Source organism: Ammospiza caudacuta, chromosome 7 (genome assembly GCF_027887145.1).
Source record: "Ammospiza caudacuta isolate bAmmCau1 chromosome 7, bAmmCau1.pri, whole genome shotgun sequence".
Lineage (NCBI taxonomy): Eukaryota > Metazoa > Chordata > Aves > Passeriformes > Passerellidae > Ammospiza > Ammospiza caudacuta.
Genome location: NC_080599.1, coordinates 4,327,734 through 4,397,753, shown reverse-complemented (window position 1 = coordinate 4,397,753; position 70,020 = coordinate 4,327,734). Strand labels below are relative to the sequence as shown.

The window sequence follows — 70,020 nt, the reverse complement described above, 5'->3', positions numbered from 1 at the left end:
TTGGTGTCATCTGCAAATTTGCCAATGGTTGACTCAATCCCGCCATCCAGATCATCAGTGCAGACATTGAAATCCACGCTGGCTGGCTCTGATCCATCGGCCATCCTGTGGGTGTCCTGGGATGGCACTCAAGGTGATCTGTTCCATAACCTTGCCGGGCACCCAGGTCAGGCTGACAGGCCTGGAGTTCCCCAGATCCTCCTTCCAGCCCTTGTTTGAGTGGGGTGTCAAGGTTTGACACTGGCACAAGGCCAAATGCCCCCATGAAAATACACCTTCTCTGGTGTCTGCTGTGAGATGTGACCAGGAATAAGCAAAGCAGGCTCCAGCTTAAACATAAAGAAAAGTTTATTAACTAAACTACACAAACAATTACTAAACTACACACAAAAGAAAAAAAGAAAACACAAGGAAAATGAAAACCTCACAAAAACACTCTCCTCCTCCTCTCCCCCTAAATTCCCAATACAATACATCTTCCAAAATCACCAGTTCTGGGTCCAGCACCACCCTTTAGAATGCTCAACTTTCAATTCCTCAAGAGGAGAGGGAGTTCTTCCGTGTGTCGTGGTGGCCTTTTCCGTCCTTGTTCCGGTGCTCTCACCACCGAACAAGAATCAGGGCTGCTTCCAGGGTTGTCTTTTTAAGGATGCTTTGTCCAGTTCCAGAAAAGCACAGTATCTCACCTTTGGGACATCTATCCCCCCCATATTTTATATACCCCCTGGGGCCGAGGGATACCCACACTGAATCTTCTTTGGCTCTGGGACATTTCTCCCCCTGGGCTCAGTCTCTGTATCACACGGAAACATGGCTCTGTCCATGGCTACACAAAAGAGTCCAGCATAAAATGCCACTCCCTCTTCTCCATTCTTTCAACATCCCTCACTCTCTCTCTCTCTGGTCCAGACCTTCATCACTCGTCTAGGAAGGGTTAATGTTCTGTGAAGTTTTCATTGTCCAAGAAGGGTAAAAACTCCTCCAAGCGGCTGGACTCCTGGCTGCACCCCCCCCCCCCCCCATCTCCTCAGCCGGGCTGCCTGCTGCCAGCACATGTTTACTGAATTTCAAGGTAACGGCCACAAACACAGGCTGCACTCTCTCTCTCTGTCTCCAAGGGGGGGGGGTGGAACAGGCTGCCCATTGCTTCCCGGCATTTCTTTACTTCTTCCTTCCACCCTTGGGGAGGGCCAGGCCTACCTCTCTCGGGCCGGGCCGCATGGCTTTTCCCCCCCCCCGCCCAGCCAGCAACTGGCCGGGGGAGAGACCCAACTCCTTCCCGCCAGAAACCCAAAGAGAAACTGCCAGGGGGAGAGCCCTGCTTTTACCCTGTGTTCTCAGAGGTGGATCCAATGCCCAGTGGTTGGGCCAGATGGCAATATTCAAATCTGAGCACTCATTGGCCCCATCCACAGCATCCCAGAAATCCTGTTTCTGGGTCAAACCATGACATGGGGTCACACTGGCACCTCCAGTTCTCTGGGTGGGAGTGTTACCCAAAATTTGTTAAAATAAAAAACTCCTTAACACCAATGTAGCATTAAGAAGCAACATTCTTTATTCAGCCAGATACACGGGGGACAGCTCCTCCCAAAGCCGTGCATGCTGAGTACAGGAAAGTTTCTGTTTATTTTCTGTATTTTGCACACATATGCATTGATTGTCCTGGACTAAACACACGTATGAATATAATTTCCCCAAAATCATTAACGTATTTCCCCTCCCCTTTACCCATGTGTTCTTCTGTCCTGGGGGTCTCTCTGGTGAGCCCTGGTGCTCGTGAACCCCAATGTTTCAGTGGGCCTGGCTGAGCTGGCAGGACACTCAGGCTGGTGACCTTCCAGTTCCCCTTCTCACACAATGGGTATTGTGTGGTTTCCACAGGCCTGGGGTTTTGGAGAACAAGCTCCAGGTGTCAGCTCACCTGGTGGAGACAATTGATCATCTGGTAACATGAGGTCACAGAGCAGGCTGTGACATCCCAGCAGGGCTGTGTCAGGTCACTGGGTTCGTCACTCTGCCCCAGCTCCCCCTCACAGTTTCTCCCAACAACTCCAATGCTGTTCATGCCCAGCAGGGTCCCTGTCCCCTGGGATTCCCCCGGCCCACCTGGAGCCACAGCCTCCACCAAAGGATGTTCCACAGGATCCACCCCAGAGCCTGACAGGGGACAAGGGGCCAGGGCTGTGTGACCAGGACATCAAGGATGTGGATTATCCAGGTCACTGTGGCCTGGGTTGGGTTGCCCAGGGCAGGAAAGATGTCTGGCAGCTGGAGCAGGTCTGGGAAGGGCCTCCAAGGTGGGGCTGGAGCCCTTGGGCTATGTAGGGCAGAGGCTGAGGGAGCTGGGCTTGTCCAGCCTGGAGCAGGGAAGGCTGAAGGGCTCCTCATGCCAGCCTGGCAGTGCCAGCGAGGAGGGGATGGAGAACACAGAGCCAGGCTCTTCACAGGGGGCTGGGGGGAGACAAAAGCCAATGGGTGGAAGGGGAAAGAGGGGAGATCAGTCAGGGCATGAGGAGATGAAATGAGTCAGGCTGCTTTCAGCATTTCCTCAACACCAAGAGCAGCCTAACCTCCCTTCTTCATCAACCACTGACAGCTTTGCAAATCAGGAATTGTTCAGGCTGTTTTGCACCACACCAGGATAAGCACCCTGATACAATAACTAATTGTGTTTGTATCTATTACAGAACCACATTGTGTGAAATTAATTTTAGTATGGAAATCACTTGTGGATGGTGGACTCATCAGATGATGCAGGGACCATGCACATAGCTCAGGGAAGAGTGTGATTGTTATTAAATTGTGTCCTGTTCCACTATAGTCTGTTGGCACTGAAGAGAAACTTTCTGTGCCTCTGAGTCTCATCAGTTCCTGACCCCCAAAGGACACAAACCTGATGAGTTGTGGTTCCCACCCCAGTGGTGGCACTTGCATCTCCCTCCATCCCCAGAGCAGAGCTCCCTTGTCCCACAAAGTCTCTGGCAATGCAGGGATGAAGGAAACAGGACAGGCTGTGGGGAATCAAGTGCAGGGCAGTGCCCAGGAGAAGAATGACTTTTGCATTTGATGGAGATGTGCCTTCCCTTGTCTTTGTTGGCTGACAAGAAATGAACATCCCTCTGTGTCTCAGGCAGCTCCTTCTCCAAGGAAAGCAGGTGGGAGTTGGAGCCAAGGAGCTGAAAGCTGCAGGTGCAGCCTGGGCTGGAGGGAGCTCAGATTTGCACAAGGCTGCTCTGAGTGCCAGGGCTTGGATGGGTGAAATGGTGGGGTGGGGGTAGGGAGAGAGTCTGATTGATTGTCAGCCATGAAGGGTCTTGATTTTCATATCTACTCAAACTGCATGAGGAGCTACTTGCATTCATTGTCAATTGGAGATTGCTATTAACATTCCCCTGTTAATAAAATAAATATAAAAAAAAAACTGAAGCAGGACCTAAGAAATGTTTTCTCACAGTGTTTTTAAATAGAACATATTCAGTTGAATGCACTTATGAATTCTCTCTTATTAACCACACAAGATTTGGAAACTGAAATCAAATTATTCCCAGAGGCTTGGCTTGTTAAGGTGTTCTGAATGTTAATGAGCCCTGGGACACTGAATTCCTGCACTGAAGAGCTGAAGGCTGAACAAGCCTCTGGAGCAGGAAAATTCAGCAGCAGCCTCCAAGTTGCTGAGGACGTCAGCAGCCCCCACTGAGGCCATCCCTGCCCAGAGACCATGGGGGAATGGGCAGACAAGGAGAGCGTCCCTGGGGCTGGGGCAGCACAACTCAGAGGCACCAGCGGCTCCAGCTGGGAAATGGAGTGTGGAATGGGGCTGGGAAAGCCCTGCCTGGGCTGTGCCAAGCAGGACACACAAGCCCTGACTGCCATCCTCCAAACAACTCTCTCAAGGAGACATTTAAAAGGAATTACAATTGTTTGTGTACTCTGAGTTGGACTCCCTGGAAAATACCAACAAGAGATTCTCAGGGGCTCAAAACAACCAAACAGGCTTTACTGGCAACTTTAGAAAATCAGAGAAACTTTGGCAAAAGGTTTATTTCGACATTGTAGTGGTTTTGGTTTGTTAATTTAAGATTTTTCTAATTGTGAGATTTCCTAATTAATGTACTGATGAGTGTGGTGGATTTTAGTGTCGGTTAATTATTTATGTATATATTTTGTTGTGAGATTGGATTACGAGAAAGGTAAAGTAAGCCAAAAAATTTAAAAGGGTTTAAAGGAAAATTTTATTAAAAATAAATTTAAAAGAGAAAGGTAGTAAGAATTAAATTAAATTCTTTAGAACATTTTTTTTCTCTGCAACTTTTTCTTTTTACTGACAATGTAAAGAAAGTAAACTTAAAATTTCTACTTAGTTTACGATTTGTAGAATACTCTTTTTTTCAGTTTAATTCTAAAATGTTTTAAAGATGAGTTGTTTAAAGGTAACAGTTTTTATTATTTTCTTCTAAAATTATTTTTATCTCTGGGAATAGAGATTTTCTCTTGGAGATACTGGATTACTTCTTTTCCCCTGCCTAATCTTTTGATGAAATTACAGTTATTTAAATGTTTGTTTACTTTAGTATGGAAGTTTTTGTTTGATATTATTTTGAATTTTGGTTTTTAGTTTTATGTGTAATAAAGGAAAAGAGTTTTTTCTTTATAGTTTATAAGAAGATTTTAGTTTTAAGATGAAGATATTTTTTTCTTCTTTTTTATTTGGGATTTAATTTCTTGTTTACTGACTTTGATGGTTTTATATTGCTTTTTATATGCTTGTATTTTGGGGTTTTTTTATACTTGAGGGAGGATTGAAGTATTGAAAGGATTAACACCTGACCTGTCAATAACTTGTGGTGGAAGTTGTGGTTGGACTCTGTTGGGATTGGTTTTATGGTTTGTTTTTGGGGTGTTTTGTGTTTAATTTCAGTTTTAGGGTTATTTTGTATGAGTTGCAGGTTGTAGAAGTTTATGGTTTGAGTGGTGTTGGGGTAAGGGGACTTGATCGTAAGTTTAATAGGTGTGTCTAGCTTTGTTCTGGTTAGAGTTTTGTAGAACCTTTTTTTTCCTGTTTGGTAGTTTTTGGGTATGGTTTGGTTAGAATGGGGCCAATGGGAGGGGGGCATCCTGGGGGAGGTGGGGGAAAGGGGCTCAGCCTAAGGCAGGGTTCCTTGGTTTGGTTTGGTTTGGTTTGGTTTGGTTTGGTTTGGTTTGGTTTGGTTTGGTTGAGATGGGGGCCAGGGCCAGGGCCTGCTGCTGCTTTGTTGACTGGAAAAGAAAGAGGAGGTTCCTGTTTTTTTTCATCTTTAACATATGTGTTTCACAGAGGTGTGTTCAGTATCTTAATAGCTTAACAGATTGTCAGTTACACAAAAAGTTTTGAATTGCTTTTGAAAATTCTTCTCATGTCAAACGATGACAGACATTCAATCAACAAAAAACACTTCTCAAAGCATTGACTAGGCCCATTCGACTTGACAAACTCTAAGCCTGTTCAATTTAATATTAATCAAAAGTTGCAGGAGCACAGAAACAGAAAACACAGAAAGACAGAAAGACAAAAAAGGTATAGAGAGGCACACACAGAGCTACCAGCTCCTGGATTTCAGTGGTGTTCAGATGGAAAATCCAAGAGGAGGTAGGGTCAAGATATGTGCTTGCATTGTGGTCAGCCTTTAATACCCCTTGATCTGCCTGAGCCCTTCCGCCAGGTCAGACTTGGTGGCATTTAGTCTCTCAGGAGCTGGGCTGGGGGCTGCAGAGGTGGCTGTGGAGCATTGCCTGTGCTGTGCCAGGGACAACAGCCTGCAAGGACAGAGGAACAGGGCAGGGACACCGTGGGACAGCCTGGGCTGCACAGGGCACAGGGATGGGCAGCAGCTGCAAGACAGCCCTGCCAGAGCCAACATGGGCAGCACTTTGGCCATGGCTGCTGGCCCTGGGCCTGAGGCCAGGAGGGAACAAGTGACCCTTGCAGGCCTGGGACCTCATTGCCTCCTTGTCCCTTCTCAGCAGCCTGGCAGGAGCTGCCCCATGCTCCTGTCCCTGGCATTGCACATGCCCACATGCCAGTGCCCATCCTGGGAAGAGCCCTGAGCAAGGAGGGCGGGACAGGATCTGCCTGGCCAGGGGCTGGGGCTCAGGCCTTGGCCCTTTGCATTCCTCAAACACATCCAGGTTTGCTAAACACCAGAGACACCTTTGCCTTCTTTGTCCCCAGCTGTCATCACTGCCTCCAGTGTTCTGCTCTGACTGGAACCTGGGGACACTTTCTCAGTCCTGTCCCTGACAGGGATCTCTTCAAAGTGCAAGAAACTTCAGCATTTCAATATAACTGAGTTCTTGAGTGTTTTGTGTCATCACTGAGGGAATTGTGACATCACAGAGCTGGCTGTTGCATCACAGAGTAGGATGTGAGGCGATAGAGCAGACTCTGCCATCATAAAGTGTGAATCTGTGGCATCAAAGATTGGTTTGTGACATCACCAGGTGGCTGTGTAACATCATAGAGCAGGCTGTGACCTCACAGAACAGACTGTGACATCACAAAAAGACAGTGACATCACATGGTGACTTTTTTGACATGACAGTGTCTTCTGTGGCATCACAGAGATGGCTGTATCACATCACAGGGTGACGTCTCAGATGACTGTGTGACATCACAGGGGCAGTGTGAGGTCCCTGGGGAGGTCACTCTGCCCCAGCCCCCCTCACAGTTCCCCCCAGAGCAGTCCAACACTGCTCGTGCACAGCGGGGTCCCCTGTCCCCCCGGGTCCCCCCGCCCCTGGCCCTGCAGCCTCCCCCAGAGGATGTTCCACGAGATCGACCCCAGAGCCTGACACGGGGACGGGGGGACGGGGCCCTGGGGGTGGCACAGGGGGACAGGGACCCCCTGGCAGCATCCCCGTGTCCCCCAGGGCCAGAGCCTGGGCCACGGCTCCTTCACCCTGTTATAAACGAGGCCTTGAGAGCGCTGAAAAAAATCCCCAGCAAGGGATCAGCAAAAACCAGATTTAATATTAAGGGACAGCAGCACTAAGTTCCTTGGCAAGAGTCACTCTGCTCCTGACTGGACTCTTCAGGCACACCAGGGAAACAAAGCAACAACAAAACCAAACACAATCCAGGCAGTCATACCAGAAATGAACCAAGAACTGTCTCTCTGTGTGTGTAACACAAGGACAGGGAGAGTAAGGATAAAAGGAATATGGCCCAACAGCTTACAGAGCTCAAATTTAACAGGAGTTAACTTACACCTTAACTGGTACCTAAAAACTTCATAATTTAGCAAAATAACAGCACTTAAGACTATTTAACCTCACTTAAAAACTATGACAATTGAACAAAGGAATAACACTTAACAATATTTAACTTAGCTAATAACTCAAATTAAACTTGACAACATAGCAAAAGAACAACTCTTAGCAGCATTTAACTTTGTTTAGACCTTGTGACTTACTGATACCTGGATATCTGACTGACTCAGCTATCCCAGGCACTCAAGCCCCTCAGAGTGCAGCATTTCTTCCACATTTCTCCAGCACAGGCACTCCTGTGTGCACACAGACACAAAGAGTCAGTGCAAGGCACCTGTGAGAAATTCCCGAGGGCAGGAAATGCTCCCTGTGGATCCTCTGGCATCTCCCCAGCAGGCCAAGGGTTGAGCCTAGAGGAGTGGGGGGATTGGCCCAGGCCCCGTCGTTGTTGGGGATCCCCGAGTGAAGCAAACGAGAGAGTTCCCGGCTGGGAGAGGCCCCACTCAGAGGGAGTCGCTGGCCCAGGAGAGCTCCAAGGGCTCCTTTTGGAGCGCTGTTTGCAGGGCCCCAAGAGAGGGGCTTCATTCCCAGCAATGGTTCATCCTGGCTGCACTTGGCATCAACTGCTTTCTTTGGTAGGGTGAGAACAGGGATGTTGTGCCACTGGGGGAACAAAAACACTTCGCAGGTGTTGCAGTGTGCTGCAATTTCCTGTTTTAGACTTCCTAGTCACCTCCCCTCTCCCTTTCCCCTTGCCCCCTTGCTGAGTGAGTTCTGTCAATCAGGCTTAACATTCCAGCAAGGCCTCGTGTTGTTGGTCAAGTTCAAAGGATGCCCTTCAGGCCTGGGGGTCATTGGCCTGTCTGGGTGTCATCGTACCCTGAGACCCTGCCCCTCCCACCTGGTTGGTGGCTAACCTGTCCCTTCCCCTCCCCCTGTCCCTGGGCTTAAATTGACCAAGGACCATGTGCTTGCCATTCTGTTGGAGCTGTTACCTGAGATTCAGACCTCTGTGACCATGCAATAAACTCTGGATATTAACCCTCTGGCAGAATCCATCCCCTTTCTATTCACCATTGCCTGAAGCCTTCCCACCTGAGGTAAACTGAGTTTCTACAAGCCTGGACTTGTTTCAGCCCCCAGCTGCAACCTCCAGCCAGCCAAAAGTGTCTGTGGGGTGAAACACCACAGTTGCCGCCTTTGGCCCAGGAGCAGGGGTCAGACGGGCCCAGGCACAATCTATCTGGTAATATTGGGATTCATATTCCAATACCCTGGGCTCCTCCTAAAGGAATCAGGAGCTGGTCGGGCAGCAGAAGTGACTGGAGCAGACAGTGTTTGTGATGAGCTGCAGAGGAGCTGAGCCCAGGGGCTGTTGGCCAAGGCCGAGGCCCAAGGAGCATTTCGCAGCTGGCAGGGCGGCCTGAGAAGGGGAGGGGGGGATGCAGCAGCACAGGACCCATGGAACCAAGGGACCATTGTGACACTGTGGAGGCCTGTGACACCAAGGGACCATGGTGACACTGTGCGGCCTCATGGAATCACAGAGAGCACTGTGACATTGCTGGGCCTCATGGAACCAAGGGGGGCATACTGACGCTGTATGGCTCCATGGAATGTAGGGATCATTGTGACACTGAGAGGCCTCATCAAACCAAGGGTCCATTGTGACACTGCAGGGCCTCATTTAACCATGGAGGCCATTGTGACACTTTGGGGTGTCATGGAACTAAGGGGCCATTTTGACACCATGAGACCCAATGGAGCCAAAGGTCTATTGTGACATTGCAAGGCCTGATGGAACCATGGAGAGACCATTAAGACACTTCACAGCCTCATGGAACCAAGGGGCCATTGTGACACTGAGGGGCCTTGGGGAAGCATGGAGACCATTGTGACACTATGAGGCCCCATGGAATAAGCAAATCATTGTGATACTGTGAGGCTTCATCGAACCAGTAAGACCATTGTGACCCCGGGGGTCCCCACAGAACCAAGAGTACCATTGTGATACTCTGGGGCTTCATGAAACCAAGAGACCTTTGTGACACTGCAGGGCTGTGCAGGACTAAAGCTCCAGGGTGGCTCAGAGGGGCCTCCTGTCATCAATGGTCCATTGTGACACTGCGGAGCCAAAAAAGACCATTGGGACACTGAAAACCCTGAGGTCCAAAGGTCCATTGTGACATTGCAAGGCTTATGGTACAGAAGCATCACGTGACATTGTGAGGCCTGGGGAACCACAGAGACCATTGTGACCCTGCAAGGCCTCATGGAGTCATTGGTACCATTGTGACACTGAGGGGCATTATGACACTGCAGGGCCCCATGGGTCCAAGGCACTATTGTGACATTATGGGGCATCGTAAAAACAAAAGAACATGGAACAGGTCTGGCTGGCTTGGCCTCCCAGGGACCACCAAACTGGTCCAGCTAACGTTTGCAGGTTGAGGGTCTCTTCTCATCTGCTGCTGAAACAATGGGGCTCTGTGCTTTCCTTGCCATGGAAAAGAACTGTCCCTCTCCTCCAGGCACCCATGGATGGCAGTGGGAGTTCCACCTCCAACATTGCCTGTTGTGACAGACTGGAGGAGATTGTTGGTGGAAACATTTAGTGTGTGGGGGAGGAAGGGGCAGGTCCAGCCTTGCCCTGCCCTGGAACCCCAATCCCCCCAGAGCCTCTATCCCAGCCCAGCAGTGTCTGCCAGTGCCTGGCACAGCACAGGCAATGCTCCACAGCCACCTCTGTAGCCCCCAGCCCAGCTCCTGAGGGAGAAAATGAGCCCAAGTCCCACCTGGGGGAAGGGCCCAGGGAGACCAAGGGGTATTTAAGGATGACAAGAAGGCAAGCACACATCTTGACCCTACATCCTCTTGGAATTTCAATCTGAACACTGCTGGAATCCAGGAGTTGGTACCTCTCTTTGTGCTCCTCTCTATTTTTTTTGCCTTTCTCTCTTTCTGTCCTCTCCTTTTATTTCTGTACTTTTGACAATTTGAGTAATGTAAAATTCAAATAGCTTAGAGTTTGTGAAGTTGGCCAAGTCAGTGCTTTAAGAAGTGTTCTGTGTTGATTGAATGTTGTATTAAACCTGTTGCTAAAATTTCTTTAATTATCTAAAGTTCCCAGTAAAGGCTGTTTGGTTGTTTGGAGCTCCTGAGAAGCTCTTGTTGGTATTTCTCCAGTGCATCCACCTCAGAGGACACAAACAATTGTAATTCCTTTTAAATGTCTCCTTGAGAGAATTGTTTGGGAGATGGGGTTTCAGGGCTTTTGTGTCCGGCTTGGCACAGCCCAGGCAGGGCTTTCCCAGCCCCATTCCACACTCCATTTCCCAGCTGGAGCCGCTGCTGCCTCTGAGTTGTGCTGCCCCAGCCCCAGGGACGCTCTCCTTGTCTGCCCATTCCCCCACGGTCTCTGGGCAGGGATGGCCTCAGTGGGGGCTGCTGACATCCTCAGCAACTTGGAGGCTGCTGCTGAATTTTCCTGCTCCAGAGGCTTGTTCAGCCTTCAGCTCTTCAGTGCGGGAATTCAGTGTCCCAGGGCTCATTAACATTAAGAACACCTTGAAAAGCCAAGCTTGTGGGAGTAATTTGATTTTCATTTTCAAATCTTTTGTGATTAATTAGATGAATTCCAGTAGTGTATTCAAACTAAATAGATTCTATTTAAAAACACAGTGAGAAAAGATTTCTTACCTCAAATTTAGGGTTTTTTTCCCTGTCAATTTATTGATGTATGCAGTCTCCAGCTGACACTGAATCCAAGTACCTCCTCATGCAGTTTGAATGGATATGAAAATCAAGACCCTTCATGGCTGACAATCAATCAGACTCTCTCCCTACCCCCACCCCACCATTTTCCCCATCCAAGCCCTGGCACTCAGAGCAGCCTTGTGCAAATCTGAGCTCCCTCCAGCCAAGGCTGCACTTGCAGCTTTCAGCTCCTTGGCTCTAACTCCCACCTGCTTTCTTTGGAGAAGGAACTGCCCGAGGCACAGAGGGATGTTCATTTATTGTCAGCCAACAAACCCATGGGAACCGAGGTGTGTGCTGGAATTCAATGCCCTCCCCATCCCACAGCAGCCCTGCATTTCCCTCCTGCAGCCTTGGTCTCCAGCACAGCCATGGAGGCTCTTTGGGCTCTGGATTGTTGCTACAGCCCCCAAGGGCAGCTGAGCTCTGCCTTTGGCACAGTCAGGCCTGGCCAGTGCAGGCCATGCTCAGCAACTGCTTGTGTGTGCCTGGCCTTGGTGTCAGCCCCGGCAGTGGCTGCATGGCCCCTTTGCGGCCCTGTGCTGGCCCAGCCATGGTGGCCCAGCCCCTGTGCAGGCCCAGCCCAGGCCAGGAGCATTGCGGCTGGGAACGGCCCCTGTGCCGTGGTGCCCACAGCAGCCTTGGGGCTCTGTGCCCCATGGCCTCCCTGCTGGGCAGCCTCTGCCAGCTCCTGCAGAGCCCGTGGCACCTGTGGGGCTGCACAGACCGCCCTGCCCTGGGCTCTGCCGGCCTCTGGGCCAGCAGAGAGGCAGCCAGGGCTGGCCATGGCCGGGAACAGGCCCTGAGCCCCACAGGAGGATGGAGCTGGGCCACAGCCAAACTCAGCCCAGGCCAAAGCTGGACTCAGCAGCCAGGGCTGCCAAGGGCTGGGCACAGAGGCTGGCACTGACAAATGTCCTGGGCCCCCTCCCTGCTCTGTCCACGCCACCAAGGGCACAGAGCAGCCTCCTCTCTGGGCCACTTGCCTGTTTGCAGTGCCTTGCACAGGCGCTGACCCTGCCCCACAAGGCCTGGCCTGAGTCCTGCCCCTGCACGCTCAGCCAGGCTGAGATGGACACTGATGGTTTCTGGGCCAGGCTCTCTGAGCCCAACCCAGCTCCCTGCAAGCTCTGCCAGCTGCCCTGAGCTCTGGGCAGCACCGAGGGCACTGCTCCCCAGCCCAGCCCAGCCGGCTCTGGCCCCACAGCTCTGCTCAGGCCAGGCTGCTCTGGGCACTGCCCCACGGCCTCAGCCCCTGGCAAGGGCACAGCAGCAGCTGAAGCTGCTACAGGACTCAGCCCCAGCCATGGGGGAAGGTGCTTGGCCAAGGCCAAAGGAGGCTCCCTGGCTGCCCTGCTCCCCTCGGGCTGAGGTGCTGAGAGCTCTGCAGCCCCTGCTGCCATCCCATCTGCCCAGGGCAGCACAAGAGCCCCGGCCTTGGGGCTCTCAAGAGCTGGCCTGCTCCAGGCCCAGGGCCCGTGCCAAAGCTGGGGCAGCCACAAAGCTGTGCCCATTTCTGTTCATTTCTGCTCTGAAGGGGATGAATCCTCAGCCACTTGGAGAGTGCTGATGAATTTTACTCCTCTAGAGGCCTCTTCTTTCTTGAGCTCTTCATTTCAGGAATTTAGTGACAAATGCTCATAAATATTTTTGCAAAACGCTTGAAAAAGAAAAGCCCCTTGGAATAATTGAAGTTTTCAATTCTTCTGTGGTTAATTAGATAGATTACAGAAGTGGATTCAAAGTGAATATACTATGTTGAAAAAAATGCAGAGATAACTGTTTTTTCCTGTTTAGTGTTCATTTCCTGACTATAAATTTTTATCAGCTATGTCCAATTGGTATTCATCTCTAGCACCTTCTAATGCAGTCTGAATAGATATGAAAATCACGATTCTTCATGGCTGACAATCAATGACACTTTGCCCTCACCCTCTCCCCACCATTTCCCTTATCCAACCCCTGGCACTCCTATGGATCAGGAACGGTGTGGCTGGGAGGACCAGGACAGTGATGTTCCCGCTGTTCTTGGCACTAGTTGGGCAGCACAATGTTAGGCCACAGGCTGCCCAGGGAGGTGGGTGAGTCACCAACCCTGGAAGTGTTTAAGGAAAGACTGGATGTGGCGCTCACCGCCATGGTCTTGGTGGCAAGGTGGCCTTGGATCCCAGGTTGGACTTGGTGCTCTCCAAGGTCTTTTGCAGTCTGGTTGATTCTCTGATGATTGTGACAGTGCAGGGCCCTGGGGAAGCAAGGGGCCATTGTGACACTGGGGGCCTGGTGGCACTAAGAGGACCATGGTGACATTGTGTAAGACATGGCAGCACATAGCCAAGGGGCCATTGTGACACTGTGGAATCAAGAAGAGCATTGCTGTGTGGTGTTTGTGAGGTGCTCAGGATGAGGTGAGAGATGAGAATCTGACTCCATGTTCTCAGAAAGCTGATTTATATTATATTATATTATATTATATTATATTATATTATATTATATTATATTATATTATATTATATTATATTATATTATATTATATTATATTATGCTTTTCAAAAACTGTACTTTAGAAAAAGAAGAATACAGACAGAGGGCTTAACAAGAATGATAATGAAAACTCACTACTGACTCCTCAGGGTCCAATACAGTTGGTAGTGATTGGTCATTAGTTAAAACAATTCACATGTTTGGATAAACAATCTCCAGACCACATTCCAGAGAAGCAAAACACGGAGAAGCTGAGGCTTCTCATCTTCCCAGGAGAAGAAATCCTGGCGAAGGGAATTTTCAGAAAATATCACATTGACATTGCTGCACTGCCAGATCTCATGGAACAAACGGTCCATTGTGACAGTGCAGGGCCTTGGGGGACCAAGGGACATTGTGGCACTGCAGCGGCCCAAGGATCCAAGGGACTTTGTGACAGCAAGGGGTCCCACGGAACCAAAGGAACATTGTGACACTGGGAGGCCTCATGGAACCCTGGTAACACCAAGTTGTCTGGGAGTGTGGATCTCCTGGAGGATAGGAGGGCTCTGCACAGGGTCCTGAACAGGCAGGATCCAGGGCCCAGATCCAACAATGTGAGGGTTAAGAAGTCCAAGTGCCAGGTCCTGTACTTTGGTCACAACAACCCCTGCAGCACTACAGGCTGGGGACAGAGTGGCTGGAGAGCAGCCAGGCAGAAAGGGACCTGCAGAGACTGATGGACAGCAAGCTGGACATGAGTCAGCAGTGTGCCCGGGTGACCAAGAAGGCCAATGGCTCCTGGCCTTGATCAGGAATGGTGTTGCCAGCAGGAGCAGGGCAGGGATTCTTCCCCTGTGCTCAGGACTGCTTGGGCAGCGCCTTGAGCGCTGTGTCCAGTTCTGGGCCCCACAATTTAGGAGGTACATGGAGGGGCTGGAGCACGTCCAGAGAAGGGCCGCAAGGCTGATGAGGGGTCTGGAACACAAGTCCTGTGAGGAGTGGCTGAGAGAGCTGGGGTTGTTTATCCTGGAGAAGAGGAGGCACAGGGGAGACAAGAAAGTGTCAGGGCACAGGTTGGACTTGATGATCTCCAAGGACTTTTCCAACCATGCTGATTCTGGGATTCTCTGAAACCACCCTTGGAGCAGTTGCACGATGAGCCCTGGGCCTCATCTTCAGGAGCTCCATCAGCCCAGGTTGCTCAGCTTCTCCTGCCAGCCCCAAAGCCCATCCTGTCAGTCCTGCAGAGCCTCTGCAGCTCCTCCTCATTGCCCAGAACAGGGAGACCCAGAGGCAGACACAGCAGCCCAGATGTGCCCCCCTGGCCTGGGGTGTCTCTGGCAAGGGAGCAGCACCAGGCACTGCAGGAGCCTGCAGACAATTCCTGCAGCACTTGTAGGATGATCCTTCTCCCCAGTGGACGTTCCCATGGGGGCAAGTCAGGAACTGCAATGGGGAGTGGGGCCAGAGAGGAAAGGGCAACCAGGGATGGGCTGTTTGCAGGGGAGGGAACAGGGGTGGCCAAGAGGAAGAAATTTGTATAAGGGAAGAGTAAAGAAAGCAAAGGGGAAGCATAGGAAATGTTCAGGGCAGTTTGGGGGTGGCTGCCAGGCAGCCCTTTCTCTGAGCAACAGCATCTGCAGTGGGACAGGAAACTCCCAGCTGATGGGAACAAACTTTCTGGCTGACAGCAGAGGCCAGGACAAAGCTGAGTGGTTTCCCTGGTGTCCCCCAGCCCTTGCTGGCCCCAGGGGCTGATGGCATTTGTGCTCCCTCAGGTTCATGTCCCCACACCAACAGCATGGGGGTGCTAACCCTGCTCTGTGCAATGCAAACAGGGGCTGCTGAGCCATTGCTGCCGTGTCTGTGCCTGCAAGGATGGGGCACCTGTGTGAGCTGGAGGAGAAGCCAGGGCTGCAGAGGGGGGATGTTGTTGGAAGCTCCATGAGGACGCTCTGGGACGCTGCCCTGGGCTGTCCAGCGCACTGGGGATGGATCAGCCCTTGCTCTGCTGCTCCTTCCCATCTCCCCCAGGGCCCTTGCAGAGCCCCAGCCATGCTGTTTGCCCCCAGCCTGCCCACAGCCAGCCTGGGGCTGCTCATGGGGCTTTTCTTTACTGAGCATTGGCCTGGGCGTGTTCTTGAGAGAGCCTGGGCAAGGAGCCTGGAGCCCCCAGGGCCTGGGCTGAGGCGTCAGCGCTGCCCCAGCAGTGCCCATGCCCTGTCCCTGCTGCAGCCCCAGCACTGCCACCCCCAGGGCTGTGCCCGGCCCCGAGAGCACTCAGGCCCTGCAGCAACACCAGGGCCACCAGGGCAGCGGGGCAGGGCCACGGCAGCAGCACTGGCAACACCAAGTGCTGCTGCTGCTGGGCACAGCTGCTGGGCCAGCGCTGATCTGCCCCCAGCTCTGCACACAGACATTGCTGCTGCAGCTCCAGAGAAGGTAACAAAAGGGCATCTCTGCAGAAAACTCTGCTGGGACATCCTTTAGTTCATTTAAAGCCACTGAGAGCACAGCCCCTCATTGACACAGTCTGTGGGCACAGGGAAGGTGGAAAGAAACAAAATGAGAAATGTCAGAAGAAATGAAATTTTTTGTGGTCAGTATAAAAAAAGTAAAAATACAAACACAACCAAACCCAAAATAACTTTTAAAGATGAATTTGATTATAAGTTATTTGCAGAAATGAATCAGCAGTTTAATGTTCCTGAAAGCATCCAGTCATCAGTTTCCACACTGCAGCCTTGAGCTCCTTGTTCCTCAGGCTGTAGATGAGGGGGTTCAGGGCTGGAGGCACCACCGAGTACAGAACTGACAGGGTCAGATCCAGGGATGGGGAGGACATGGAGGGAGGTTTCAGGTTCGCAAATGAGCCAGTGCTGAGGAACAGTGAGACCACGGCCAGGTGAGGGAGGCAGGTGGAAAAGGCTTTGTGCCGTCCCTGCTCAGAGGGGATCCTCAGCACGGCCCTGAAGATCTGCACATAGGAGAAAACAATGAATACAAAGAAACCAAATATTAAACAAACACTAACAGCAAGAAATCCCAGTTCCCTGAGGTAGGATTTGGAACAGGAGAGCTTGAGGATTGGGGGAATTTCACAGAAGAACTGGCCCAGGGCGTTGCCATGGCACAAGGGCAGGGAAAATGTATTGGCTGTGTGCAGCAGTGAATAGACAAAGGCACTGGCCCAGGCAGCTGCTGCCATGTGGGCACAAGCTCTGCTGCCCAGGAGGGTCCCGTAGTGCAGGGGTTTGCAGATGGACACGTAGCGGTCGTAGCACATGATCGTCAGGAGGGAGAAATCTGCTCCAGTAAAGAACAGAAAGAAAAAGAGCTGAGCAGCACATCCTGTGTCGGAGATGTTCCTGGTGTCCCAGAGGGAATTGTGCATGGCTTTGGGGACAGTGGTGCAGATGGAGCCCAGGTCAGTGAGGGCCAGGTTGAGCAGGAAGAAGAACATGGGCGTGTGCAGGTGGTGGCCGCAGGCTACAGCGCTGATGATGAGGCCATTGCCCAGGAGGGCAGCCAGGGTGATGCCCAGCAAGAGGCAGAAGTGCAGGAGCTGCAGCTGCCGTGTGTCTGCCAAAGCCAGCAGGAGGAAGTGCCTGATGGAGCTGCTGTTGGACATTCCTTCGCTCTGGGCATAGTGAACTGTTGAAAGAAGACACTGACAAGCTTGGACAGATTTCCTTGAGTCCATCCTATGCTCTTTCATTAGGAATCCCCTCAAAATATTTATCTTGTTTTGAAGGAAATTTTCTTTAATTTCTTTATTTTTGATTTTGGATTTCTGCTCCTTCTGAGTTACTGCTTTATCTTCAGCATTGCTCTCAGGCTGAACACTGGGGAGCCCAGAGGGAAAACAGGCTCGCTGTGCCCCAGTGCAGTCAGACCTGCTGGTCCCACACAGGTGCCCTTTGTTCATTTAACCTGTCTCTATTTCAGCATGATCGCACTTAAATCTTTCTTGAAAAATACAGTGGACTCTTGGAATTCTCCAGTTTAAAAATAATTTTATCCAAACCCTTCTCTCTTTCCCTATGCAGCTTAACAGGATGGGATACCAAGGGCTGGTCTGGCTCTCTGCTGCCTGGAGTTGTGCCTACTGGGAGCTGTTTCTCTCTATCCAAGCCTTGTCCCTGCATGTGCTGCCACAGCCCAGCCCAGCCCTGGAGGCTCAGCTCTGCCCTGCAGACCCCTCCCAGCACAGGGCACTCCCCAGGGGCATCTCCCTGGCTGCAGGGCCTTAAGGGCAGGCCAGACAAACAGAGATGCTGCAAGCCAAGGAGCTGCTGCTGCTGTCTGTAGGGAGAGGAGAGTAAGGAGGCACTTTCTGACAGAGATCTGAGGCCCATCTGCTGATGCCCAGGCTGACAGTACAGGAGTCTCAGTGACACAGCCAAAGCTTACAGCCCCTTTCCCTTCCCTTTAGGAGAAAGCTGAGAGCAGCCCTGGCCATGCAGCACCATCTCCAGAGCAGGAGGAATCTGCCCTGATGGAGGTGGCTCCTTCCACCTCCAACTCCTCCCCTGCAGTGTCCATGGGGAGCTGCCAGGCAGGCTGAGAGCTGCCCCTGGCAGGTGGCACATGCCCTGGGCTGTCCAAGAGCCCTGAGGGCTGCAGGAGCTGCTCTGCAGGACAGCCCTGGGCAGCCCTGGCTGCAGCCCCAGCTTCACCCCGTGCAGCTGTCCCTGGCAGCAGGAGCCGTCCTGCCCTGTCCCTGTGATGGTGCCCAGGGCAGCCCTGCTCTGCAGCACATCCTCCTCCTCCTCCTCCTCCCCCTCCTCCTCCTCCTCCTCCTCCTCCTCCTCCTCCTGCTCCTGTGCCACAGAGAAACTGGGATAGTCCTCCTGACACATCCCCCAGGCTGTGGGGTGTGCTGGCTTCAGGAGATCCCTCCAGGAGCACAGGGGACATTGCCCTGCACGCACACACTCACCATGCACAGGGCTGTGAAGATCTTTCCCCAAGTGAAATCTCAGCTCAATGTCTTCCCAATCCTGATTGCCTTCAGCCTGTCTCTGCCTGGCTCCTGTCCCCTCAGTGCCTGCAGGCAGAGCCCTCAGCCCTGCTGGACTGGGAGAGGAGCTGGCCCTGGGAAGAGCTCTTCCTTTAAAGCTCAGCAGTAGACACAGCACAAGGACTTTAATGAGCCCCTCAGGGGTTTGGTGTTGTTTACATCAAACTCAGTCCCTGAGAGAGCGTTTTAAATAACTTCTCAAGAACTCAAAGTTAAATTGAAATTCAAAAGTTTCTAAAAGTTTAATAAGTCTCTCTGAGAAAGTGTCCCCAGGTTCCAGTTAGAGCAGAACACTGGAGGCAGTGATGACAGCTGGGGACAAGCAAGGCAAAGGTGTCTCTGGTGCTGAGCAAAGCTGGATGTGTTGCAGGAATGCAAAGGGCCAAGGCCTGAGCCCCAGCCCCTGGCCAGGCAGATCCTGTCCCTCCCTCCTTGCTCAGGGCTCTTCCCGGGATGGGCACTGGCATGTGGGGATGTAAAATGCCCAGGGCAGGAGCATGGGGCGGCCCCTGCCAGGCTGCTGAGCAGGGACAAGGAGGCAATGAGGCCCCAGGTCTGCAAGGGTCACTTGTCTCCTGCTCCTGCCTCAGTGCTTTCCTTTTTATGGAAAACAATCCTCTCTCCTTCCCAGGCACCCATTGTGGGAAAACAGGACTCCCATACTACTAACCAGTATGGTTAAGCAGAAGCCATTTATTGTTTACATAATGCACTTATTCATTCATTCTAACCCTACTGCATACACTGATCAGGCTCTTCTTCATTGGTGCCTATCTCTTGTCCATGTGTTCTGCACACACTTCCCAGAGTATGTGACTGGTTACAGTTCAGGTGGTACACAGCCCTCTGTTATTGAGTTCTTGCAGTCCTGGTATTTTGCTTCTCAGCCTTTTCTTTCTTCATTTAGCACAGTTTATGTCTTAGTAACCTTGATGAATTCCAGAGGGCTCTGATAAGAACAACTACAAGCAATATGGCTGGTGCACAATGTCGCCAAGTTGTTCAGATACATTGCTACAATTCCCCCTTCTTCTACTTGCACCAGCCAAACCCTTTTCACTGTATTATCTACCGAGCGGGTCACCAATTTCACTATGCATGGAATAGCACAAAGCAATATAAAAATAACTACTAGTAATAACAAAGCTCCCTTTAAGATGTCTTTCAATCATCCAGTTATTACCCATTCCTCAAACCATTCATCCAAGCCCAAATCATTCATAGTCAATTTCTTCATGTTGTCTTCTAGTCGTTTGAGTTTCCTGTGAATGGAAGAGAGGTACATAAAACACATTCCTTCATAATTCTCACACCTGTGCCCATGTGCTAACAGCAAAAAATCTATAGCAGCTCTATTTTGCAGTGTGCCATGTCTAATATTATCTAAATCAGTGAGCATTTGATTTAAAATAGCTGAACTTGTTTCCACTGTGGGAATCCACAAAATCAGAGGGTTTTGGGAAAGTTGCAAAAGGCGGGCCTCAGAGACAGCAGAACTGTGATTAGAGCTAAGCAGTAGCCATGAGATAGATCAGCAGAAAAATTATTTTAAAAGTAGAAAAGCAAGGACAAATAGAACAATTGTCTGTGTATTAACACTTGTGTAGAATAACTCTCTAAGATACGTAAAAGTTTTTCTAGCAAGGTATTAGGAAGTTTGAAGCTTAATAATGGAGCTCTGTGCATTGTGTTTTAAGGCTTACAAGCAGGTATTGTATTCAAAATAAGCAAGCATTGTTTTAACCAAAGGTATGTGTGCTTATAGTGGTTGGATAGAACTGCTGTCAATATGCTTTTGCTTTGTGTGATTGGTCAAAAAACTTATAAATTAAGTTGTACTATTAAGTTCTTGGTTTGCTGCTTGGGATACGAGCTGCTGGCATCTTCGCATTGTCACAACCATGTAATGAGACTGATGCTGAAAAATAAAACAGCTCAAGACACATTCCACAGCAGTCCCGTCCTGTTTGTGGTTTGTAAATAGCCCCCAGCTCTCTCCCTTCAAAGGAGAGACTGTGCAAAGTACTTTACGTTATTTGAATTTCATGAATTCTAATATGATATATATTTCATTAATTGCTCTCAAAAAGAACCAAATCCCCCTATCTTAAGGCACTTTCATAACACCATGTACACACTCCTCAAAGAAAGACCTCCAGTACTTGACCAGAACCATGAATCTAAAATTATTGAAAGGACATAGCCTCTCATTATGTGGGGGACAGAATATGCTTGTGTTTCTAGAGATACTGGACCCCGGTGGATTCCCAGAAGATTTATCAGTCCCTACGTAGAACACAGATCTGAAGACAACCCCTCAAATGAACACAAAGTCAGCTCCCTGTCCCACCATGCCACAGAAGCAGCTTTCTCTTGGAGATGAAGAAAAAAGAAATTCATATATCCAAACATTGTGACAAGGACACTCATCGCATGTAGACATATCCCACTGATAACATCCATATCAATCTCAAATGCAGACACACCCCTCCCTTTTCCATCCCTCTACCAGTGACCATTTATCCCTACCCCTCCCTCTTTCCCCTCTTGAAACTACTCCTTTTACCCTCCCTCAAACTTCCCTTAAAAAAGAGAAGGGAGTGATTGGAAGGAGTTGGTAAGAACTATAGGGGGAACTTAATATTTAAGGATGTCTTAAAATAAGTCAACTAATGTGTGTTTTTACCATCCACAAGTGAAAACTAACCAGTGGGAAAGAAGAAGTATGATTCTTTTGGCCATACCCTCCAGGGCACCCTGCAGGAGTACCGATGCCACCGTTGCCATCTTTATTGTTACCAGTCTTTATCAGCGCCCTCATCCGTATCCAAGTGACCACCAGCTGGATCGTCCCTCGGCCAAAACAAAACATCTGGGTCACATTGGTGAAGTCATTAAAGCAAGACAATCTTTGCATGGCCATGGAAAGGGTAGACGATCCGCTCTTAACATGCCTGGTGGGAGTCTCCCTGTCACCAAATGACTGCCCATACGTAGGTATAAAACCCAACCCCTTGGACACCTGGGGCAAATGGACGACGATCCTCCCACGCCATGTCTCCACAGGATTTGCTTTTCCAGGCTCAGGATGGTGTTACGGGCAGTGGTGTGAGGCACAGGGTAGGTCTCCAGCCATCCAGTGGTGGCTTCCACCATGGTCAGCATGTAGTGCATTCCTTGGCATGTCTGGGGCAGTGTGATGGAGTCAACCTGCCAGGCCTCCCCATACTTGTACTTGGACCACCGCCCACCGTACCAGAGGGGCTTCACTCGCTTGGCCTGCTTGATGGCAGCACACGTCTCACAGTCATGGATAACCTGAGAAATACTTTCCATGGTTAAATCCACCCCTTGGTCTCGTGCCCACTTACAGGTGGCATCTCTGCCTTGATGACCTGAGGCATCGTGGGCCCATCGAGCTGGGAACAACTCCCCCTTATGTTGCCAATCTAAGTCTATCTTTGGCACCTCTATCTTTGCAGCCTGACCTACCTGCTCATTGTTTTGGTGCTCCTTATTGGCTCTACTCTTGGGGACATGGGCATCTACATGGTGGACATTCACAGCTAGATTTTCTACCCAAGAGGCAATGTCTTTCATCAGCATCCCAGACTGGTTTTCCCCTATGCTGCCAGTTGGCCTTTTTCCACCTTCCCAGCCAACCTAACAGAGCATTGGCAACCATCCTCAAATCAGTATAAAGGTAGAGCTTTGGCCACTTCTCTCTTTCAGCAATGTCCAGGGACAGCTGAACGACCTTGAGTTCCTCAAGTTGACTTGATCCACCTTCTCCTTCAGTAGCTTGTGCAAGCTGTCGTTTGGGGCTCCATACGGCTGCTTTCCACTTCCAGTTCATCCCTACGATGTGATAGGAACCATCAGTGAAAAGAGCATGGTGTGCTTCCTCTGCTGGTAGCTAATTGTACGGTGGAGCTTCTTTAGCCTTGTCACTTACTCTGGATTCTCTTCATCAGTGAGACCAAAGTTCTCACCTTCCAGAAAGTTTGTAATTATCTCTAAAACCCCAGGGTGATTCAGCTTCCCAATACAGGCATGCTGTGTGATGAGGGCAATCCATTTGCTCCATCTGGGGTCAATGGCGTGGTTGTTAGTGGGAACCTTTCCTTTAAACATCCACCCCAGCAATGGTATTCAGAGTGCCAGGGAGGACTTGTGCTTCTGTACCAGTTAACTCTGAGTGTGACCATGGTCACAAAGGTTGCAGGTGAAAAGAGAGGCGAGAATGTTGACCTCATGTTCAGAAGGCTTGATTTATTATTTTATGATATATATATGGCTATACTAAAAAGAAATAGAAGGAAAAGTTCTCAGAAAGCTAGCTAAGCTAAGAACAGAAAAGAATGAATAACAAGAGCAAGACCCAGCTCTGCCGTGAGTGGTAAGTAAATCCAAACATCCACTGGAGACCAATCACAGATCCACCTGTTGCATTCCACAGCAGCAGATAACCCTTGTTTACACTTTGTTGATGAAACTTCTCAGCTTCAGCAGGAAAACATCCTAAGAAAGGATTTTAATGAAAATATGTCTGTGACATGTCACCTTTCTTTATTTAATAAATTAAAAAGTGTTTGTAATTTTCTCTGCTGTGCACATGCAGAGGAAAGAACAAACACCTTGCAGGTTATCTGTTGCCAATCAAAACCTCACTCAAGTGCTGGTGTGGAATGAACAGGGAATTTCTTCACCTGTAGAACATAGAATTCTATCAAATCACTAAAACAGTCTTACAATATAAGAAAACACAAAAACAGTGCAAAGAAAATTCAAGTCCAAGCAGCTGAGTTTCAGGAAAAGTCCATGGACTGAAGATGTTCCTCTTTGCCATCTCTGAAAGTCCTTTTTGGTCCTGAAACAGGCTTGCTGCAGGAAAGTGCATCAATAGTTATCAAAAGTGCATTGACAGTCATAAAACAATTTCAAACAATTTTGAGTCAACTTCTGGAATGTCTTGGCCACAGCCCTTTATTGAACAACTTGGGGTGAAGCAAATTTTTGGCCCGTCAATACTTCAGGGCTGCTGCCAGCTATTTCAACTCTTTTTATTTAATTGGGGTTTTTTTCTTTTTTTTTTTTTTTGTCTTCTTTTTTATTTTTTTTTTTTTTTTTTGTCAGAAAGAGCAGCAGCAGCAGAGCAGCCCAAGACCCAAGAGAGGCCCTGGGGGGCCCTGGCCCACAGAAAGGCCGCCCAGGACCGGAAAGGGGAAGCAAAACCCCCAACCCCATCAGGAGGCCGGGAGGTGGCCCTGGCCCAGGGACCCGAGCCCAACAGCCCAGGCCCCACCAGCCAGGCAGGCTCTGCATTCCCACAGCCTGGCCCCACACTGCCAGAACAATGGCAGAACAGGTGACCAAACGCTTCCTTTCACCAAAATCACCGAGGCATGCCGGCAGTGGGGAGACAGAAGCTGTCCCCATAAACTCCATCTTGGGTCAGGGAATGATTTTTCCCCAAAGCAAGCAAGCCATGATCGCTTCCCGCTGTGCCCTCTGCCTCTGCAATACAGATGCAGAAGATGTGTCTCCCATCTGCCTCACGGCACCACCCCAACCTTCTCTGGCCTGGGGACCGGTGCCAGAACTTTCGGGACCCACCTGCCCCTCGCCGCTGGGGCGCACAAGGGGCAGCAGAGATGGCAACCTCCAAGGGACTATCCCCGAACAAACAGCTCCCAACCCGCTGAGAATGCTGATTTTGAACGCAGGCTGCAGGGCTGCACTCACAGCCAGCTGGCGAGCCACACCTCCTCCACGGAAGGAGAGACTGACGCCCTCTTCCCCTGTCCCAGCTCCCCCCGCAGGGGCAGCCCCGGGACAACCTGCAAAATTCGGGGGGGGAAGTCACACTGGGTGCAGGAGCTGCCATGGCAGCTGCCACCAGGAGCACTGGGAGCGCAGGCAGCTCTTAGGGTCCCGCAGGCTCGGTGTCATTGTCAGCAGCATCCTGAACTGGGACTGGCTCGGTGGAAGGTGGCCGGGGTGCCCGGGAACACGCCGCTGTTGTGTCGCTTGGCTCCGGCAGCGGCAGCGTAGGCGCACGCTCTGCCTCTGTGGGAGACGCTGGCGGGCACAGCACAGGGTCAGCAGCATCTTCTTCTCCTGGCTCTGGGGTCAGCTTGGTGAAAGGCGCAGTCGCAGTCTCGGGTGGAGTGTGCACGGGCAGCAGTGAAATAGCCGGGGGGGGGGGCGCAGTGGAGAATCGCTGTTGCCTAGCAACATTGGCGCAGCTGTGAGTCGCGGCAGAAGTGACGCCAGAGTGCTGTTGCTTAGCAACAGCAGCGCAGCCGCAGGGAGCGGTGTTTCTGAGCTCTCCGGCACAGGCATGGAAGCCAGTGGAGGCAGGACCGCCCGGGGAGGCGGCTGTGGGGCGGGCCAGGGAGGCGGCCCCGCTGGCCCAGCAGGCAGGGCCTCGGAGACCGGTGCCGCCCCCATCTCTGAGTGGGGCGGGGTCCAGGAGGCCGGCCGTGGCAGGGCCTGCAGGGCTGCCAGGGGCGGTGCTTGCAGCACTGGCCAGGGAGGCACCGCCCACTCCCATCACCCCAGAGAGAGAGAAGTGGGGGGAAAAGATGGGTCTATCTGAGCATGCTCCGAAAACGCAGAGAAAAAAACTTCGGCCCTGGACAAGGTCTCCCCCCCGCTGGGATGCAGGGGAGCTGGGAAGCAGCAGATCATCCCCCTCCAAAGGGTCCTGTCCTGCTGGAGTTGGGGGAAATGGGGCGAGCCCGTTGCAGCTAGCAATCTAGGGAAAAACAGCTGCTCTCCATTTCAAAACTGGAAACAGCATCCTAAATGCTGGATAAATCCAGAGGTATCCAAACCCACGGTCCAAAACAAATTGGAAAATGGAGTCCATGCACTCCGATACGAACACATCGAGTGCATACATCACATTCGTAAAGAACCCAAAGAGCTTTGCCCATTGAAAAAACTCATAGAAATCTGTCTCCAACAGGAGAATTCTATCCTCTTCATTCCATTTGTGCCAGAGTGAAATAAGCGTCTCCTCTGAAAGGGAGAATCGAACCTCCTTCTCTATGGAGGAAGTCCTCCACATCAGCAGCCACAAACTGCGAATGGCTGCATTTTCAGGGAGGGAAAAACCAACAGTACCTTGTACCAGGGTCCAGCACTCCCTGGCCATCTGCATTGTGCTGCTAGGCTCTCCAAACATCTTCCTGGAGGCTTTTCAGATGGTTCTCTTTGTGGTAAGCCTTGCTGTGAACTCTGTCCAAATCAGGATCTTCAGTTCTTCAGCTCCTGGCTAGAATCCACTTTTGTGGTCACTTGTGAAGCAACAATCAATGCCACACATTCAGGGTTTACCCAGTGCAGCAAATGCTCCTCTGGGATCTCATCAAGTGATGACTTGTCCTCTTCAGACGAGGGGTCACCAATTGTGACAGTGGTCACAAGGCAGGAGGAGAGAGGTGAGAATGTTGACCTCATGTTCAGAAGGCTTGATTTATTATTTTATTATATATATATAACATTATGACTATACTAAAAAGAAATAGAAGGAAAAGTTCTCAGAAAGCTAGCTAAGCTAAGAACAGAAAAGAATGAATAACAAAGATCTGTGTCTCAGCAGAGAGCGAGACCCAGCTCTGCCGTGAGTGGTCAGTAAATCCAAACATCCACAGAAGATCAATCACGGATCCACCTGTTGCATTCCACAGCAGCAGATAACCCTTGTTTATACTTTGTTGCTGAAACTTCTCAGCTTCAGCAGGAAAAAATCCTAAGAAAGGATTTTAATGAAAAGATGTCTGTGACATCTGAGGCCCCTTGAACTACTTCATAGGTGGCCAAGATTTCCTTCTCTGTTGGAGTGTAGTTGGCTTCGGACCCTCTGTAGCTTCAGCTCCAGAATCCCAGTGGTTGAGCCTGAGTCTCCCCAGGCACCTTCTGCCTAAGGTTCAGGACAAGCCATGGTTCCCAGCTGCAGAGTAGAGCATGTTCTTCACCTCTCGTCCTGTCCTGACTGGGCCAAGGGCTACTGCATGAGTGATCTCCTGCTTGATCTGGACAAAGGCCTGTTGCTGCTCTGGGCCCCAGTGGAAAGTGTTCTTCTTGCGGGTGACCAGGTATAGAGGGTTCACAATCTGGCTGTACTCGGGAATGTGCATTCACCAAAAGCCTATGGCACCTGGAAAAGCTTGTGTTTCCTTTTTGCTGGTTGATGGAGACATCGCAGTGATCTTACTGATGACCTCAGTGGGAATCTGACACCGTCCATCTTGCCACTTTACTCCCAAGCACTGGATCTCTTGGGCAGGTACTTTCATTTTGCTCATCTTGAAGGTGAAGCTGTTTTCCAGCAGAATCTGTATGATCCACTCTCCTTTCTCAAACACTTCCATTGCTGTGTTCCCCTAAAAAATGATGTAATTGATGTACTGCAGATGTTCTGGAGCCTCACCCTTTTGCATTGCAGCCTGGATCAGTCCATGGCAGATGGTGGGGCTGTGCTTCCACCCCTGGGGCAGTCGATTCCAGGTGTACTGCACGTCCCTCCAGTGAAAGCAAACCAAGGCCTGCATTCTGCAGCCAGAGGAATGGAGAAAAATGCATTGGCAATGTCAAGAGTGGCAAAGCACTTTCCTGACTTGGACTCCAGCTCGTACTGGAGTTCCAGCATGTCCGGCACAGCAGTGCTCAACAGAGGAGTCACTTCATTCAAGGCACGATAGTCCACAGTCAATCTCCATTCTCTGTCAGACTTGTGCACAGGCCAGATGGGACTGTTGAAGGGTGAGTGGGTCTTGCTGACAACCCCGTGGCTCTCCAGCTCACGGATCGTTCTGTGGATGGGGATCATGGCATCTCAATTTGTTCAATATTGCCAGCGATGCACAGTCGAGGTGACAATTGGCACTTGCTGCTCTTCCACCCTCAGGAGTCCTACTGCAGATGGGTTTTCTGATAGTCCAGGCAAGGTGTTTAATTGATTAATGTCCTCTACCTCTAGAGCAGCTATTCCAAAGGCCCACCTGAGTCCCTTTGGGTCTTTGTAAAGCTGTTCCAGAGGAAGTCTATGCCCAGAATCCAGGGGGCCTCTGAGCCAGTCACAATAGGATGTTTCTGCCACTCCTTCCCAGTCAGGCTCACCTCAGCTCCCAATAGGGTCAATTGCTGTGATCCCCCTGTCACCCCAGCAATGGAAACAGGTTCTGCCCCCACATGTCCCGATGGTATCAGGGTACACTGCACACCTGTATCAACAAAGGCGTTGTATTTTTGTGCTCTGATGTGCCAGGCCATTGGATCCAAACCATCCAGAGGATCCAGTTTTCCCCATGCCTCTTCCTTCCTGGCTAGAGGCAGGGCCCCTCTAACCCTGGTTATTATTTCTTTCCTGGGCATACATACTAGAGGTACTTTCAAGGGAATCTGACAGATCACACCTGGTAGCTTGGTCATGGAACCTTCATTTTGGTGGAACTCTTTGGTTTCCCTCTTTGAGTTGATGCACTTGTGCTGCCAGGACAGAAGTGGGCTTCCCATCCCACCCTCATATGTCTTCCCCATGGTCACACAGGAAGAGCCACAGGTCAGCCCATGGGGTGTACCCTCTCTCTCTGGCTGGGGGATATTGGTCCCTGACTTTGGGGCCTGTGACTCGCACTGGTGCCATATAGGAACTGTTTCTCTTTACCTCCTCCTTCATCTCCCTCCTCTCCTCTCTGATCAGGTCCTTGATCTCCAGAAACAGAGAGAAACAGCAAGTGTTTCTCACAGCAGCGTGTGAGAATTTTTAGGGTATTGTAGGGATGCGATAACTTGTTAAGTATAAACAATCTGCAGGTGGTGTTCTTCTACTTCGTCTTTCTGTTCTTCTCAAGAACAGTGTAATGTGTTTTTGTTAACCAGCCAAACAAATAGAATAAATCATCTCACTCCATAAAAACCACAAGGTTCTCTTGAATAAAACTGGGTAAAATACTTCCCACTAGAAAACACTTGCAGCTTGATGGTGATCCACAGTTCCCAGTTCAGACCACAGGCAGTGCCAGCAGTCACCAGTTTGCTGCCTGCTCTGTGCAGAGCTGGTGGCTGTGAGTGGCAGAGCTTTGGGGTGAACAGGCTGGTGGCTTTTTGGGGCAGACAGAACCTTCCATATCTACTGCTTTGTCCCCACTAGAGAGAGGATTTTCCTAGGGAAATACCTGGAGAGTGGGAAGGATGAAGAGCAAATCATTCCCTGCCAGTGGATGCTGTGCTTGTTGCAAACACAAGTTACATCTGGTAGGAGTCCTTGCTGTCAACCCTCAGGGATTCCAGGCTGAGATCAGCTCAGCTCTGTCATTTGCCAGGGGAGTGAGGATCAGACTCCACCACACCTCCAGAGCTGGGGATGAGTGGGTTGAATCACATCCAGAGCCAGGATGAGGAATGGGTGGTGTTTTGTCTTGCCATGCACAGCAGACATCCTAATTTAAAGCTGTGCTGTCTTCCCAGATTCTGCTTCTTCCTCTGAGAAGACCCATCCATTTTGATCCTGTTCCTTTCCACCCATCCCTCTAAGGATCTCCATTACTGGAGCAATTGGCACTATTGGATCAACTTTTGATGTGATGAGCAGTGGATTTTTGTAGTCAACATGCCAATTTAAAGTGCCACAAATAAAAGATCAATTACTTCTTTCCTGGAGAAGAAATTAAGGTAAAATCTTTCAATGTAATGGGCTGAGTGTACAAAGCTAAAGAGGTAGAAGATTTAAATGAGACTGTCTCCTGAGAGGATGTGTTTTTAATGTAAAAGTCACAAAAACAACCCAAACAGTGAGAGAGCATCACTTGAACTGCACCTCTGTCAGTAAGGGATGGATCCCTCCTGTTCTTTCTCCTGCCTGGGGCACCTGTGTGGGGCTGGTTGTCCCTGTCATTTACCTTTTGATTGCACAACCATTTCTTAGAAAACAGTTGGCTCTTCAGACCCTCCTGGGCATTCAAGTGAGTCCAGGAGATGTGGGGGTGAGCTGACAAGTGGGTTTGGATGGTCCTGGCTGTTGGGTGTTGCTATGTTTCCTGATGCTGGTCTCCAAAGCAATCCCTGGCATGCTGCTTTTGTGGAAGGCAGAATAGCTCTGTGCTTGAAATTACCTGTTCTGGGAAATGCAATGAATTTTCTGCTAGGAGCTGCATGTAAGCAGGGATGGAGCCTGAATTAGGGATCTGCCCTTGTGGGGATCCCTTACACTGACACAAAGCTCTCTGTGCCTGTCCAGAGGGCTGTCACCCTACAGAAACATATCACTTCAGGGCAGGGAGGGGGATTTGACATCACAAAACATCAAGGGAAAAACATCGAGGCAAATTCTCCTTTTCTGGTCAGGAAAACCAGGGTGTGTGCTGTGTTCCACGAGCAGCAAACCAATTGCTGAGGGATTTCTGCTGGGAGATTTGTGCTTTATGAAATTCTTGCCAGTGGCAGAGGGCTGGGGAGATGGAAATGATAGCGCTGTCTTCCTCCCCTCTGCTGCTTTAATTGTTTCTAATGATTTAATAAGCAGCACTATTCTTCCCTGCAGCAAACACAGGTGGCATTTTATTACCTTTATTAGGGCCCCTGTTTGGAATTTCTTTGCTGTATTTCCTTCTTTGCAGGCTTGGTCCAAAACTTGGAGAGGTCAGTGTAAGAACTGGACTTTGTGCTGTCAATATTCTGAGTGTTGAGCCAGCACCAAATCCATGCAATTTTATGGGAAAGAAATAATAAGGACAAATGACATGATTTAAACAAGGAAATGCTCTTGGCTTTGGCATTTTATGTGCACACCAGGAGAGAAAGAGCAAAGGAGGTACAAACTCCCAGTACTTGCAGAAGAATAAATGGAAATAACTTCCCGTTTAGGCTGGGAATCAGGAGAAAACTTAACACTCATCAGAAGGGTGTTGAAGAGGAGCAGCTGCCTAGTGACAGCAGACAGGTGGAGAAGTGAAACCCCAAATTAAAGGCTTTTAATGTGGAGTTTTTTGGATGTTGGGATCTTTAGAAGCAGATTTTGTGAGTCCCATGGGCAATGGAGGTGACTTCCCAGGGGAGCATCCTTGTCCCATGCCTGGGATCTGCTGCCCTGGTCCCACAGAGTGATTTGGGTTTTACCTGATGGCTCAGCGGAGCTTGGGGAAATGCCTCAGTGTTGGTTGGATTTGAATGGCATTTGGGTCAAATCGAGTTTCTCCTCTGAGGGATGGAGTCTTGACCTCTCACAGGTTTCGTCTGAGTATTTCTTTAATCTGTCCCCCACCCCAAAACCCCCCAGCAGATCCCCTTCTCCTGCCACTCTGTGTCTCCCACAGCTGTGATCCTCAGAGCTTTTCCCTTACACTAAAAGAACTGGAAATCGGCTGGGTTTTGTTACCTCTTGGCAACAAAATTGTCTCCTATTATGCAGCTCAGGGGGAAAGAAACCTCTTCCTCCCTTCAGTCTGCTGCAACAAAGTGTTTTGTTCCTCTTTGTGAAGAACCAGGAAGAAACATTTCTTTTTAAGATGAGGGAACCCAATTCAATTCCCTTATCATTTTGAGCAAAATAACCCAGTTATTTATGTTGAAAGTCACTCCAAAATTTTGAAGAGATATTTTTAGAAAATATTTCTCTTGGTGACTGATTATGAGTGGGTATGGGAAGAAACTCTTTGCATTGAACCACTCAAAGCAGTAATTTCTTCCCAAAGAGTAGATGTAATTCCATTTTTTGGGTGAAAAAAAATAAGTAGTAGTGGGCCAAAGGATCTCTATTTGCTGCCAATGACTGAATTAAATGCACAGGGTTCCTATCAGCTCTGCCAGACAAAACGTTGTATTTGGGTTATTGGGGGTTTTGTCAGAAATCTTTGTAGCATGAATAGTTCATGGACTTATCTCTGCTGGCTTCAGCCATTCCTGCTGTCCATCATATCTTGCTATTATAAGGCAGCTCTTTTCATTATGTTGTCTTTTAATTCAGATATCTCAGCCTTTTTCTACTTCTAGTCCCACTTTTCAGTAGGACAAACATTTTCACATTATCGGTGAATGTATTCAGTGGTGGCCACACAAGTAAAGGCAAGGAGCTGGCAGGTAATAATTTATGAAACTTTCTATAATGGGAAAAAACTCAGCATTCAATTTCCATCTCCTTAGAAATCTCTATTTCTTTTCTTGTCTCTTGTGCTCTTTGTGGCTGGTCTGAGTTTAGTGCTTGGAAATGCAATTAGATGGATTCCAATCCTTTTGAGAGAGAATAATCTTGTACACAAAGCCAAATAAATATAACTTTTCAATATTAGAGCAGTTTGACATCCAGGTTGGGGACCTGGCAGTGGTTAGTGCTTGGCCAGCCTCAGAACACAGAGTTTGTCTGATTTAGGTCCAGCCCCTCAGGGTGCTCAGGAACAGGGGTTCCCCACAGCCCAGGGCACCCTCCTTAGCCCTGGGTTCCCAAGGGCAGAGCCATGGCTGAGGCTCTGCAGGAGCAGGCAGGCTCAGCCCTGCTCCAACATTGGATCCCATGGGACAGGGCACGCTGGGATTTGCCCCTGCAGCTACCAGGTGTGTCCAGAGAAACTGCAGGGAGGGGGTGACCTCTGTCAGTGGGACCCCTCTGTGCACAGGTGCCCCCACTCCTGGGGTGGCTGTGCCAGCTCCCCCAGGGACCTCCAGCCCAGAGAACCTGGAGCAAGTGGAAACCACAACTTTGCAAATGCTGCCTGTGCTCAGTGCAAATGGTAAGAGAACGGGGGTGTGAAAAAAAAATTGTTTATTACAGAAGAACATCAATACAGAACACTTTAACAATGTAAGAACATTTGTAACAACAACAATCCGTAGAACGTATATACATAAGAACCTATCTAGCTAAAATATATGAAAGGCATTTGTAGAAGATAAAACAATTCTACAAGTCTTAAGTCCTAAATCCTATTCCTAAAGACAAAAAGCTGTAGAACATATGTACAAAAGGGTGACATCTCTGTCTGGAATGTTCATCAGTGCTGGAAGAGAAGCAGGTGCCATGGTCACTGCAGTCAGGCCCAGAGGGCTCTTACATGTGTCCCCAGGTTGGCACATGTGGGCAAAGCAGGACTCTGCTACCAGAGCTGAGCCTGGCTGGCTGTGGGATGGAGCTTGAGTGGCCCAAAGTGAGCACAGGACAGGCGGTGTGTGGCCACCAGACTCCAGTTCGCGAGGTGCCATGTCTCTGCACAGGGACCAGCCTAGCTCCAGTCTGGCAGCAGGGGACCCACTCTGCCTGTGGGGATCACGTGCCTATCCGGCTGCTGGCATTGGTCTTCATCCCAAAATCATCTCCTCTTCCTCATCTTTTATATCAATGTCCATGTCCTCAATGTATTCTTCCATTTCCACTTCCATCTCCTCCTCTTCCTCATAAACATCAACTTCCATTTCCTCTTCCACATCCACCTCCATCTCTTCTTCCATATCCATATCCACCTCCATCTCTTCCTCTTCAGTCTCTTCTTCCTCCATTTCCACGTCCTCCCCTGTAGGAGTCTGGACATCCACCTCCATCTCTTCCTCTCTGTCCATGACAGCCTGCAGAGGTGGCAAAACCTCAGAGTGGGGTCCCTGTCCCACACCATCCCCACAGAGCTGCAGCCCACTCGGGCAGCTGGAGGTGTCCACCTCCATGGAATGGCACCATACCTCCCTCAGTTGACAAATGAGACAAAGGATAAACGTGAGCATCCTGAAGTGATGGATGACAAAATCCAGGCACTAGGAAGCTCTCAACACTGATGGGAGTAGCAGCGGGCAGGTGACAAGAAGGGCGGCAAGAACGGTGATGAGGGTGAGCAGGAGCGGACCGAACGGTAGGCTGACACAAGGGCCAGTGGTTGAGTTGTTCTCTGTGCTGGGTGGTGGCAGTTCCAGTTGGAACATGGGATGTGACATCACACAGATCCCAAGATTCCAGGGTCAACAGAAGTGGTCACTGGGGATCCCTGAATGGTTGGCCTTGAAACGGACCCTGAAGATCATCTTGTTCCAAGCTGAGCAATCTTCCCCCAGACCTTGGGGGAGCCCTGTTCCCAAGGATGGGGCATGCACAGCCTCTGTGCCCAGCCTGGGCCAGTGCCTCACTGTCCTCAGTGTAAAACAGCAGCTTCCTTAGATCCAGCTTCAATCAATCGGCAGTTGAAAGCCATCCCCCTTGTCCTGTCACCACAGGCCCTGTTGAACACTCTGTCCCCTTCTTTCCTGTGGGACCCTCCCAGTCCTGCACAGCCACAGTGGGGCTCCTCTTTTCAGTGTCTCCTCTTTTCAGGCTGAGCATCCCCAGTGCCACTTGGACAACAGTCAGTCAGATCAGGGGATGTCAACGCTGAAGGGCAGCAAATAGCATCAGGAACTGAGAGATGGAAGCTTTAGACCCAGATTTGCCTCTAAATATACAAAATTAATAACAGTGGAGGGGAAGATGGTGGGACACTTGTTCTGTTCTAGCTGGTCAATTTTATTTTTTTCTTCTTTTTTCTCATGCTGATGGTTTTTCTGTTTGAAATGAAGCTTGGCACAACGTCCACTGTCTTCTCCATTTGTGAAACACCAAGCAGAGTCTGAGCAGGTTGATGATGCAGAGCAAAACCTGCAAATATACTGGTGATCCTGAGCTTGGGGGTGCAGCTAAGCCCAGCCAAAAGTAATTTCTGGAAAGTCAAGCCTGGTTTACATTTTCTTGAGTTTGGCCATGCCAACTTTACCAGTCTTTTATAAAAAAGCAAATAAAAAGTTCAAACCAAAACAGACAAAAACCCAAATAAACAAACCCACGCAAACCAATCAAACAGATAAAAAACCCCAAATAAAACCAAAGGGAATAAGGAGTTAGTGTTAGTTGTGAGGATATCACAGCAGGCAAATGGCTGCTTCCCACAGGATCACCATAAAAAGCCACATAAAACAGCTGCTCCAAAATATACCCAACAGGAGAAAAATAAAAAGTGATAGATGGCAACTTTGGGGGCAGCTCCACATTAAGGTGAAGGATGAGCAGTGGTTCAGATCAGCATTCCCCACCCTCCAGGCTGCTGTTTGCTCCTGATGAAAGACCCTTGCAGGACTGTGGCCCCTCTCAGTGCAGTGTAAATCATCCCCACAGCTCTCAGCTGAGCCGCTGGCATTTCCAGAGCAAGATCCAGGCACAATCCTGAGCATCTGTGGAAGGTCCTGAGCATCTTCATGCCTGGAACCACAAAACAGCTCAGGCTCTCCCTGAACTGGGTTTTCAGGGGAGGTTTCCATATGCCTGTGAGATCTGTTCATCCCTCAACACATCTGACTTGATGTACAATGATGCGTTTTTGTTCCTTCCTTGCTCCTGTGTGCCAGTGAGGAAGCATCCATGTTAATGGAGGATGTTGTGCACAGGAACATTTATTCCTGGATTGCCATTTTACTTCACTGTCACTCAGCTGAACACGGTCCTTTTCTAAGAGGGACTTACAAGAAATGTGTAGGAATTTTGGCTCTGAGAGGAGCAGAAAGCACATTTTCTACACCCCATTCCCAGCAGATGCAGTTTCCCTGGCAGAACAGTGATTGCCATTCATCTTCCTGGGAAGATTGTGAAGACATTCAGAGATCACAGGTTCAGCTGGCCTTTGGCTTTGTGTCCCTCATTTCACATGGCCAGTTTCAAGGGCCATTAAAAGAGGCTCAAGTTTGCCTTGCTACCCAGAAGTGCTGTAGTTATTTTCAGGAGAAAACAAAAAATTGATTGTCCTCTGGTGTGGTAGAAATCCCACCACAATTGTGACTCTGTGAGCAAAGACAGCCTGTGCTTTTTGGGGCTGTAACAGCTGAGAGTGTGGCACAGCAGTTTTTATATTATTTTTAGAGTGCTGAAAACATTGTTCCCAAAACAATCTTTCTCTTCTGTCTTCTGTCATAAACTGTGGAACAGAGAAAATGGAAAGGAGCAGAGGTTTGTTTAAATTGGCCGGGGTTTTTAAAGTCTTAAAATAGTGTCAGCTTGATGCATGATACTTTGGAAATTGGATTAGTAGCACCTATTTCATCCCACCAGAGAGGTGGGATTTAAAACTTCCAACAACAGAAACACTGGATGTGAGAGAGCTCAGTTTTCCACCCCTCACACAAGTGTCTTGCTGTACTATTTTAAGCAGCTCAGCCATATATATTAAAATATTGCTCCAAACAACAACAGAATGAAAATGTTCCACCAAATGGGGAAAAATAAGGAAAGTGGGCAGCAGCCCTTTCTGAAGAGCTTGTGTTGATTTTGCAAAGTTGGATGCAAACAAGGTTTGCCATATTTCTTTCCTAGAAAAATGTAGATATTTAATAGAAATCTGTGTCTGAGGCTGCTAAGTTGGGGTATGATTTTAGATCTGGGTGGAGCAGAACAGGTTCCAGAGAAGCTGTGCTTGTGTCCCCCTTGGAAGTGTTCAAGGCCAGGTTGGATGGGGCTTGGAGCAATCTGGTCTAGGGGAAGAGTCCTGAGTATGGTGAGTCCATGGAAAGAAACTTCTGGTTTTCCTGAGATGCTGCCTTTGCAAGGGGAGCTCACAAATACCCCATAGTTTGAAATGCCCTGAGCAGAACCCAGCTGTGCTTTCCCACAGGTGATGAGGGATTTTCACTTGTATTTTATGGGGGATTTTCAAAGGGCAGTGCAAGAGTATCTGAGTGTATTTGACAGGCAGAGAGGGCCAGTGTGGCAGCAGCTTAATGCAATGGAGCTTTTCCTTCTGTGATCCTGTATAACCCGAGGCACTCTGGGGCTCTTGGACCCGGCAGCTGGGCAAGTTATCATTGTAACAAGTGATAAATTAACCTGCTCCACTCTCCTCAGCATGGCTGGGATGAGCATTAAGTAAACCAGCGAGCCCTTGCCAAGATGGGAGCCTGGTCTTTGCCAGGGAGGAGGGAGTAAATATTACTTGGAGTAAATAAAGCAACTCTGCTTCCCCAGGAAGAGGAAAAGAAGTAATTAAATATGTGAGTGTGGCATGGAATAATTTGCACAAGGACACATCTTGTCTGCTATGCAGGAATGTTCCAAATCAACCATGCTTCTCCTGACCTTTATTTTTCTGTATTTCTACCACATCATATAAGAGATTCTTGATTTAAAAAAACCAAAACAAACACCTTGTGGGGAGGCATTTCTTCCTTTCTTCAGAGTGCCTCTTTCTTTTGGTCCCTCCAGAGCTCTCACTTCATTTCTGCTGTTCCTTGGAGCACAGGCTTACCTCTTTCCTGATCCCCTGGGCTTGTTTTGCCTCTGGGTGTCATGAACACTATTAATTGTGGGGTTTTTCTCTCCATCTTAAGTCTGTCTCTTCAAGTGGTTTACCTTCATTGACCTGTTCAAGTGATGGATTTTTCTCACCTTTTATTACTTAGTGCTTTTTCTTCATTCTCTAAACCCAACTTCTCCCTTGCCCTGTGGCTGTTAGATGCCATTACAGGAGCATTCATTCTTTCTCTACTGCTTCTCTCAGCTTTCACAGGGAGCTGAGAGCTCTTTGGGGTTAAACTTGACTCACTTCAGTGCCTTCCTTGATGCTGCCTGTGTACTTGGACACTTTAAGGGAATAAAGTCTCAGTGTGGAGACTACAGCTGTGAAATAATGGCTCTTTTGAAGAAGACAAGAATGCTGTTGTCAATCTTATCAAACATAAACTGAGCACCTTCTTCTGGGGAGAACCAGGCTCAGCTCAGCACAGAGGTGGCTGATGCAGGTACCCAGGTTTGGAGGGAAGGGTGCAGCTCCTGGGGGTGTGTTTGTGGGGGGCTGTAAGGTTTGTGTGGGGTTCTTGGAGCAGTGGGAAGACCCCACTGAGAGATGCACATCAAGAAATGGGTGCACAAAGGGTGACCAGCTTTGTTGAAGGTTTCCATAGAAAAAAAAATATTTTTACTGGGATTTTGGACAATTTGAAGCTTGTTTTCATATCCTTTGCCTGATGAACATTCCCCCTCTGCAAGAGCATGGGGAATCCTGAGTTCACACTATGAAAACCCCTGATAATTATATTTTTTTCTATTTTTCAATGTTGTCATCCCAGCGGGAGTCAGAGAAAGAGAATATATGTGCCCTGCCTGTCTTTGACTTTGTGACAGGAACAATGCCATGGGGAAGCTGGTCAGAGGAGCATCACTGTTCTGTCCTTAATTTTCCTGCACAGCTGAGGATGATTTAAGAACCAAGGCACAGCCAAGACCTTTCCTCCTCCCGTGCTCATCAAGCAATCAGTGCCTCATCACACCTCAGCTTCAAACACCTCGTTTGCATCTGGCTGACCTTGACTGCCCTCCCTGGATGGGAAGATGAAGAGGTGGAAGTGTGAAAGATTCGGATTTTAGGGGTGAGTTGTGAAATAGTGTCTGGTGCAGGCTGGTTCTGTGGAAACATTGTGTGCTGTGCCATGGAGGATGAGAGTAAATGGAATAAACAGGAGATAAAAAGGGCAAGGCACCTGGTTAGCTGCTGTTGAAGAAAATGTTGGAAAAAAATACATGTAAGAAATATGTCAGAGATGGTCATTAACTGCACTGCAGGGTCAGAGCTCCTTTAGTAATTGGCCGTGTAGCAAATACTAGAAATTACTTTAAAAGTTCTTAAGTGACTGAGGGCTTTTAGTGAATGGTTGGGGGAAACAAAGGAATACTGTTTCTGGCGGAACTTTTATTATAATTTAAGCATCATCCTCTTTCTGAGATAACAGCTGCTTTGAATAAACTGAAATATCTTCTCCATTAGCTCCGGCAGGAACTGGATAAAGTTATCATTCAGGTAAACTTTAATCCAACATATGTCTGTAGAATAATAAATTTAATGACAGTCATCAAACGTATTGTATGAGTAAGGATTGTGCTTAGAGCAAGAAGAAAGAGTAATTAGGAGTGAACAAAACATGAATTGTAGTGGGGAAATGATAATTTATGGTGGTTTATGGGGAATATTTAACTAAGCTGAGATAAAAGTCTACCTTTGTTGCAGGCTAAGCTTTATAACGAATTCTACTAGAGCAAATTTGGGCTCCAGACAGACCTTTGGATACAGGTTTACCTCTGGTTTGAGGAAGCTCAGGGCTTGAGCAGCATTTTATGGCTTTGCTCTTGACCCTTGGGCTATAAATGCTCCTGTAAAATTAATGCCAAAGTTATAGCTTCTACAAATTTCTGAGAGTTCGAATGGAGAAAGGTCCACCTGGACTTTGGGGACAGTTTCTCAGAGCAGAACATTTCAGGTGCCATTAAACTGCATTCAAACACCCTTTTATTGGGGCATAAATTTCAACATTTCAGGTGCCATTAAACTGCATTCAAACACCCTTTTATTGGGGCATAAATTTCACAGCCTGGTCTATCAGCCTGACACGTTCTTTGAGAAGAGACAAACTTTACAAGCCACTTTAAAAATAATTTCACTGCCGGGTTTGCAGCTCGGAGAACATTAATAAACTGAAATGGCTTTTCACCCTGCAGTAGCCACTAAGTAATTATGATTGTCGGTAGGCAGACTAATGAAACCAGATGTTAACAATGAGAATTTTTACCAGCCCTCTGCTCCACAGACACATCCCTTTTCTGTCCCTGATTTTCCTGCACCCAGTGCTTCCCAGAGAAGTTTAGTGTTGCTTGATAGTCAGGTAAAAACTGCTTTATTTTGTAGGAGTGGTGATGCTTCAACTGGGCTGCTGCCATGCTGGGGTCACATCACAAAGTCCAGTTTCTGCAGGAGCTGGGGAGCACGGAGAGCTCTGATAGCACAGCATGGCAAAGCTGGAGTGGAGGATTCTGGTTTAGTGTACCCCTGGTTTAGTGGCAGACAGCATTAGTGATTGATGAATCTTTAGTTCAAAGATAAGGTGTTGCTGTTTTGGCTCTAATCTTAGGTTGCTTTCAACACAGTTTTCCCTGGCACTTAAGATACTTTTCTCTTGCTTTCAGTACTCTGTCATTCCAGATGACCTTTAAAGGTCCCTTCCAACCCAAACCATTCCATAATTCTTTGGATACATGATGAATAGCAACATATATTTTACCCTTATTATGGATGATATTACATCATGTCTGGCCTTTTGGGGCTCTTTCTTCTCCAGGTCCTTGTGACTACACTCACTCCTATATGCTTTTAATTTTTTTTGTTGCTTACCTATTGCAGAATGAGGCCTTTGTCGGGGATGAGCCATTTGTTGGTTAGGGGAGACTCGGACACTCAATATGAGTGATAAGCAAGTTCCATTTATTGAAGAGAGCATCAGACACTTATACAGCAAGTAATAAGCTTATGAATATTCTGTAAGCCAAGCAATCTATTGGTTAAACTATACCATCAACTCTTCCTCATTCCTTTGGGCCTACATTCCCTATTTCCCATGTCTCTCTGTCTACTTATTATCATACCCAGCTAGGCCCAAGGACACGCTAACTTGCAGGTGCAAAACTCAAACTAGCTGTGTTCAGTACTTTCCCAGCTCCTGGTCGGCTAACAAGCAAATGTCTACGTGACCTCTGTCATGTAGCCATTTCTCCACAGGAGCCTGCCTTTATGCAGGCACAGGGAGAGAGAGTGTTGAACCAAATCAACTTCCAACACACTGGGCCAACCTCCAAAGAGTCCAGTTTGTTCTGCTGCTTCCTTCATGAACACTCGTTGCCTGCCAGTTTGCATTATTCCCATTTCTGCTCAAGACTAAGGAATTTGGGATTTTAGACTGCTGTCAGTCTGGGAGCACCCATAACCTGCCTTGGGCTATTGAAAACAGAGTTGGCATCACTGAATCTCTGGTCTGTTTCCATCTGTAAGTTAGGAAATGTTTCCCTAAGCCTCGGTATCAGTGATCCTGGTTCTAACTTGTGTTTTCAACAGGGAATTTCCTGGTTTATACTCTAAAGATTGATGGGGTTTCTCTGTGTCTTTGTAGGGGATGGAAAACCAGAAGGCTGAACGCCCATCTGTCAAGGAGCCGGTGAAGGAGAGGAACGATGGCTCAGAGGAGCCCCAGGCCACATTGTCTGCTGGCAAACGGTACTGAGCACTTTTGTCAGATGTGACAAAGCACATGACAAGCTTTACATGCCTCTTCCTCAGGAAAAACTTTCTGGCAGAGATGACCAATGCCACAGATTGTTTCCTTTCCCTACAAATGCTCTAGGATAAAAAATGTCTACTTGTGCATTGTGCTGAACACAACTTCTCTGGAGGGATTTCCACAAAAATGGAGAGACAAACAGACACCCATTGGTGGCGGCTCAGACGATCCAGTGCAGTGGCAAGGGCAGTGTTGTGGAGGCTGTGAGAGGGCCAAGTGTCTGCTGCCTGACTTGGGACAAGTAAATTCGAACTGGGCTTTTTTTTTCACCTGAGTGGAGTCTTTTTCAGATGGGTGTTTTGAAGAGAAATCTCAGTCTGGAAGCAAGATGCCATTCCACAAAGATGCAGTTCTCATCCATGTGGTTTGGCCTGGCTGAATCATGGTTTTCTTACCTTCAAACAGCACCAAGTTTGAGTAGTAAGGAGCAAGGCAATTTCTGAACAACTTCAGTCAACAGGTGTCTCAATGTGAACTTTTTGTCTTGATATTCCTGTCCTTCATGTAATTTGCTTGATGGACAGCATGTTTGGTTTATTTCCCTCTGTGCTGCAATCAGCATTTAAGACAGGAATTTGCTCCTTGCTGTCTCTTCATGGCAGTTGCAGAGCTGCTTGTACCTGTTCTGCTCTGATAGCAGAGGGGATTTATTTAGCTCTGTCCTGCTCAGCAGTGGCAGGAAAGTGACCACATGCCTCAGTAGCAGAGCTGGCATCTTCCTGTGCTCATGGAAGAGACAGGTTGATCAGGAGAATTGTTCCCAGTGGGGTTGTTAAGCTGTGCATCTGGTCTCCAGGGAAGCAAATGAAATGTGAGTGTAGTTCTGGGATGTCTGGCTTCTGTTTTTATCTCCCTTACTGATTTTCTGAATCCTTCAAATATGGCCCTGTTCATCTGTTCAGATGCATCTGAGCTACTTTTCCAGATTGTCATGCCTGGTTATAGAGACATTTCTCCAGAGTGATGAGTTTCCTTATTCTAAGACACACACGTCCCATATGAGGAGGCATTTAAACTTGGCAGTAGTGTCTCTCTTTCTCCACAAAGCAAAGTGACCTGTGTGTGCCCTGGCAGCCATCTGAAGATAGATCAGATGCATCTCATCCTTGGCTTTCCTGAGTGAGCAGTGGTGAGAATGTCACTTGCAGATTGTCTCCCATAATGATTGTCATGAGGTCCATGTTGTTCTTCAGAGCCCCATGACTTTGCAGCTTGAAATCACATAATTAGGAAAGTTGCTCAAGATGTTCTGCTCACAATTAACTGCAGGTATTGTCTGTGGCTGCAACTGTCTCCATAGAGAGCAGCGGGCACAACTTTCCCAGGAATTTTTCTGGGGAAGGCTGTGAGAAGATCAGAGAAAAGAATGAGAAACAATTCTTATCCTCACTTGCTGCACCTGGTGTTGTGAACACGAGGAATGTGTTATGGAGATTTGTTTACCAAAGGGTAATTTCTTAATTGGCCACTGGTGATGGTGTTTTGGAGTCAATTGCCCAGTCTGGTCTGTCTGTATCAGACTGTCTGTGAGGGCAATGAGTTTCAGTATAGTATAGTATAGTATAGTATAGTATAGTATAGTATAATAGAGTGATTGATCAGCCTTCTGGAATCACGGAGTCAATGCTAATTATTTCCACTATGGGGATGCCATGCTATAATAATTATCACCACCAGGTCCTCATTTGGTTTTATTTTTCAGGGTGAAATCTCCCTCTGATGGACACCTCCTACCCCGTGCACAAGCCCAGGTCACGTCACCTCCAGCTGTGGAAGAAACGGAGCTGCTCCAGAAGCTTCACCATCTCCTGGAAGCCAAGGGGTTTCAGGCACGGATGGAAGGAGTGGAACTCCTCCTAGACCTGTGCAAAACCAGCCCCCAGCTCATCTTCACTAACATTGCCCAAGTATGTAGGGTATCTTCACTGCTCCTTTCCTTTAGCTCCTAAGCCTGTAGCAGCAAAGTTAATTCAGTGTGTCTTGGCACTCTGTCCTAGCTGTTTGGGACATGCTGGTCCCTCTCACCCAGACAAATGTAATTCAGGTCCAGGCTTCAGGACAAGTTATTTCAGTCCAGCTGTATTTGTCTGGCAGGTGCGTATTGATGCTGTTCATCAGATGATGGCAGAATTTTCTGCTGGTGTAACTGCTGCTCTCTCCTACTCCCAGCTGGGTGAAGAGAAGAGAAACCAGTCCCTGAAAGCATGGCAATTGTTCTCTAGACCAAAAATGGGTTTGCACAGGGAAGAGAAGTATCAGGCTGGGTTGGTTTAAACCCAGTTGTTTTTTTTAAGAATACTTCTATATACTCCATCTTGTCTTACACAGGCACAGCTCTGGCTACTCATTTCCATCCTTGTTTCTATTCCTCTTGGTAAAGACAGTGCTCACCCTTCTTGGGGGGGTCTTTTTTTCTCTTTGGAAAAGGAGGAAAACAGCTAAGGACTCATCTCTGCCTTCTCCTCCCAGTAGCTGCTTTTTCCCTTTTTCCAGAGAAAGGTGCCTGATAATGTGGCTGTCAAGGGACTGAACCTGCTCTAATGAGAGCTGTACAGCCCATTACATTTCAGAAGTCCACCTATTACTTAGAGAAATTGTCTGGATCCTGGAAGAGTTGATCAGGGCCCTGCTCTTCTCCAGACACTGGCTCTGAGACAAACAAAAGAAAACTTAGATCTCCTCCAGCCATAGTTTTGGCAAAATCATAATTGTCCTCAGTACTTGAGGCAACTGTATAGAAAAACAGGCATTGTAAACATCTGCTTCCATTCAAAGCAAAGGTACTCTTTAGCATTAATAAATGGAATTGATTTTGTTGGAAAAGAAATGAAATTTAGCAAAATATTTAATTATAGTGAGTTGTGCGTGAACTGGTTTGTTAAAAAGTAGTTTTGTAGCCATTGAAAGTGTGTTGGGTTTTGTGTGTTACCTAGCAGGTAGTCTTACAAATTTAATAAATAATTAAACTAGTGCAAGAAGGTAAGAATGCTAAACTGTCTAGAGGCAGCATACAATGCTCTTAGAATAAGATAAGTAGAGGATTAATGATCTTATTTGTGAACCAAGGAATGTATCACAAGGGGTCTGTGACCAGGCAAGGGGAACAGGGAAACTGTTCCTTAGAGACTTTGTTGTGAATCGCATGTATAAGAGGGAAGCACCCATACGCGAATTCGGGGGCTTGGACTTTGGGACGTGAGTCCCCCAGTTCCCCGGGCCCTTAATAAAGCACCCACAAAACTTATCCGAGTTTTGTGTCATTTATCAATCGGGCAACAATTTAATGATTTATAGATGGAGAGAAATACCATAGAAACCATTCAGTCCCCAGCCAAACCTCCTAAAAACAGAAGAAAATCTTTCAACCAGCATGAGGTTGTGCCACCATTCCAGTGAGTGGCCCACAGGAAAACAGTGACATTGTGCAAGCGAGTGCTGACCTGACAGAAAGGATCACTTTCATCTGTGACATTGCTGACTGCTACATCCACTCTTCAAACAGGGGCATTTCAATCCAGCTTTCACATTGCTTGTTCTCTTCACTGATTTTTGATTATTTTGTCCTGAGAATATCTGACAGCCACAAGAAAGTGAAGCAGAGGGTGCTGGACATGCTGGCTGAAATCACAGGAGCCCTGAAAGATGCCTTGAACCCGGTGATCATTGGTTTGGTGGAAAGAATAACAAAGAACCTGAACTCAAAGGATCCCAGAGTTCGTGGGGCAGCTGTGAAAGCACTGGGAGAATCCATTGCTCATTTGGGTAAGGCTGAGCCCTGGCAGGGACTCTCCTCAGCTTCGTCTCTGTCTCTCCTGCACAAGAGAGCGCTGAGTACCTTGACAGCTGCTCTTGTCTGTGGAACACTGCAGCTGACACCCACCAGAGGCTGTGCAGGTGCAGTCCTTATGCACCATCCCCAACAGGCGGGAATGGGATCAGCATTTCCCAACAGTCCCAGGAGCCCTTGGCTCTGTGCTGCTTGTCTGAAGAGCAAGTCCTGAGCTACAGCTCTGCTACAGTTCAGGGGCAAAGGGGGTTTGGAGTTTGCTTGGGCCCCGTCTGACTTCCCAAGTGAACAGCTTTGCTGTTGGCATGAAGGGACACTGACCCATCAGAGCTTCTGCAGAGCAGCCACCTGGAAGGCTCAACATTAGAGGCATTAGCTGCCTATTTTCCACTTTTCTTCTTTGTCTTCTATGTTCAAAGGGGAACTTGTGATTCACCAAGTTCATTTCTTTATATCAAACAGATATAAACCCAGCTGTCAAGGATGCCTTGTTCCACGTGTTGTTTTGCGTGGGGCAAGATGGCCACAGCAATTAACTACATAGGCAAGGGCTGCTCTAAATTCCTTTGCCACACACATTTATGTCAGCTCTGAGAATGCTGCACTAGGGGAATATGCCTGAAAAAAGGAGTGTTGAAGAGGCAGGTCTTCAAGAGGAGTTTCCACTTTCTCCTCCCCAGCTGCTTTGTGAACTCAGGAACTGCCTGACTCAGTGCCTTTCTGTGTCCCAAGTATGGGGCTCTTCCTTTGTGCTCTGGGATGCAAAACCTTTTCACTGCTTCCATGTTACTGAACTCCTGAGGTCCCTGATGTGAAATGTTTTAACACAGCTCCTGCTACAACAGACAACTTTGGATTTACAAATGTGAAAGGAGAGCTTTTCTTTTGGAATTTAAAACCCTGTCAAGCAGGCTGGAAGGAAAGAAGAAAAAGATTCAAAAATCTGCAGAAATGTACTTTATTTTATAAAATGGGGCTGGCCCTGCCCTTTCCCTCCCCACTGTCCTTTCTCCTATGACCTGAGCAAAGTGAGCAGAAACCTGTGTTTCCCTTGTAGATAAAGTGTCCCTGCTGAAAGAGTTCAGCTACCAATGGAATCACCTGAGTGGCCAAGCCCTGCTGGATGTCACCGAGCGTATCACAGGTTTGGCCTCCCCTTCTGAGCCCAGAGCTCTTCCCAGGGAGCATTTACAGGGAATGCCTGTGAGCAGACAGCAGAGCAGCTCCTCCAAACCAGGAGGTGCTGAGCGTGTCCCTGCTGCCCCATGGCCAAGGCAGGTGGTTGGTTTTCCCTGGCTGCTGCAGAGCTGGGCAGCACCTGAGATGGGGGCGGCGCTCGGCCTGGGGCTGAGCTCTCACTGGGGCATCTCAGAACCACCTCCAGCAAAGGGAGGGCTAAAAATGCCCCAGCTGGCTCCTCTCTGGGAAGCACAGGGACATCTGTGATCTTTGAGGGGAAATGGTGGCCAATGCTGTTTCAGGGCATCCGTTTGTTTTGTCCTCACAGAATTCTTGTTTTTCTCTCAGAAAGTTTTGAGGCTGAACCGTGCAGAGCCTGGGGGTCACAGCTTAGGTCAGAACTCAACAGAGGTATCAGAGGCACGGGTTTAGTGTAAGGCAGCCTCTGGGGCACAGGGACAGAAGCAGAGTGCTGAGGCTCCCTGCCTGTGCTGTCAGAGGGGCCTTCGACTGAGCCTTTCAGGGTGTGCAAACAGTGTCTGCCTGTGTCAGCGCTGTCCAAAATGCTACAAATGCAGCTGATAATTGATTCCTCAGCGGAGCTTGCTATGTCAGCAATAGACAAGGAATGGAAAAAGGATAATCTCAATATATAGTGGAGAAGATTACTGATAGCCTTGCTTTAACTGGGGCTAAATCCACTGCTAATTATGCCAACATCTTTAAATGCAAGGTTTAATACACTTTGTGTCTTTATTAGGAGTCTCTAAAGGGCATGTTTAGCAATTGGGAATGTCAAAGGGCCTTAAGGACCATTTGAATAAAGTAGATCTCCAGCAATAGGGAATTTAGTTTAGCAGTTCTTTTGATCTCTTTTTCAAATAAAGGAATTAACCATAAATTATGAGTACTTTAGAAAGAGCAGATGTTCTCTCTAGTAGGAACAGACAGCTGTTCCTCACGTTCAGTAGTCACCAATGTCTTTAATTGCATTTAAACTCAAATGCATTCTCATTTTAAAATGGGTACCACAACCCTTTCCTGCGTAGCAGAATTAGTTTTGGGTACTTGCAGGAGCTCTTTTAATGTTGATGACTGCTGGTGGGTTAACAGCATAGAGAAAATTAGGTCTCTTCCACCACAGAATATTAAATGGCTGCTAGATAACATTTTGTCTGATCAGAAAATAAGAATGGTCTCCAGAGCATTTCAGGTTTTGATCTCTCAGCCAAATCTGCCATGCAAGAAGCCTGTTGGTAGTAAATATTTGTCTGTGTTTGATAAAATTCAGTTCAGAAAATGGACAGAGAGGTTTCAGAGACAATATGAGGAAAGACTCGTGTTTTGGTTACATTTCAGTCCCCTGTGTAGCATTTTTATTTCTCTATGCCCCTATTCAAATGGACATTATAAGAAAAAATGCCATTTACATTGAGAGGGGAAGTGGCATTAAAAGGTGGAGATGTCCAAATGCCAGGGCAATGGGGTTTGGGTAATTATCTAAGATGCCCTGAGGTTTGAAACAGCTCTTTGTTGGAAGCCCCAAAAGCACTCTGCCAAAGACACCAGCTGGCCACTGATGTTTCTCATCCAGGTGTCAGGCAGCAGCCATCTCTGGTGGGCTGGAGTTTTGAGGTGTGTTCTAACCCTGCCCTTTGCTGTGTGCCACTGAGCACAGGGAAGAGCCAGATTAGACATTTGGCACTTGACATCAAAGTTACAAAAATGGAATCATCCCTTTTATTAGAAATCTCTCCATTTCCTCTCTATGGTGCATTTCCAAATCTTCAGTGTGGGTTTGGACAACTTCTTAATGGAAATCAAAGGCAATTGGACATGTCATTCATTGTTCATGCAGAGATTGTGAAATAATTTAGTACAGGTAGGAAGTCTGCCACAGGGACAAGGCTCTGGTTGGAGCAATTAGTGCTGAGGGGTTGGTGGTTCTGTTTCCAGGATGCTCAGCTGCTTTGCCCGTTTCTGGACCAAGGGGCTCTGGGTGCTGTTTTGCTGCTCTTGGCCAGAGAGGCTGGCAAGAAGCAGAAGCAGAGGTGGATCCCTGTTTGCAGTGAGGCTGGTGGGTAAGGAGCTGTGTCTCTGTCCCGGCAGTGCTTGTGCAGGGGGTTCATGCCAGGAGCCCTGAAGTCGCCTAGCGCGACGCCCTGCCCGTGCTCTGGTCCTGCCTGGAGAACAAGGCGCTGCCTGTGCGGAGCGCCAGCGTCCGCACCGTGGCCACCAAGCTGGCCTCTGCCCTCTGCAAGGTGATGGGCACCCAGCTGAAGGAATGTGCTGCCAGCAAGCCTCCACATGTGCGGGAAAACCTCTCCAGAATGTTGGGCTGGTGAAGGCGAGATGTTCTCCAGAAGGCTGAGGAAGCGCTGAGTTGGACACCTCCGGATTTTTCTTTTGAGCTGTGCCAAAAATGACGAAATCCTAAGGAAGGGTGTGCATCTGCCCCGCTCTCTCCATTGCCCTTCCTAGTCATGGCATGGGGGGCCTGGAGCAGCTCCAGATGGAGGACAAGGTGAAGGCAATCATGGCTCAGCCGCACGCAGAGGTGAGGGGGGAGCTGGGCCAATCTCTGCTGGCAGGAAGGGTCTGGTGGCAGCCCAGAGAGGCTGTGCACATTGCCAGGGAACAGCTGTGCCCTGCATGTGCCCCTGCAATGAGCTGTGCTGCTGCCAGTGCCCCTGGAGCTGTGGGGCTGCTGAGCTGTGGGGCAGGCAGAGGAGCAGGAGGGTGCATGTGCAGCTGAGCCATTCCTGGAGAGCACAGGGCTCTGGGCTCCCTGCTGTCCCAGGGCAGCCCAGAGGCCAGGCTGTGCCTGTGCCAGCTCTGGGCAAGCGGCTCAGGGTTTGCCCTGGCCTGCCTCAGTGTCTGCCAGCAGGAGCATGTTTCCCTGTGCAGCTGTTTTCACATCTCCAGGAAATGTGTCCCATGAAATACAGAGCTTCACATGCTTTAGGTTTGCATGGTGGCCTCTGCTAAACTTTGCCTCTCTGTTAAACTTTGTGTCTCCATTTTGCAGATCTGACTGGTTAGAGTCTTACCGAAAAGTTTTCTCTGGACACTTCCAATGTTCCCTCACCCACAAAGTCCTCGCCTCCTGTCCAGAAGAGCTCCCTTTCCTCCAAGCTCAGGAAGAAGCTGCCACCTGTATGGAGAGTGTTTGAAGAATAGGATTGATGCATTAGGCGTCATAGTTACAGCTGTACATATGTTCTGATCTTTAGATGTAGTTTTGAAATAATGTGTTTTGATTCTGTCTTTAAGTTTTAATGACATGTCTTTAATTCTATATATTTCATTTTGATGATGAAAAAAAAGTAAATAAATAAACAAAATTGAAAAAACCAAGAGGAGAATGTGAGACCAGGACCTGCAGACGTAGAGATTATGGGAGTGCAGCTCACTCAATGTGCCAGTGTCTCACCACATGCTTTCCTCATTGGGCCTCTCCTCTTCCACTTTGGCCATGTTTTCTTTGTGTCATTTGTGCTGCTCTTTGTTACTTAGCATTACAACAGAGTCACCTGTTGACCTGTTTGAGGAACAATGGATCCAAAAGATCCTGTATAATCAAAGGTTTTCTACCTAGGTGTGTTCTGTGCTCACCAAAGGCCTGAGCAAAGAAACCAAGAGAAGTGTGCCCAAATCCCAAAGCTTTGCTCCTTTGCAATCTCCCACAGATCTGGCTCACAGGTGTCTTCAATCACAATTCCATAGGTAAGAAGAGGTCATGGATTTCACTGGGAAAAGATGCACTGCTTTGGCAACGTCACCTGTATGTATATTTACCCGGGACAGCAGTGCAGCTGTGTTGTTTGCACCTTGTTTGCAGAAGGATGAGTGCATTGGGGGGCCAATAACAACTGACAAGGGTTTCTCAAATCTGCACTGCAACCTGGGTGCCATTCAGCCCAGAGCTAGGGGATCATTTGTTCCCATGGACCAGTGCTTGCCAGTGGAATGAATTCCTGCACAGCTGGAAGAAGCAATTCTGGATTCAGCTCCAGCTCTTGGTGGGCAGCATGATCATTGACAATGCTGCCCTTCCAGAAATTATTCTGCAGTTTCCTTTCATAGTCATTTGAAGCTTTTAAACTTCACATTTCAATTTGCTTTGCATTAGGGTAAAACACTTTTGGGCCCGGTGCAAACTGTAACCTTTTGGCAGCAAAGTCCTCATGGTTGCCAGCTTCTGATGTTACACAATATCACCTGGCTGCCTGTGTTTGCTTAGCTCTGGGTCTAGTCCCGGCCTAGCAAAGCCCAGGCAGGGTGGCACATTGCAGGGAAAACTGGCCCATGAGCTTATGGGGTTGCCATCAGCAGCAGAGTCAATGTGCCCTTTTGGGACTTCTCTGGAGACAAAATTAGGGACCTACCCCATGCCACAATATTCTCTTAGATATTTCTGAAATATCCTAGAAAAGGCTGTGAAACTTCACATCTCCTTGCACACCCACTGTTTGAAGAGGGGCATTTTTGTCCCTCCTCAAAGTCATTGCTCTTGCACACCAGAAACATGAACATCCACCAACAGTAATGATGCATGGTCCTGCTGCTGCTGCAGAGCACTGGGCAGTGCAGACCTGGGTATTACCAATATGAGCACTTAATTAGCATTTCATGCTCCTTTAAGCTGTCCAGATCTCAGGGCTTTTTGTTTCAAAGCAGCCACTGCACCATCTCTAGGGAAGAACAGGAAATGGGAAACAGAGACTGCCAGCCTTGCAGGGGGGTGAGAGAAAACTTGAGGTGTCTGCATCAAAAGATGAATGAGAAGAGTGTGATTGCCAAAGCAAACGCTTTGTTAGGATAGCAGGAGCAGTTCTTTACTGCATGCTTGCATGAAGATCATTTGGAATCTCCTTTTTGTGTCTCATGCAGAAAAGGAGCTCTTAATAATACCACGCTACCTAAACCAGATTGGGATGTAGCTCTGTAGTGGTTCACAATGACGCAGACGGCCTGCTGTGTCACTGCCAGCCCTGCTGAGCCTGCGAGGGACTGTAGTGTATCCCATGCCTGTTTTGCCTCCAAGCAGAGCTTGGTTTCCCTCATTAGTGTGGAGTAATTACAAGAGTAATAAAATGGGCAATTAAACTGGCCACTTTGGAGGATATGCTCATGCTTTGGCATGTCAGTCCTGTACCTCATGCACCCAAGGCTTGTTACTCATCATGAAATATTTTAACAAAAAACCTCCGCTCTCATGTTACATCTGAATAAAACTGCATCAGATCATCAAGAATTCTGCTGTCAGGAACAAGACAAGAGCCTTCCGACACTCACTTGCAGCTGTCCCGGATTGCTGCAGCCCTTTGTGAAAAGCTGCTGCAGACAGAGTGTTTGGAGTTGTTTGGGCCTGTATGAAAGATCTGTGGAGCAGTGTGCAGGGCTCTCCTGGCAGGAAACTGTTTGTCCAAGCCCAGGGACACGGTGCCGGCAGGAGCGGAGCGGCCCCGCTCCCAGCCCGAGAGTCTGTGAGCTGAGCCACGCCGGGGAGACAAGGCAGCGAGGGGCTCCAGCCCAGCTGCTTCACTGCCCTGCCCGCCCCATGGAGCTCTGCCGTGGGAGAAAGCCGACACCGGATGAGTCCCCGAGCTTCCATCAGCTGCTGGAACTGCTCCGTGACAGCTCCTGTTCTTCCGAGAGAGACCCCGGCGCCTTCTTGGAACGCGTGTCATGGGGCGATTCTGTTTGATAATAAACTGTTGGGGGTTTTTCACTTTCATCTATCAGTAATAATCTCCTATTGCTGGAATGGGTTGTTGGAACACTTTAGAGGAGACGACTTCTTGCACAATATCCTGTTTGAAGTTGTCTCAAACTGTGTGAGATAGATGGCTTCACACAGGAGCATCCCCAAGGCTGCTGAGGGGAAGGCACAGAGGAAGACAAACCCAGTATTTCTGAGGGAACTCCTTGACACAAACCCAACCTGAGTTGTCAAACAGCAGACCTGATGTTTCGAGACATGGGCCAAAGGGGAAACCTTTCAGTGTGTTTAGTCTAGGCTGGGCTATGCTCGAGGCAAAGGTGTGTCAGTGTGTTGGATAATACTCTTTTCTTGACCTAGAGATGGGGACACTGAGAGCTGGTTTTAAAACTTTTATTAAATTTTCAGTCTTATGAGAAGGGTGAGACAATAGAGATGTTATAATTCATGCCATCACAATCAGCCAACTATTTCCAAATTATAATACATTATAATTAGGTTTTCTGGTCTATCAGCCTTTTGCCATGCCACGTTGTGAATGCCTTAAAGCCAATTATTAAAACTGCCCCTCGTGGGTCCCACTACAATGCATCTTTCATACCTGTTTTTCCAAAATCTTATTTGCAAGGCCATCTTTTGGAACTTTTTTCCAGCTCCATTTCTCTCTCAACAATATCTGTCCTATTCCATGGCATTTTTAAATTAGCATTTCTTGTCTCAAGGTTTATATACAGATTCATACTCTGTGGCCATTCTACTAGGCCCTAAAAGATTTCTAGATATCCATTTCCCACATCAGTGCACTTGGCTCCTTCTCTCCTCATTGTGCCTGGCAAGCCCAGGAGCCCAGAGCTCCGGCAGAACCCATCACAGCACTCAGTGGGAGCAAACTTGTGTCCAGTCCTCACCCGGAGCTGCGGTGCCCAGCATTCCACCACACTGCAATGAGGAACTGTTCCTGCTCTTTCAGAAGGAGCTAAGGAGCTTTGGCCTTCAGATCAATTGTCTGCAGGCTCCTGCAGTGCCTGGTGCTGCTCCCTTGCCAGAGGCACCCCAGGCCAGGGGGGCACATCTGGGCTGCTGTGTCTGGCTCTGGGGCTCCCTGTTCTGGGCAGTGAGGAGGAGCTGCAGAGGCTCTGCAGGACTGACAGGATGGGCTTTGGGGCTGGCAGGAGAAGCTGAGGGACCTGGGCTGCTGGAGCTTCTGAACAGGAGGCCCAGGGCTCATCGTGCAACTTCTCCAAGGGTGCTTTCAGACAATCCCAGAATCAGCAAGGGTGGAACAGGCCATGGAGATCATCAAGTCCAACCTGTGCCCTGACACCGCCTTGCCCCCCCTGAGCCTCCTCCAGGATAAACAACCCCAGCTCCCTCAGCTGCTCCTCACAGCTCTTGTGCTCCAGACCCCTCCCCAGCCTTGTTGCCCTTCTCTGGACACACTCCAGCCCCTCCATGTCCTTCCTGAATTGGGGGCCCCAGAACTGCAAACAGCACTCGAGGTGCTGCCCAAGCAGTGCTGAGCACAGGGGAACAATCCCTGCCCTGCTCCTGCTGGCCACACCATTCCTGAGCCAGGCCAGGAGCCATTGGCCTCCTTGGCCACCTGGGCACACTGCTGGCTCATGTCCAGCCTGCTGTCCACCAGTCCCTGCAGGTCCCTTTCTGCCTGGCTGCTGTCCAGCCCCTCTGGCACCTTGTTGAGGGAGGGAGGCAGGGAGGGAACGGGTCCAGATCCAATCCTTCCTGAAATGTGGTGTTTGCTGGCACTGCCAGTTCCCACATCTTGGTATTTCCCTATTCTGGCACAGCCCAAGTGCAGCAATTTGCTGGCAAAGAAAGCCAAAACCAAGCAAAGATCTGGCACCTACAGCAATCCGATCTCGTGTGTGCTGACACCGCCAGTACCCAGATCCGGAATTTTTCAGATGCCTGCACAGCCTAATTCCAGCAATTTGCTGGCACAGAAAATTAGCATCAGGAAATTTCTCAGTGCCGGCACATTCCTCACCCAGATCTGGTGTGGGCTGGCACTGTCAGTGCCCACATCTGGAAATTTCCCTCTTCTGGCACCACCCATGTCCAGCAATTTGCAGGCAAAGAAAGCTAAAACCTCGCAATTTCCCCTTGCCAGCACTGCCCAATCAGGAGGTTGCTGGCAGCAGGACCCCAGGAAAGAAGGAAGGAAAGAAGGAAAGAGGAAGGCATCCAGATCCAGTCCTTCCTGGAGCCTGGAGCCTGAAATGGGCTGTTTGCTGGCTCTGCCAGGGCCCAGATCTGGAAATTTCCCTATTCTGGCACAGCCCAAGTGCAGCAATTTGCTGGCACAGAAATCCAAAACCTGTGGCAGCTTCCTGCTACTGGCTCTGGCACCACCCACATCTTGTGTTTCATGTAACCAGAACCAAGATTTGGAAATTTCCCGGTGCCAGCAGAGCCCAAATCCGGCAGATTTCTGTTGCTGGCAATGACAGCACCCAGATCTGGTGTTGGCTGGCAGCGCCAGTGCCCAGATCTGAAAACTTCCTGGTGCTGGCACAGCCCAAGTCCAGCAATTTGTGGCACAGACAGCCAAAGTTTGGAAATTTGCAGGTTGTGGCACCAGCACCATCCAGCTCTGGTGTTTGCTGGACCACCAGTGCCCAGATGTGGAAATTTCCCGGTGCCTTCACAGCCCAGGTCTAGCAATGTGGTTTTAGCTAGCTTAGGAAGAGAAGTTCCTCTTTCTGTGGAGGAACTGTGACTTTCCTTTTTCTTGGAACTGTTTACAACTGCTCTGGACTGAAAACCCAGACAAACACCGGCAGCTCACACCTGTGGCCCCCCGAGCTCTGGGACGCTGCATTCCAGCGCCAGAGGGACTTAGAAGAGATCGAGTGAGCCAACTACAACCCACAAAAAGGACTTCCTGAATTTGCCATCTCTTCAGCACTGTCCGAGACTTTATTTAATATTATTCATTTTTCATGCTTGTGAATACTTTACTTGTTAAATAAACTGGGGTTTTTTCACTTTTCTCAAGTGAAGTCTTTTCCTGAACTAGTAGGGGCAGGGGCCGCTTGAATTCGCTTTCTAGGGGAACCCCTTTTGGAGGTTTCCTCCCAAAATTAGCCCTAAGCAAGCACAAACAGTCACCATGAAAACTTCACCAGTGGCATCATTTCCTGGTGGCAAATCTTGCAACAGAAGCTTGACCTTGTTCTCCATGAGTGATTATTGGGAAGAGCAGACAGGAGAAGATTCCTGGAAAACAGAAAGAGCTTTCCAGAAGTGAAATGAAAACAAAAGAAACAATCCAAGATGTTTTCCTCTATTTATTTCTGTGCTCCCCTTTTTCATGTTGGGGCAGACGCAGGGGCCGTCCCGGGGGCGCGTGGGGCTCGGACGTGGGGCTTGTGGGGCCAGCGGGGAACGGGCGCAGGCACCGACGGCCGAAATATCGGGAACTTGGGGGTAAAGATTGGGAAAAGCAACTCGGGACCCCCACAATGGCCCAATTCCCCCCCAAGATTCACCTGCCAGCCCCCAAATCCCCCACATTCACCCCAAAAATCCCTCCCATCTCCCCAAATCCCATCCAGGACCCCCACGACCCCTCACGGACCCCCCCAAAACCTCACCCGGGAGCCCCAAAACCCCCCCAGTTCCCCCCAAAACCCCCCAAAAAGCCTCAACTACCCCCAAAATCGCCTCAGGACCCTTCCAGCCTCGGCTACCATCCCCAAATCCCCCCCCGGATGCCTCCACCCTGGCCCGGCTGCTCCCGCTGCTGCGCCCCCCCCTCCCCTGCCTCTGCCGCGCTTGGCTCGGCGCCGCTTATGAGAGCCCAGAAACCACCCAAATCCCCCCCAAAACCGGTCTCGGAGCCCCAAAATCCCCCCCAATTGCCCCAGAGTCCCCGCAAATCCCCCCAAAATCCCCCCCGGACACCTCCGCCCCGGCCCGGCCGCTCCCGCCGCCGCCGCCCCCCCGCCCCCTTCCCGCCGCCGCCGCCCCCCCGCCCCCTTCCCGCCGCCGCCTATGCCGCGCTCGGTTCGGCCGCGCTCGATGCGAGTCCAGAAACGGCCCCGATTCACCCCAAAACCGGCCTGGCAGCCCCCCGATCCCCCCAGCAGCCCCAAAATCCCCCCGATTCCCCCCAACCCCCCCCGCGGACACCCCCAACCTGAGCCGGGCCGATCCCGCCGCCACCATTGCCGCGCCCGGAAGCCCTGAGCATTTTGGCGGGAAACATCCGGGGCATTTTGGCGGGAAATTCCCGGAACTCCGGCCCGAAAAGTCGGGGCTTTGGGCTTCAATCCCCCCCGTTCTGGGCATGGATTTGGGTGGGGATTTTGGGGGTGAAAACCCGGGAATGTTGGGCTTGAAAATCGCGACTCTGGGCGTTCCAGACCGGGACCTTTGGGTCCTGGAAGGGGAAAAAAATCGGGGAAGATTTGGGGTTCAAAATCGGATTGTTTGGGGTTGAAGCCCGGCATTTCTGGGCTTCAAAACCCGAATCTTTTAGGGATGGATCTCCGGATTTTTGGGGTAAAATCCTGCATTTGTAGGGCCTGAGAAAGGGGGGAAATGGGAATTTTGGGTCCTTGCAGGGAGAAAATCTTGGAGTGTTTAGGGCTCCAACCGGCATTTTTGGGGTTAAAAATTGGGAATTTCTTTCTGCCTGGCTTTCAGGCTTTCTGTTTTAGCTTTTCTTTCCTTGCTGAGCTGCGATGGCCACAAGTTCAGCTCAGCATCCCTCCGGGACTGTCCAAATGCCTCCAAGTGCCCCGAAAACCCAGTCGGGAGCCCCAAAATGCCCCCAGGTCATCCCAGCATTCATCTTGGAGCCCCCAAAATGCCCCCGTTTCCCCCAAAACCAGCTCAGCTGCCCCCAAATCCCCTGCGGACTCCTTCGACCGGGCCCGGCTCCTCTGTCGACGGGAGCCCCGAACTGGCCCCAGCTGACCCCAAACCCCACCCGGGAGGGAGCCCCAGGTGCCACCCGCACGCCCCAAATCCCAGCTGTGCACCCCAAACCCCACCGAGCCCCCGCACGGTTGGATTGGGTTTTGTTCCATTTTATTGGATTTTCTCTCTCCCGCACCCGCCCGGGGCCAGCAAGGGAGAGCCCCAGGGCCGGCCCGGGCACAGGGACGGGCGAGGGCCGTGAACGGCCGGGCGGGATCGGGGAAAAGAACCGGGCACGGCCGGGCGGGATCGGGGTAAAGAAGGTTAGGGTTACGTTAGGGTTAGGGTTAGGGTTAGCGTTAGGGTTGGGGTTAGGGTTAGGGTTAGGGTTAGGGTTAGGGGTTGGGGTTAGGGTTAGGGTTAGGGTTAGGGTTGGGGTTAGGGTTAGGTTTAGGTGTTAGGGTTAGGGTTGGGGTTAGGGTTGGGGTTAGGGTTAGGGGTTAGGGTTAGGGTTAGGGATAGGGATAGGTTTAGGGTTAGGGTTAGTTTTGAATTAATGTGTTTTGATTCTGTCTTTAAGTTTTGATGACATTCTTTTTAATTCTATATATTTTATTTTGATGATGAAAAAAAGTAAATAAATAAACACAATTGAAAAAAGCAAAAGGAGAATGTGAGACCAGGACCTGCTAGCCTAGAGATTATGGCAGTGCAGCTCACTCGATGTGCCAGGGTCTCACCACATCCTTTCCTCATTGGGCCTCTCCTCTTCCTCTTTGGCCATCTTTTCTTTGTGTCATCTGTGCTGCTCTTTGTTACTTGGCATTACAACAGGGCCACACATTGACATGTTTGGGGGACAATGGATCCAAAAGATCCTGTCTAGAAAACCACCTAGGTTTTCTGCCTAGATGTGTTCTGTGCTCACCAAAGGCCTGAGCAAAGAAACCAAGAGAAGTGTGCCCAAATCCCAAAGCTTTGCTCCTTTGCAATCTCCCACAGATCTGGCTCACAGGTGTCTTCAACCACAATTCCATAGGTAAGAAGAAGTCATGTATTTCACTGGGAAATGATGCACTGCTTTGGCAAAGTTCACCTGTATGTATATTTATCCGGGACAGCAGTGCAGCTGTGTTGTTTGCACCTTGTTTGCAGAAGATCATTTGGGATCTCCTTTTTGTGTCTCATGCAGAAAAGGAGCTCTTAATAATACCACGCTACCTAAACCAGATTGGGATGCAGCTCTGTAGTGGTTCACAATGAAGCAGACGGCCTGCTTTGTCACTGCCAGCCCTGCTGAGCCTGCAAGGGACTGTAGTGTATCCCATGCCTGTTTTGCCTCCAAGCAGAGCTTGGTTTTCCTTATTAGTGTGGAGTAAATACAACAGTAACAAAATGGACAATTAAACTGGCCGCTTTGGAGGATATGCTCATGCTTTGGCATGTCAGTCCTGTACCTCATGCACCCAAGGCTTGTTACTCATCATGAAATATTTTAACAAAGAAACCTCAGCTCTCATGTTACATCTGAATAAAACTGCATCAGATCATCAAGAATTCTGCTGGCAGGAACAAGACAAGAGCCTTCCGACACTCACTTGCAGCTGTCCTGGATTGCTGCAGCCCTTTGTGAAAAGCTGCTGCAGACAGAGTGTTTGGAGTTGGTTTGGGCCTGTATGAAAGATCTGTGGAGCAGTGTGCAGGGCTCTCCTGGCAGGAAACTGTTTGTCCAAGCCCAGGGACACGGTGCCGGCAGGAGCGGAGCGGCCCCGCTCCCAGCCCGAGAGTCTGTGAGCTGAGCCACGCCGGGGAGACAAGGCAGCGAGGGGCTCCAGCCCAGCTGCTTCACTGCCCTGCCCGCCCCATGGAGCTCTGCCGTGGGAGAAAGCCGACACCGGATGAGTCCCCGAGCTTCCATCAGCTGCTGGAACTGCTCCGTGACAGCTCCTGTTCTTCCGAGAGAGACCCCGGCGCCTTCTTGGAACGCGTGTCATGGGGCGATTCTGTTTGATAATAAACTGTTGGGGGTTTGCCACTTTCATCCATTAGTAATAATTTCCTATTGCTGGAAAGGGATTGTTGGCACACTTTAGAGGAGACGACTTCTTGCACAATATCCTGTTGGAAGTTGTCTCAAACTGTGTGAGACAGATGGCTTCACACAGGAGCATCCCCAAGGCTGCTGAGGGGAAGGCACAGAGGAAGACAAACCCAGTATTTCTGAGGGAACTCCTTGACACAAACCCAACCTGAGTTGTCAAACAGCAGACCTGATGTTTCGAGACATGGGCCAAAGGGGAAACCTTTCAGTGTGTTTGGTCCAGGCTGGGCTATGCTCGAGGCAAAGGTGTGTCAGTGTGTTGGATAATACTCTTTTCTTGACCTAGAGATGGGGACACTGAGAGGTGTTTTAAAAGCTTTTATTCAATCTTCAGTCTTATGAGAAGGGTGAGACAATAGAGATGTTATAATTCATGCCATCACAATCAGAAGCCAACTACTTCCTAATTATAATACACTATAAGCGTTTCTTGGTCTTTCAGCCTTTTGCCATGCCATGTTGTAGATGCCTTAAAGCCAATGATTTAAAAACACTCTTTGTGGGTCCCACTACAATGCATCTTTCATAGCTCTGTTTTTCCAAAATCTTATTTGCAAGGCCATCTTTTGAAACTTTTTTCCAGCTGCATTCCTCTCTCAACAATATCTGTCCTATTCCATGGAAATGTTTAAGTTACCATTTCTTGTCTCAAGATTTATATACTGATTCATACTTTCTGGGCCTTCTATTAGGCCCTAAAAACTTTCTACAAACCCATTTCCCACATCAGTGCACTTGGCTCCTTCTCTCCTCATTGTGCCTGGCAAGCACAGGAGCCCAGAGTTCCTGCAGAACCCATCACAGCACTCAGTGGGAGCAAACTTGTGTCCAGTCCTCACCTGGAGCTGTGGTGCCCAGCATTCCACCACTCTGGAATGAGGAACTGTTCCTGCTCTTTCAGAAGGAGCTAAGGAGGTTTGGTCTTCAGATCAATTGTCTGCAGGCTCCTGCAGTGCCTGGTGCTGCTCCCTTGCCAGAGGCACCCCAGGCCAGGGGGGCACATCTGGGCTGCTGTGTCTGGCTCTGGGGCTCCCTGTTCTGGGCAGTGAGGAGGAGCTGCAGAGGCTCTGCAGGACTGACAGGATGGGCTTTGGGGCTGGCAGGAGAAGCTGAGGGACCTGGGCTGCTGCAGCTTCTGAACAGGAGGCCCAGGGCTCATCCTGCAACTGCTCCAAGGGTGCTTTCAGAGAACCCCAGAATCAGCAAGGGTGGAACAGACCATGGAGATCATCAAGTCCAACCTATGCCCTGACACTGTCCTGTCTCCCCTGGGCCTCCTCTCCTCCAGGATAAACAACCCCAGAAGCTCCCTCAGCCACTCCTCAAAGCTCTTGTGCTCCAGACCCCTCCCCAGCCTTGTTGCCTTTCTCTGGACACGCTCCAGCCCCTCCATGTCCTTCCTAAATTGGGGGGCCCAGAAGTGGACACAGCACTTGAGGTGCTGCCCAAGCTGTGCTGAGCACAGGGGAACAATCCCTGCCCTGCTCCTGCTGGCCACACCATTCCTGAGCCAGGCCAGGAGCCATTGGCCTCCTTGGCCACCTGGGCACTCTGCTGCCTCATGTCCAGCCTGCTCTCCATCAGTCCCTGCAGGTTCCCTTTCTGCCTGGTTGCTCTCCAGGCACTCTGGCACCTTGTTGAGGGAGGGATGCAGGGAGGGAACGGGTCCAGATCCAATCCTTCCTGAAATGTGGTGTTTGCTGGCACTGCCAGTTCCCAGATCTTGATATTTCCCTATTCTGGCACAGCCCAAGTGCAGCAATTTGCTGGCAAAGAAAGCCAAAACCAAGCAAAGACCTGGTACCTACAGCAACCCGATCTCGGGTTTGCTGACACCGCCAGTACCCAGATCCGGAATTTTTCAGATGCCTGTACAGCCTAATTCCAGCAGTTTGCTGGCACAGAAAATAGGCATCTGGCAATTTCTCAGTGCCAGCACATTCCCCACCCAGATCTGGTGTGCGCTGGCACTGCCAGTGCCCACATCTGGCAATTTCCCTCTTCTGGCACCACCCATATCCAGAATTTGCAGGCAAAGAAAGCTAAAACCTGGCAATTTCCTCTTGCCAACACCGCCCAATCTGGAGTTTGTTGGCAGCAGGATCCCAAGAAAGATGGAAGGAAAGAAGGAAAGAAAAGAGGAAGGCATCCAGATCCAGTCCTTCCTGGAGCCTGGAGCCTGAAATGGGCTGTTTGCTGGCACTGCCAGTGCCCAGATCTGGAAATTTCCCTATTCTGACACAGCCCAAGTGCAGCAATTTGCTGGCACAGAAATCCAAAACCTGTGGCAGCTTCCTGCTGCTGGGTCTGGCACCACCCACATCTTGTGTTTCCTGCACCAGAACCCAGATTTGGAAATTTCTCAGTGCCAGCAGAACCCAAATCTGGCAGATTTCTGTCGTTGGCAATGACACCACCCAGATCTGGTGCTGGCTGGCAGTGCCAGCGCCCAGATCTGAAAACTTCCTGGTGCTGGCACGGCCCAAGTCCGGGGATTTGCTGGCACAGAAAGCCAAAATTTGGAAATCTGCAGGTTCTGGCACCAGCACCATCCAGATCTGGTGTTTGCTGGGACTGCCAGTGCCCAGATTTGGAAATTTCCCGATGCCTTCACAGCCCAGGTCTAGCAATGTGGTTTTAGCTAGCTTAGGAAGAAAAGTTCCTTGGACTGTGGCTTTCCTTTTTTTTGGAACTGTTTAAACCTGCTCTGGACTGAAAACCCAGACAAACACCGGCAGCAGCTCACACCTGTGGCCCACCAAGCTCTGGGACGCTGCATTCCAGAACTAGAGGGACTTAGATGGGACCGAGTGAGCCAACTACAACCCACAAAAAGGACTTTCTGAATTTGCCATCTCTTCACCACTGTCAGAGGTTTGATTTAATATTATTCATTTTTCATGCTTGTGAATACTTTACTTGTTAAATAAACTGGGGTTTTTTCACTTTTCTCAAGTGAAGTCTTTTCCTGACCTAGTAGGGGGAGGGGCCGCTTCAATTCGCTTTCTAGGCGGACCCCTTTTGGAGGCTTCCTACCAAAATTAGCCCTAAGCAAGCACAAACAGTTACAATGAAAATTTCACCAGTGGCATCATTTCCTGGTGGCAAATCTTGTGACAGAAAATTGACCCTATTCTCCATGAGTGATTATTGGGAAGAGCAGACAGGAGAAGATTCCTGGAAAATTGAAACAGCTTTCCAGAAGTGAAATGAAAATGAAAGAAACAATCCAAGATGTTTTCCTCTATTTATTTCTATGCTCCCCTTTTCCATGTTGCACTACTTCTTCATCCCAGTAATTCCAGATGCATCTCTAAGATCGGTGACTTAGTGATTTTTAGACACTCTAAAATACCATGAGCCACACACAGTTTTCCTTCCCCTGTTTTTACTGGAAAGCAACACTGGAGATGTAAGTGCAGTGCTGGGCTCAGGTAGGAATCCTACCCCAAGGGAAGGTGCCCCGACAGTGTTTGACGCTCAGCAAGGACAATGCCCAGCAGCGAGCCAGGGGATTGCTGTGCCAGTGCGCAGGAGTCAGGGCTCTGCATCCGGGCTCAAGGCTGCAAAGTTCCCGTGTTTGGGCAGACGGAGGGGCTGTCCCCGGGGCGCGCGGGGCTCGAACGTGGGGCTCGTGGGGCGAGCGGGGAACGGACACGGGGACGAACGGCCCCGGTGCTTCAGTTGCAGCGGCGGCAGCGGCAGCAGCAGCAGCAGCGGCAGCAGCAGCGGCGACAGCAGCAAAAGCAGATAGACTAGAAAAATCGTTCTTTCTCTTTCTCTCTCTCTCCCTTTCCCGCTGTCGGGCACCCTTCTCTCGCGGTCCCTTGCCCGGCGTTCCTTTCCTCTCCCCGCTTCTCTCTCCCCTGCAGGGCCGGGCCATGCCCCCGGCCCGCCCCCGGCCCCGGGCGGGGCTGCCCCGTGCCCGGCCCCGGCCGTCCCGCCGCGGTCTCGCCTCCGCCTGGCTCTGGCTGTACTGGCGGTGGCGCTGCTGGGCGGGCATCAGTGCCTGGTGCGGGGACGGCATCGCCGCCCTTTGCCTCCGCCTGGCCCGAGCCCGGCCCCAGACCCGACCCCGGCCCCGGCCCCGGCCCCGGCCCCGGCCCCGCCCCCGACCCCGGCCCCGGCCCTGGCCCCGGCTCCTCCCGGGGCCCGCGGAGCACACACGTGGCGCGGCCGCTCCCGCCGCCTCCGGTGCGGCTTCCCCGGCCCGAGCTCCGCCGCTCGGCAGCCCGGCCGCCGGCCCCGAGCCTCCCGTGCCGCGTTCCCGGGAGCGAACACCCGGGCATGGCCGGCCCGGGGCGGGTGAGGGGCGCTCGGGGGCCGTTGCTGGCCCCGGGCCGAGCGCTGACAGCCGCGTCCCGCCCGCAGGGAAGGCGCAGGAGGCCCTGCAGGAGCGGTACCGGCTGGGATCGCTGCTGGGGCGCGGCGGCTTCGGAAGAGTCTTCGCGGCCACGCGGCTCTCGGACGGCGCCCCGGTGAGCGGCGGGGCCGGCGGCGGGCGCAGGAGGAGGGGATGGAGGAGGAGGAGGCGGAGGGCGGAGGATGGGGCTCGCAGTGCGGGCGGCGAGCTCACCCCGCTGCTGCCCTTGGCTTGCAGGTGGCCATCAAAAGGGTGCCACGGAACCGCGTCCGGCACTGGGGCGAGCTGGTGAGTGAGCGGGGACAGCAGCCGGGGCTGCCGGCCGGGAATGAGCCGAGGCCCGGCAGGGTGGAAGCCGCCAGGACGCCCCAAGGGAGAGCGGGCGTGGGGCCAGCGCAGGGTGCAGAGCATCCCTGGCTGGGTGAGGGCTTCCCCAGGCCTGGCACGGCATCGGCCCCACTGACGGCATCGTGCTCCTCCCGCAGCCCGACGGCACCAGCGCACCCCTGGAGGTCGTGCTGCTGGCCAAGGTGTCCACTGGCTTCCCCGGTGTGGTCCAGCTGCTGGAGTGGCTCGAGCTCCCCAACTGCATCGTGATGGTGCTGGAGCGGCCAGAACAGTGTCAGGACCTGCAGCGTTTCATTCGGGCACAGCGGTTCCTGCCCGAGGAGGTGGCGCGGGAGCTGTTCCGCCAGGTGCTGGAGGCCGTGTGGCACTGCACCAGCTGCGGGGTCCTGCACCGTGACATCAAGCCAGAGAACATCCTGGTTGACCTGGACACCGGGCAGGCCAAACTGATTGACTTTGGCTGTGGCACCTACCTGCAGGACACTGTCTACACTCACTTTGCAGGTGAGCCTACACAGGGCTGTGCTCCTGCTGCTAACATCTCATGGCCCAACATCTCCCAGCCAAGCTGGCTGTGGCAGCGGGAGTTCTCCCTTTTGCTGCCAGTCAGGGCACTGAGTCTTCAGCTGAGTTGCTTTAGAGCAGGGCTGGGTGGGAAGCCATCTTCCAGCCCTGCTGGCAGCCTTTGCCAGCCACTCTGCCCAGAACTGGGGCTGGGCTGGGGCAGCCAGCCCGACCAAAACCCCCGTGGGTGGGGGTAGCAGAGAGGGAGGGCGGAACCTGTGCCCCAGCCACTTTGGTGTGCAGACGAGAGGAAGGGCTTGGGCTGCTCCACTCACCCTGTTTGCCTTGGCTTCATAATATTTTTGGGGCAATGCAGGCAGGGAGGATAAGGGCAGGTTTTTTCCCCAGCATGGAGTGGGTTTTTCCTTTGCATGTCATGGTCGGGCCTAGCCAGGGCTGCCCTCTTCCAACACCAGAGGCTTCTTTTCCAACCCTAACGTTGTGCACAAGTCCCAGGTGCTGGCGAGAGGGCAGTGGTCACCCTGTGTGCCCCTGATGCAGCCCCCGCAGGTGCAGGGATGCTGGGGCCAGGCTCGGGGAGCAGCAGCATCCCCCTGATGAACTCCATCTGTATTCCATAGGAACACTGTCCTACAGCCCCCCGGAATGGAACGACTTTGGCTGGTACCATGGCGAGGCAGCAACGGTCTGGTCCCTGGGCATCCTGCTGCACCAGATGGTCTGCGGGGAGCACCCTTTCAGGAGGGGCCAGAACCTCAGCTGGGGCCAGCTCCCGCTGCCACAACGGCTCTCTCAAGGTGGATCCTCTTCTCTGGGCACGGGGGGAATCCCAGTGCTGGGAGACAGCAGCAGGGTCGTGGGCATCTCGCTCTGGCAGCTGCTGAGGAGGTGGCACATGTCCTGCTCTCCTCCAAAACAGGGAATTGATGGGAAAGTTTAGGCCCAGCTCTGAGCACATCCAGCATGGCCTGGGCACGGGAATAGTGGGGTAAAGCAGACAGGAGCCTTCTCTGGCTGACCGTCAGTTTCTGCTTTCTCTCCCCAGAGTGCAAAGACCTGATCAGGTGGTGTTTATCCGTGAACTCCTTGGACAGACCCACACTGGAAGACCTGTTCTGTGATCCTTGGATGTGGGATATTCCTCTGCCATAGAAGAAGGGAGAGAGCCACAGGCACACTTTGATCCAGAGCCCTGGTAAGTTCCTGCTCCACACATGCTGTGGCAATGAGAAGCAAAGGAACCCAGAGCTTTTTGTGCTGCCAGTGTCACTGCACTGGGGTCAAGGGATGGGAACACGCAGCCCTTGTGCTGGGGCTGAGCTGCTCTACCCAATACTGGTGGCCGCCATCCCAGCTGGTTTTGCTTGTCCTGGTTCCCTGACAGCTGGGGCCCTGGGCAGAGCCCTGAGAGCCTGGTCTGCCCCCAGGGAAGGAGAAGGAGCCCCTGGAGAAGCTGTACCGGGTGGGGATGCTGCTGCTGCTGCTGCTGCTGCTGCTGCTGCTGGAGACAGTGAGGGTGACATCAGGGATGACAAGCTCTTCCTCAGCCTGGCCACTGGAGGCTGAAGGTGATGAACTTTGATTCTGGCACCTTCTTCAAAGCCAAACTCCACAGGGAATTTGCGGGTGAGTCCCCACCCGGGGAAATTCTGCCAGATTTGGGCATGGCCCAGCCTGGCTGGGAACCAAAGGCTCCCCCTTTGCTGGGGCAGATGCAACTCATTCTTCAGTGGCTGCCCAGCTGCTTTTGGCAGGGCTGGGGCATGGGCTGGGGTGGGTACGAAATGGGAGTGGGCTCCTGGCCCTGCCAGCAGCCCTCAGCACCCACTGTGCCCAGGGCTGGGGCTGGGGCTGGGGCAGCCAGCCCGACACAAACCAACCCCCATGGTGGGAGCAGAGGTGGGGCTCCAGAACCTGTGCACAGCTGCTTTGCTGTGCAGGCAAGGAAGGGCTTGGGCTGCTCCACTGCCCTTGTTTGCTTTGGGGTCACCATGATTTTGGGGAGCAGTGCAGGGGGGAAGAGAGAAAGTGTGGGCTTCCCTCGCCAGTGGGTGGGTTTTTCCTTGGCATGCAGGGGTTGGGCTTTCCTCAAGGCTCTGACAGACATAGGAGTTTTTAGCGTTTTTCTTGTTTTCCCTTTTTGAATCTAATCTCTTTTCAAGAATGTGTTGTTTCTTTTCCAGAGGAAGCGTTGCAGGTGGTCCAGTGTGGATGGGGAAGTGCTTGGGAGCAGCTGTGGCGTGGATGGGCCGTGCCCTTGGAGAAGGCTGAGGCCATGGTTTGGGAGCAGCTTTTCTTGCAGCCGTGGCTGGTGTGAGGTGGGTCCCTGTGTGCTTGGCAGGGTAGGATCAGAGCTTTTGGGAGATGGCAGCGAGCACAGGAGCATCCTGCTCTGGGCAGCTGCTGAGGGCTGGATGTGCCCTGGCTGGCTGCAGGCTGGGCACATGTCCTGCCCTCCTGCTCTGTGCCAAAGGCAGCAGGGATGGGCAGCTCTGGGCACAGCTCTGGGCACAGCCAGCATGGCCTGGGCACCGCAGGCCTTGGCACAAGGGCACAGGAGCCCTCAGCTGACGGGCGGTTTCTGCTTTCTCTCCTTGTAGCCGGGCTCTGCGGGTGCTGAGGCTGCTCTGGGCTCTGCCAGGGCTCTGCTGGGCTCAGCCCTGGGCCCAGCTGGGCTGGCTCTGCCCTCACATTGCTCTCACAGCTTTGCATCAGACGAGCCTGTTGCGAGCACAGCGCCTGAGCTTTCTGCTTTGGCAGGTGAGTGAGACCCTGCTGCAGGCCCAGAGATTGCAGCTGGGGACACACATGCAACTAGCAAGGACCCAAACTCTCCACAGTCCCGGTTGAACACCTGGATCTGCACAGGGTGTTTTGTCTGTCCCATTATTCCTTCTTTATTGTCTGGAATTGTGCAATTGCACTTTGTTCATCCTCTAGCAGTGCCACGAGTGGGCCAAAGCTGGCGAGTGGGCCGTGCTCCTGAGGCAGTGCAGTCTGGAGCTGGTGGATGGAGAATTGCCCTTCTGCACTTCCAAACCAGAGCAAAAAGCTGTCAGTGGGACTTTGTATCTCTAAGAAATCCCTGACAGTTTCAAAGGGAATGTGCAGCTCATTCCCAAGCGTAGAAGGAAGGTCATCTTCTAAAGGATTTGGGCTTTGACAGAGTTTCCATTCCCAATCCTGCTTGGAGCTGGAAGGGCACAAAGCAATTTCCTCTTGCTTCAACCACAATTTCAAATACCAATGTTGGAAACAAAGCCCAAAATCTTTTAAAAGGCTACTGAGGTCAGTAAGATGGATCCATGCCATCAGCACATTTACAATGTAAATGACTTTTTAAAAAGATCATTTACCTCTTAATGCAAATAATGTAACTTTGCATTTATGTTTTGGTTTTTTCACTGGCATGTTATGTTTTTTCACTAACACTTGGATTTTATTCTTATCTTTTACAATTTACCTAGTTTTTTTTTTTTCTTTTTCTTTTTTTTCCCTTTCAGTAGAAAACATGTCCTACAGAAGAAATGTCCTTTGCTCCTGGTTCCCGTGTGGAGCAGCTCCCTTCCTGCTGGCTGAGCTGCTCAGGCAGAGTCCGGCAGCTCCTGGCCCTGCACGGCTGAGGCCTTTCCCCGTTGCTGGGCACAGACTGATGGAGCAGCGCTGCTGAACACAGGCACACAGAGGGAGCAGCAGCAGCTGCCTTTGGCCACCTGAGGCTCCAAGGCCCAAACTCTGAGCAGCCAGGGCTGGAAGAGACTGGCAGGATCTGATCCCTGACTCTGGGCCGGGGCTGCACAAATGACCCCGCAGCAGCAGCAGCACATGGAGTTGACTTTGAGCACAGCCCCTGCCCCTCTTCCCTCCCGTGTGCAGCGGTGTCACAGCAGCCTGAGGCACCTGGGAGCCCCCAGTGCCAGCAGGGACTGGAGATGGCAGCCCTGGGCTCCTGGAGGCTGTGCAAGGAACGGAGCTGGGCACTCCCTGTCCATGGGGAGCTTCCAGATGGAAAAGGCTGCTGTACCCAGGCAGCTCCAAGGGCACAGAAAGGAGGCTCTGGAGCACTGGATCTGTGCCAGTGCCACAGTCCTGGGCAGCAGCCAGCGAGCCCTGGGGGAACACAGGGCACAGCAAGAGGGACAGAAGCAGGCAAGGGCAGAGACTGGAGAGAGCCAGGCCCGGGAGCAGGAACAGCTGCTGCATTGCACTCTTGGAGAAAGCTCTTGGCTGGTTCAAAGCAGTGAAAGGCCTGAAGGGCAGAGAGGAGGCCACAGCAAACAATGCTCCTGTTTGCACAGCCTCCCCTCTCCATGTCCCAGAAGGAATTGCATGGACTGTGTTCTTCTCTCCGAGCCGTCTCGTTCAGCATAAGCAGCTCAGCACCAGGAGCTGAAGGAGCTGAAGCCTCAGGCCACAGGACCTGGGCAAGAGGGAACTTTTGGAGCAAAGGAATGCTGCTAAAATAGCCCCAGCTGAATGCTGTGGATAGAATCATGGAATCACAGAATCCTTTCTGTTGGAAAAGCCCTCTGAGCTCACCCAGTGCAGCCACTCACCCATCAGTGCCAAGCCCAGCACTAAAGCACGTCCCTGAAGTGCCAAGGCCTGGACACCAGCCCTGAGTGAGGCCTGGACAGCAGGCCCTGAGCCAAAGGTGGCCTCTGGATGAACCTTCCAAGCAAAGGTTATCTTTGTATCTGCTCCCTGATGAAAGATGCATGGTCATTAGCAGTGTGATAGATGTAGCCACTCATTAGTGAAACATGTATTGACCTTTGTGAATTTAGAAGCCAGACAAGGCCATGAAATCTGTCATCTGGCCTTGTTTGGGGCTGTATGGTCAAAGTCAGCTCCCTTGGTTCCTCCTTGAGCTGAGGCTGAGGGTAAATGCTGCTGGATCTTTGTTAATCACTGCAGGCAATCTTTGGTGGGGATGATTGGGTGCATTGCTGAGCTGCTCCTTTTGTGATTCTTTGCTGCTCTGAACTGCAGGAAATGACACTGATTCCTTAAGTTGGAGTCTGTGTCTTTGGTGCTGACCCTGCCCACTGGTAAAACAAAACTGGCACAGTCTGGCCAGATCCCAACAAAATGTCACTTGTTCAGTGTCAGTGTGAGGAATCAGTCCCATCAGAAATTCCCAGCTGGGAAGCCCTTCCCTGGAGTTCCCTGGCTCTGGAGTGGGCTGAGTTTGGATCCCTGTGTGGGCAGTGGGCAGTCGGGTAAAAGAAGCTGCACCCCTGGATGTCTTCAAATGCATCCAAAAATTGCACATGGAAAAGGAAAAGACCTTGTGGGTTTGGGCAGACAAAGATGAATTTGTTGTGAGTACATAGGAAACAGCACCTTCAGAAGAAACAATTATGGTTGGAATGCTCCCACATGGAGCAAGAGAAGAAGGTTTTAATCTTGAGCTCAGACGCATTTGTGCAAGTGAAATATCTATATACGTAATAATTATATATGTATTTATAGTATAATAATACCTCAATATATCTATTTTTATATATTTATTTATGTCTGTATCTATCTATATTTCTATATCACTATCTATGTATAAAATTATATAATAATGTGAAATAGTGCTGACAATACTAATTTGGTATCTTTGGCTGCTCAAGGATGAAACACTAAATACCCTACAGAACAGGACTGGCCAGGACCCTAATGTCAGCGGTCAACCTTTTGAGATTGTATACAATGAAAAAGGGAGAAAGGGAGGAAATTGGCTGTTTTTACAGGGTGTGCTGATACTGTAATGCAGAGTGCTTTGTCTGTTCCTGTGAAAAATACAGTGATTTTGCCTGCAGGGTTTTTCACGTACCAGATTATGCACAAGCTGCAGGATTGGTTAAAAGGGTGAAGGGGTTGTTAAAAGAGCAGTTGAAAAAATGAGGAGATGGGAACCTTTGCCCATGGAGAACCCATCTCCCAGATGTGCTCCATGCCCTTCACAATGGCCCACGGGGGAAATGGAAACCCCCTGGCTGTGCATGGCTGCCCCCAGTTTGCAAATCCAGCCATGGGCAGTGAGACTTGGGGTGCCTGGGAAATTGTTCTGGCTGTGATGGCCCCTGGCAGGGCCAGCCCAGAGGCTGCAGGGCTGGGCCTTCATGCATTGGAATTCATTAGGAAAAAATTAAAGCAAATGAGAGCTGTCAATTCTGAAACAGGAATTCAGATTCCTCCAGGACACTTTGCTTTGGTAACTGCTCCCTTGGAGCTTGGCCTTGCAAAGTGTTTCTGTCATGGCAGGAGGAATTGAGGCAGAATATCAAGGAGAAATTACATTAATTCTGTAAACAATACCAAACAAGATTGGATTATTCAACCCCATGACAGGGTAGCACAATTATTGATCTTGCAATTTTAAGAATGATTGTGAAAAAAGGAGATCCACCTCCAGTCACCACCGTTTGTGGAGATAAAGGGTTTGGATCCAGCAGCCCTAATAATGGAGCCAGAGTGTGGGTCCTGAGGCCAAATGGCCCTCCCGAGGCAGCTGAAGGAGCAGCTG

General features: G+C 50.3%; 2 protein-coding genes across 2 annotated transcripts; one reads left to right on the top strand and one right to left on the bottom strand.

The window, feature by feature from the left end:
• Window positions 1-16,165: 16,165 nt before the first annotated feature.
• On the bottom strand, window positions 16,166-17,098 carry LOC131559700 (olfactory receptor 14I1-like). Its single transcript, XM_058808135.1, has one exon. It carries the CDS (start codon window positions 17,096-17,098, stop codon window positions 16,166-16,168), a length of 933 nt encoding a protein of 310 aa, XP_058664118.1.
• Window positions 17,099-48,042: 30,944 nt separating this feature from the next.
• Window positions 48,043-64,655, top strand: LOC131560205 (serine/threonine-protein kinase pim-1-like). The gene is made up of 6 exons (XM_058808874.1): window positions 48,043-48,111; window positions 62,140-62,745; window positions 62,868-62,918; window positions 63,116-63,482; window positions 64,124-64,300; window positions 64,549-64,655. The coding sequence occupies exons 1-6, from the start codon at window positions 48,043-48,045 to the stop codon at window positions 64,653-64,655; spliced, it is 1,377 nt and encodes a 458-aa protein (XP_058664857.1).
• Window positions 64,656-70,020: the final 5,365 nt, after the last annotated feature.

Coding starts and splice junctions, on each gene's coding strand:
- LOC131560205 (XM_058808874.1), top strand. CDS start 48,043: ATGGGGGGCCTGGAGCAGCTCCAGATGGAGGACAAGGTGAAGGCAATC. Junction 48,112..62,139: donor TGGCTCAGCCGCACGCAGAG/GTGAGGGGGGAG, acceptor TCTCCCCTGCAG/GGCCGGGCCATGCCCCCGGC. Junction 63,483..64,123: donor TGTCTACACTCACTTTGCAG/GTGAGCCTACAC, acceptor TGTATTCCATAG/GAACACTGTCCTACAGCCCC.
- LOC131559700 (XM_058808135.1), bottom strand. CDS start 17,098: ATGTCCAACAGCAGCTCCATCAGGCACTTCCTCCTGCTGGCTTTGGCA.